The 72,089-nt window shown below is 36.2% G+C and overlaps 4 protein-coding genes across 4 annotated transcripts; all 4 read left to right on the top strand.

Moving 5' to 3' along the window:
- Positions 1 to 43,744: 43,744 nt before the first annotated feature.
- On the top strand, positions 43,745 to 47,387 carry LOC111920347 (proline-rich receptor-like protein kinase PERK9). Its single transcript, XM_023915918.3, has 8 exons — positions 43,745 to 45,473; positions 45,540 to 45,944; positions 46,023 to 46,106; positions 46,184 to 46,254; positions 46,345 to 46,421; positions 46,508 to 46,655; positions 46,728 to 46,889; positions 46,972 to 47,387. Exons 1-8 carry the CDS (start codon positions 44,285 to 44,287, stop codon positions 47,167 to 47,169), a joined length of 2,334 nt encoding a protein of 777 aa, XP_023771686.2. The 5' UTR covers positions 43,745 to 44,284; the 3' UTR covers positions 47,170 to 47,387.
- Positions 47,388 to 47,539: 152 nt separating this feature from the next.
- On the top strand, positions 47,540 to 48,836 carry LOC111920349 (uncharacterized). Its single transcript, XM_023915920.3, has one exon. The coding sequence runs from the start codon at positions 48,167 to 48,169 to the stop codon at positions 48,818 to 48,820; it is 654 nt and encodes a 217-aa protein (XP_023771688.1). The 5' UTR covers positions 47,540 to 48,166; the 3' UTR covers positions 48,821 to 48,836.
- A 152-nt stretch (positions 48,837 to 48,988) lies between these two features.
- Positions 48,989 to 52,118, top strand: LOC111920348 (uncharacterized). The gene is made up of 2 exons (XM_023915919.3): positions 48,989 to 51,448; positions 51,694 to 52,118. The coding sequence occupies exons 1-2, from the start codon at positions 50,176 to 50,178 to the stop codon at positions 51,726 to 51,728; spliced, it is 1,308 nt and encodes a 435-aa protein (XP_023771687.1). The 5' UTR covers positions 48,989 to 50,175; the 3' UTR covers positions 51,729 to 52,118.
- A 13,884-nt stretch (positions 52,119 to 66,002) lies between these two features.
- Positions 66,003 to 67,102, top strand: LOC111920346 (probable calcium-binding protein CML16). The gene has a single exon (XM_023915917.3). The coding sequence runs from the start codon at positions 66,437 to 66,439 to the stop codon at positions 66,917 to 66,919; it is 483 nt and encodes a 160-aa protein (XP_023771685.1). The 5' UTR covers positions 66,003 to 66,436; the 3' UTR covers positions 66,920 to 67,102.
- The last annotated feature ends 4,987 nt before the right edge of the window (positions 67,103 to 72,089 follow it).

The raw sequence follows: 72,089 nt of genomic DNA, 5'->3' as shown, positions 1-72,089 counted from the left end.
ATTATATATATATATATATATATATATATATATATATATATATATATATATATATATGTTATATTATAATATGAGTTTTTAAATAAGACATAATGAGGTTACCATCTTATTAAAATAAAAATAGTATAACAACCAATTAATCGATTCTCTGTTTCATTATGATCTTTAAACAATTAATTTTTGTTATACGAAAATTTTGTCTAAATATATAAAAGTAATCATGTTTTAATTTGTCAAATTATAAAAGCAATCATTGTTTATGTTTTTCATATATGAAAATCATATTATGAAAAAGAGTACAAGCATCAACCTGTTTTAAAATGAACTTCACATATTATTTTAGTTTTTAACATATATTTTGACAAAATAACTATTTATTTTGGTTAGGATTAATGTATACTTATATATGAATGGGAGATGATACAAAAACAATATATTTCGTGTTCTTTAAAGTATAGCATGTTCCCGCTAAGAACAAATACAAATTTGCATTCATAAATAAGTTTCATTTTTAACCAATTTGCTAATATTTATTGCAACAGACCCTCCCTCAACCTTAAACCCATAAATAAATGTCTGAAACTAATCATCGAAAGAAACTGTTTGGTATCGTTGCATCACTAATAGTCGAAATAAACTAATCTAGAGATTTGGTCCAATGATTCCTCTATGTCCGCATGAAGATGACATGTTCCCATTCAAGTTGATAAGAAAACAATTTCGAATTTGATTATGTTTTACAATGACAATCAATAAAACTTAGGGACAAACAATTCCAAATGTAGGTCTTATCTCCCAAAATCGGTTTCTCGTCTGGCCAACTTATGTGGCGTTGTCTAGAGGGATATCACATGCCAATACAAAAGTATTAGAGAACTATGACGAACAATTCAATAACAGTGAAGTCTATACATCAAATATGGTCGACAAAGAGGATATCATTATTCTATAGCTATTTATCTTCCACAATCATTTAGAGGCAAGACCATTTTATTTGGAGGTGACTTTAGACAAATTCTTCCTGCAATACAAAGAGGTAATTATTTAGATATTGTGCAGGCATCATATTCATCCAAAATACGACGTGAATGTACGGTTTTACGTTTAACCGTAAACATGAGGCTTTAGTTTGGTTGTCTAACTAATGATTTGAATAAGACAAAAACATTTACTGAGTGGATTCTTAAAATTGGTGAAGGTAATACTGGTGGTTCTAATGATGGTGAAGCTGAAGTTGAATTTCCAGAAGACGTTGTCGTTCACTCTATAGGTGACCATATTCATTCAATTGTATCCACCATTTATCCATCCTTTGAAAACATTTTAGGATTGATGAAAGATGAAGGGAAAACATATATGAGTTCAAACTCTTTACGTGAGACACAGGTACCAAATTTTTTTTTGAGAAAGCAATCTACTCTTTAGTAGTGTTGAATGGTTTTAAGACATCGAGAATTTCCAACCATAAACTTACAATAAAAATAGGTGTTCCAGTCATGTTACTTCGTAATATCGACCAAACCAAAGGACTATGCAATGGTAATAGATTACAGATTGTTAGACTTGGAAGACATGTCATTGAATCCTGAATCATATATGCTAGATTCTTCAACGAGACTACTTATATACCTTGCATGAAGTTAACTCCGTCTAATAAAAGAATCTCATTCTGTTTTCAGCGAAACCAATTCCCCATAATTGTTTATTTTGTTATGGCCATTAACAAAAGTGAATGAAAATAATTATCAAATGTTAGATTATACTTGCGTAGGCATGTCTTCACTCATTGTCAGTTACATTTTTTTTGTTTCTCGCATCGCAAGTGAAAAAAGGATTGAAGGTAATCATATATGACGAGGAAAGTCATCCAACTAATAAAACAAAAAGTTATGTCTACAAAAAGGTCCTTCAACGATCATAGCTATTCAGGTGTTCAATTGTTTTTTTTCCATAAATTTCAATGTTACCAATAATGCTAAGTCTGTTTCTGTTACTTTATCTTTTTTTATAGTGCCAACTTTTTAAACCCTTTATATGTACATTTTTATATGTTTCCCCGCGTTTTACGCGGGTCATAATCTAGGTTAATTAGTATTAATTAAGAATTAATTTGGAATTAATTTTGTGATCAAAAGAGACTAATTAAATATATGGGGATTGATTATGTAAATCAATGATTCTTGTAATGTGGGCCAATGATCCATGATGATGGGTTAAACTAATCCATGGATAGTCCATGGAGGTTAAACCCATGGAGCATGAGAATGTGAAAAGTCATGGGTTATTAGGGTTTACAAAGTGTAACCCTAGCATTTGCCACATTATAAATAGTGACCCTATAAGCCAAAATCGGATACACACATACACACTCTTTGGAGTCAAGTATCTTATTCTCTTAAACCCTCCTCTTGCATATTGGTGTTTGTGAACCATTAGAGGCATCACACTTGAGGTGCTCAAGCTTTCAAAGGTCAAGAACTCTACCCTACTCAAGAGGTATGCATCCAAACTAAGTTCTGTTATATAGCTTCAATTGTATGTTGCTAGGGTGAATGCTTTGGAAAACCAAAATGCATGTATAATTAGAGAAAACATATATCCAAAGCATTTAGGGTTGCATGTGCACCATAGGAGTGCTATAGTGCTCAAAACCCAACAGTGGTATCAGAGCCTAGGATTGTTTTCTATTATATTGGATGTTTACTAGTTTTAAAAGCTTAAAAAGTCGAAATTTTGGCTTCTGAATGATGAACTCGCCGAGTCCATGAACAGACTCGATGAGTCCACTCAGTAACAGAGCAACTCGCCGAGTCCAGTTCATGCACTCGACGAGTTGAAGGCCCTGTTTGTAGAATTTCGAGTTTCTTGGCCTGGTTTGGATTATGAACACTACCACAAACTGTTTTGGATCATTGGAAATGTTTTCTATGATATGGTAATGCTTGTACTAATCTAACCACAATATAATTGTAAAAGTTTTAAAAATAATTGTTGTTTAATATTATAAACAAAGTTTCTTTTCAAATTGTTTTGCTTAAAATTATCTTGATTATGAGTTTAGTTAGATCATGAATTATGTGATAATTTAGTTGTTAAAAAATGATCTAAATGATGTTTAATGACCTCCATAACTTGTCCTCAAGTTATGTAAAATGAAAGGTCTCTTCATTAAAATCCAATTAAACTCATAAGTTATGAATGTGAAGAGTTTTGACAAGTTTCAAAACTTGCCCTCACGTTTTGGAATTTGCAAAGTCTCATTAAATGAAACTTTAATTCCAAACCCTAGAGTTTTAAAAGTTAAAATTTAACCTTTATACTTTATAATATTATAAGTTTAATTATATATATATATATATATATATATATATATATGTGTGTGTGTGTGTGTGTGTGTGTATAAGAACAAGTCAGTCTTACCGTTAGTAGGCCCCATTCACGAAGTCGGTCTATAAGGGGGATATAAGGTTACTGCCTATAAAATGGTGGTTTAATGGATGTCCACTCTCACCCACCGCTTCCTTGACTGGTGGAGGGTTGTTAGCTGAACGGGTAGGATAAGACATTAATTCTCCCTCATTAAAAGTATAATGATAAATATAAAGTTACTAAAATTTTATTAAATTCCCAATCTTAGTTACTTTTGGAAAATGTGAAAATGGTGCTAATCCATGAAATTACACTTTGCACCTTTGTTAAGTCATTAGTGGAGCATATGTGGTTAACCGGCACACTAATCCGGAACTGACAATGTGTGGCAAAGGGTAACTTGGTGTTAATCATAGATCAATGGAGCGTGTGTGGTTAACCGGCACATTAATTAGGTTATCTGTAATATTAGGTGTACCAAGCTAATTTGCATGGTTATTCACACCTTGTTTGTGATCCTCGGCATCCCAGTCACAAACTTGAAGGGCACAATCGAGATTTAAACATGTCATTGAAAAGTTCAATGAATCTCAAAGATCTAGGAATTTCAAATCAATTAAAAATTAATAATCTATTTCGTTTTTGATGGTGGAAATTGGTAAATCGTCATTTACCTACCTTCAAATATTTTACAATTGGATTACGACATCCTTCTTGATAATTTTTGAATATTGTGTTGGGTCCTAGCCTTAATATTTCATATTGGGTGTAAATTAAGGATTATCATCTAATCTTTGTTCTTCTTCTTTTCAAATGTCTATCCCAAACAATGCTTCCACACTAATTCCTTTAGGCTCTTTCTCCCTCATGAACCTCTGTGGGAGGGTCATTTTTGATGGCTCAAACTTCAATGCATGGATTCTTAACATCAGAATACCTATTCGCTATGAGGACAAAGAATATGTCTTGGATAAAGAGATTAAGGATATTGATGTAACCACTGCCACTCCTGAACAAATCGCTGAACACACTACTCATGAGATGGATGCGACAAAGGTGTCGTGTCTTATGATTGCTACCATGATTGCTGAGCTGCAGAAGTCCTATGATGACTAGTATCCCTATGAAAGGTATCATGATTTGATGGAAAGATGCCATAAAAGTGCTCGGCAGGAAAGGTATGCGATCATTGCCTCCATGATCACAACCAAAATGAAGGATGGTGAACCCGTCATAACCCACTTGCAAAAGATGCAGAGATTTGTGGACCGCTTGCTAAAATTGAATGTCAATTTTGATGAAGAGTTGGCCAAAGATATAATTCTATACTCTTTACCCTCTTGTTATGATCGGTTTCGTATGACTTATCATATGAACAAGGAGGAGGTCATTCTCAGCAAGCTTCAAGGCCTTTTAAGGACTGCAGAAAGCAACCTGAAATGCAAATTGGTTGTGTCTACTCCTACTACTACTACTTCTGCCCCTGTTCTGGCAATCGTACATGGGAAGGGAAAGAAGAGGAATGCTCCCTCAAAGAGTTGCAAGGGAAAGTCTCTTTATGGATCCTCTTTTAGTGGGACCAAAGCTGGTTCTGCTAATTCCTCTAGTCCGAAGGATGCAGAGTGCTTCCACTGCCATGAAAAAGGGCACTGGAAACGAAGCTGCCCCAAGTACTTGGATCTCATACACATTGATGTGTGTGGGCCATTCAGAACCGCCATAAGGGAATTTAACCGCTTCTATGTGAATTTTACTGATGATTATAGTAGGTATGGCTATATCTACTTAATCAAGCATAAGTCATAAATCTTTGAAAACTTCAAAGAGTTTAAGCAAGAAGTGGAGAATCAATTGGGCAGGAAGATAAAGATGTTGCGATCCGACCGAGGATGAGAGTATCTTAGTATCGAGTTCCTTGACTATTTTAAGGAATGTGGAATTGTTTCACAGTTGACGCCACCTAAGACACCACAACTTAATGGTGTGGCTGAGAGGCGCAATAGAACCTTGCTAGACATGGTTTGTTCCATGACAAGTCGAGCTTTGTTGCCTATCTCATTCTGGGGGTATGCCATAGAGAATGCCCCCCATATCCTTAATCTAGTCCCTACCAAAAAGGTTTCCAAAAAACTTCATGAGATATGGACAGTGAAGGTACCCTCGTTAGACCACATCAAAGTTTGGGGTTGCGAGGCTTTCATAAGACGTAAGACTCATGACAAACTCGAACCTCGAAGTAAGTGATGTATTTTGATCGGCTACCTGCATAAGTCCTTTGGATTTCTCTTCTACAGACCAAGTGACAATGTCGTCTTCGTTGCGAGGAAAAGAGTCTTTCGTGAGAGAGAACTCATATGCCAAGGGGACAGTGGGAGGCAAATTGACCTTGAAGAGCTTCAAGAGTCAAGTGGTGAAGGAACCTCAAACACTAGCAATCAACCTGAGGAGGAAACTCTGGTTTAACCAATTGACAAGTTTGTACCTTGGAGGCGTTCTAATAGAGTTAGTGTTCCACCTGTGTTATATGGATTTCATATAACATCTGAGGGTGACACATTTATCAGTGATAACACACTGATACATTTGGATAAACCTAACAACTACAATGAAGCCATGGCAGACCCCAAGTCTGCTAAATGGAAAGAGGCTATGGACAACGAGATTCACTCCATGTATAAAAATCAAGTTTGGAACTTGGTTGACCATGTACCAGGTCGTAAGACAGTCAGGTGAAAATGGATCTTCAAGAAGAAGACCAACATGGATGGGAATGTACACACATATAAGCGTGACTGGTTGCGAAGGGCTTTACTCAAACTCCGGTAGTTGACTATGATGAGACCATCTCACCAATAGCGAAGATTAAATCTATAAGGGTTATGCTAGCCATAGCTGCATTTCATGACTATCAAATATGAAAAATGGATGTCAAAATCGCTTTCCTTAATGGAAAGCTGGTTGAAGATGTTTACATGAGCCAGCCAGAGGGTTTTGTCAATGCAAAGTACTCAAATAGAGTGTGTAAGCTTGAGAAATCCATTTATGGATTAAAACAAGCATCTCACAGATGGAATCTTTGTTTTGATGAGAAAGTCAAAGAGTTTGGATTTTCGAGAAGCGAGGATGAGTCCTGTGTATATGTCAAATCTAGTTGGAGTATAGTGAGCTTTCTGGTATTGTATGTAGATGCCATTCTGCTCATAGGAAATGACATCGCAACCTTGCAGGAGGTTAAGTCCTGGCTTAGGAAGTGTTTCGCTATGAAGGATCTCGGAAAAGCTGCTTACATCTTAGGGACAAGGATATTGAGAAACAAAAGTAAAAGACTAATAGGAATTAGTCAAAGCACCTACTTGGACAAGGTGTTGAAACGTTTCAGCATGGAGAACTCCAAGAAAGGTGACTTACCTATCCAAGGCAATACCAAACTGAGTAAGACTCAGAGTCCGAGTAGAAAGGTTGAGATAGCAGAAATGAGTCATACACCATATGCTTCTGTAGTTGGTTCGATCATGTATGTTATGACTTGTACTCGCCCTGATATGGCCTTTGCTTTGAGCATGGTCAGCAGATATCAAGGGAACTCTGGTAAAGCTCATTGGATTTCGGTTAAGAACACTCTTAAGTACCTGTGGAGGACTAAGGACTGGGTCCTTACCCTCGGTGGGAGTGATGACTTGAGAGTAACAGGATATAGCGACACGAGCTTTCAGACCGACATAGATAATTTCCGCTCTCAGTCGGGCTGGATATTTACCCTGAATGGAGGAGTAGTGAGATGGAAAAGTTCCAAGCAAGAGACTGTAGCTGATTCAATGTGCGAATCGGAGTACATATCAGCAAACGAAGCAACGAAGGAGGTGATATGGTTGAAAAACTTCATCGGAGACCTTGGAGTTATTCCTTCCATAAAGGATCCTATGGAGATTTTCTGCGATAATGAAAGGGCAGTTGCCTTAACCAAGGAACCGAGAGATCATGGAGGATCCAAGCATATCGATAGAAAGTACCACTTCATAAGACATCAAGTAGAAGAAGGGCACCTCGTGGTGAAGAGGATATCGTCAGAGGACAACCCAGCAGATCCCCTTACAAAGGGACTGACCAGGGTTAAGCACTTGCAGCATGCGAGGGGCATTGGGCTAAAGGAAGATATTATTTTTAGTGATTAGATAAAGCGAAACTTGTAATAGCTAAATTGTAATTGACATTTGATGATGAATAAAAGGAGTTTTATTTATAAGTAAAATTACTATCTTGTGTCAATCATTTACTATTGTTTCACTTTGCATGTTTTGACTTCCGGAATAATAAGATTCATTCAAACTATCCACAGTCGATCATACTTTGGAAGTAGGTATGAAAGAAGACTGTCATGAGTTAGCTTGTATATTTGTCTAAGGAGTTAGAAATAGCAACAAGTTTGCTACACCATTCATGAGTACTTCTGAAATAAGATTTGAGTATTGGATCAAGCCGCACTCACTTGAATCACTTCATGGAATTTATCACGAGTGATCGTGAGACGATAATATCATATAAGTGTTCAAACCTAGATATATGAGTTGTTGACTACAAGTTGGTTGTGCATTGATGATACTAAAACACATCAGTAACTTGATGTTATAAAATGTATCGTTGTGCATGATTTAATTAGTAGTTATTACAAGCATATAATGTTGAGGTTTATTTGTTCCCTTTTATCCTAAGAGGATTAAAAGCAATATCTTGGTCCCCTTGATGTTTCTGTCTTGACTTATGTGCCGGGTCTGGTCAGAAGTAAATTGTTGTGTTCAGTTATGCTCTATGTCAGACGAATCGGAAATCGGGAAACAAACTGCTGGACAATAAGTATGACATTGTTCCATGTATTTGTCCAGCTGATATCTTGAGAACAGGGGATTATATGATCCCTTATCTAAAGGATGCATCACTAACTGGGTTAGAGTTGACAATGGTTTTTGAAAGCTTATGATTGCTAAGTTGGATCCTGAAGTCACATTGACAGCTATAGTTATTAGACTTATCCAAGTGGGAGACTGTTGGATTTGGTGTCTAAGCCCATAACTATAACTAGGATGTACTTGACATGATAGTAGCATGGTCCTTTTGGGTTTCCTTCACCAACGTGATTTAATAGGATGTATTTTTGAGAATAAGGTTATTTGTGATTTATTAATATATTACAACTATAATATATTAATATTATTTAATTAGTATTGATCAAGAATTAATTTGGAATTAATTTTGTGATCAAAACAGACGAATTAAATATATGGGGATTGATTATGTAAATCAATGATTCTTGTAATGTGGGCCAATGATCCATGATTATGGATTAAACTAATCCATGGATAGTCCATGGAGGTTAAACCCATGGAGCATGAGAATTTGGAAAGTCGTGGGTTATTAGGGTTTACAAAGTGTAACCCTAGCATTTGCCACATTATAAATAGTGGCCCCATAAGCCAAAATCGGCTACACACATACACACTCTTTGGAGTCAATTATCTTATTCTCTTAAAGCCTCCTCTTGCATATAGGTGTTTGTGAACCATTAGAGGCATAACACTTGATGTGCTCAATCTTTCAAAGGTCAAAAACTCTACCCTACTCAAGAGGTACGCATCCAAACTAAGTTTTGTTATATAGCTTTAATTGTATGCTAGCTAGGGTGAATGCTTTGGAAAACCAAAATGCATGTATAATTCAAGAAAACATAAATCCAAAATATTTAGGGTTGCATGTGCACCATAGGAGTGTTATAGTGCTCAAAACATAACACTTTATACCTCCATAAGCCTTCCATGTTGGTGATGATGTAGGATCCATAAGCTTCAACAGCACTAATGCAGCTTCCAAAAGCTCTTCTTCTTTAAAGATCACCAAAAACCCTCTCAAGTATCACTTCTAAGCTCAAGACACTCAAAAATCAATTAGGGTTTTGTTCTCAAGGTTTGGAGATGTAGAGGCTGGTCATAAGAAGGTTTAAGGGCAACTTAAGGTGTTTAAATAGGCTCCAAGACCTAAAACTAGGGTTTTGGTCTGTTTGTCGTACGCCCAGGGTACGTGGGTGGTCCATCGCGATCATCTGAGCCTCGTACACTCAGTGTACTCCCTGTACGCCTAACGTACTCGGCTTAACCCTAAATCCTTGTAACTTCAAACGGTTATAACTTTCTTGTTCTAACTCTGATCTCGACGTTCTTTATATCCACGGAAGGGTAATGAGAAGCTCTAGAATCTTATCAATTCTCCTTTTCCTAAAAACCTTCCGAACTTAGAATCAAAATTCATAAAACCCCACACCATCACTTTTGGTTACATTTGGGCTCCAAAACACAAACTGAACATTCAGTGCCCGCAACCTACATTATCCACCTCCAAAAGGGCAAAAACTCTAATTCCCAAGGCCCAAATCCCTACGATACTTGATCATCATGTCACAGTCCCGAATTATGAAATGACCTGAAATAGGGTGTTACATTTTAGAAGAGGTTTCACAAGAGTTGGGTACTCTTCTGCCATTCAACACGACTTTCCACCAGCAGGATGACAGACAAAGTGGGCGGATCATCCAGAACCTAGAGGATATACTTCGGGCATGTGTATAAGATTTCGGTGGGAGTTGGGATACGTATCTCCCTTTAGCAGGGTTTTCGTATAACAACAGTTACCCTGCCGGCATTGATCGTCCTCCTTTTGAGATGCTCTAAGAGAGGAAGTGCAGGGCTCAAATATGTTGGGGTGAGGTTGGTCAGTGATTTATGGGGAGTACTGAGGTGGTACTCAAGACTACAAAGTTGATTCAGCAGGTTCGGGGTAGACTTCAGACAACACAAAGTCGGCAGAAGATCTATGCCGACAAACACCGATTAGATTTAGAATTCCAGTTTGGGGATATGGTTCTCTTGAAGGTGTCACCTTGGAAATATTTCATCCAATTTAGGAAGAGGGGAAATTGGCCCCCATGTATATCGTTACTTTCAGGAAGGGCTGGCCGAAGGGCTGGGCGAGCTAGGCCATATCCCAGGGCAGCAAGATGTAAAGGGGAAAAAGTTTTACTTATAAGTCTACTTGTTATGTATGAATTTGGGCCAATTTTTTTTATCCAAATATATGTATACCCTTGGTTGAACAAGTCAAGCCCATGGGATAGCCGCATCAGCTTGAAGCAAGGCGGCAAAAGAAAATCATATCTCTAGTTTAGAATACGAGGAATTGGCATGCGTTCATGCTATTTCAGAAAATGAGGAGTCGACTCTTGAAGCCTCGAAATCCCGACTGTATTGCAGCAAGCTAGTGTAGACTTTGTTTCAATTATGTTTCCCGTTATCCAGAAGAATGAATGTTTCTTGATTTTTTTAATTTCTTATTCTAATTCAACCATTACATTCATTCTTTTTTTTTACTCTAATACTTTCGAGTTTTCTAATTTTTTATTTTGATTGTCATTTGATTAAGTGACTAGCTTTGTGAAATTTTCAATACCATTATGTGTTGCATTTTGAACTTCAAAATCCCATATTCTCCTAATTCTTATTAGATGTGTTTTTATTGAATGCTTATTGAGTGATTTATGTCCTTTTTGGAGTTCAAGCAGCCAACAACTAAGTGATTTATTCCCTTTCTCGAGTTTCAACAGCCAAGTAGTAAGTTTTTCGATTCTTAACTCTAATATTATGATTAGATGCCTTTTAACTGAATGCTTATTGTTAGTTTTCTTCGATAGATTGTTTTCTATTATTTGAAATGTCTGAAATTTTGTGAAACCTTTCAAAAATTATGCCATTTTTTTTAATTTACATCATTAGTATATTAATGTTTCTAATGAAGCAATGTAAGTAAACACACCTCCTATAAAATTATAAGCTTATTGTAGTGTGAAGAAATGGTTGAAGTAAACAAGGCAAGATGATTGGATCATGAATCTCTTTTGAAGAAACAAAAGAGAATAAAGACCATTCAACTCTTGAGGAGGAAAATGTTGCTAACAGGAAACATGAAGTTGATAACCAAAGAAGTCAAATATTACACCAAAGAATATGAGGACCAAATGTAGTTAAATAGTCATATTTACTGTCTCTTTATATAATGTTTATATTTAATTATGTATGTACATGGATTTGATTTTAAATTCAGTAAATGAAGCTAATTCAATTAAAACGTGAAGCAAGACTGGATGGCACATTCAATTTGAATCCATAACCAATGATGTTGTTCATCCTTCGTATTCGTGGGTCGATGTTTATATTACCATTAATTTAGCAATCGTGAGTACTGAATTTTGTTTTTTTATTGTTAACAATCATATAGTAATTAATGAATTTGCTTCAACAAATGTACAAAATGTTTAGGTGATTTTTGCAACTTTTTACATGTATTGATGTGAGTTTTAGTTAATTAATGAAATTTACAGTACTTTTGTTTTATAAAATTTTGTCGTATATGTGTTGTGTGTTGGATGACACGAACAAATGGGCATTCTTATTAGACTTGCCCAAGGCAGCATGGACCAATGGACCGGCCCTGCTTTCGTGGTTTTGACCCGGCTCGGCAGGGTTTCTTATCGCTTAGATCTTCCTGAGGAGATTAGTCAGATCCATAGCACGTTTCATGTCACTTAGCTATGAAAATGTTTGGTTGCTGATTCCACGGTGGTTCGATTGGAGGATATTTTGGTGGATGATTGTCTGAATTATATTGAGAGAATGATTGCAATCCTTGACAGGAAAAGAAAATCTCTATGGAACAAGTCGGTGGGTCTGGTAAAGGTACGATGGTGGCACCGCAAGCATTCAGAATGGACATGGGATCCCGAGAACGAGATGAGGGAGCATTATCTACAAATGTTCGTAGCAACGGACTTCGAGGAAGTCTGATTCAAGTGGGGGAGGGGGTGTAATATTTACATTTAAGGTATTTTACCTTATTGCCCTTAACTTAAAAATTCTTTCATTTTGGTCGCTAGCCGAGTACGATGGGCATACTCTAGAAGTACGCTAAGCGTATTGGCTCAATGGTTTGGTCACGAAGGCACCTACGTACGCGGGGCATACATGGGGGTACGTAGGGTGTACGGTCACCAAGGGAAAACCCTAAATTTTAGGGGTTTTTCCATATTTAAACACCTTAGGTTGCTCATTGACCTTCTTATGACTAGCCTCCACCTCTCTAAACCCTGAGAACGAAACCCTAGATGCCATTTGAGTGTTTTGAGCTTGGAAATGAACTTTGAAGGTGTTTTTAGTGATCTTGAAGAAGGAAGAACTCTTGGAAGTTGCATTGGTGTGGCTAGAGCTTGTAGATCCAAAATCATCTCCAACTTGGAAAGCTTTTGGAGGTATAAAGTCAGGGCCGTCCCAAGTCGATTTGAGGCCCGAGGCAAAATTAAAAAGTGAGGCCCCCTTCAAAATTTCGTAATTAGAAACGATAATACAACAATGTCTATGGAGAGGGCCAGAGGGGTATAGGAGCAATTGTTATATATATATATATATATATATATATATATATATATATATATATATATATATATATATATATATATATATATATATATATGACGGTTCACTTGAGAATAAAACAAAAAGTTGAGATCTTGAGATTAAACCTCGGCCACATATTTCGCATTTGCCGCTCTAATGCTCTAGCGTACCAGCAGCAACGATGTATGCCTAATCATAAATGATTATATGACAGAGAGGTATAATCAGACAGGATTATACATGTTTATACGTATATGCATAATCATAAATGATTATACATGTATGTATGTTCACAGATTGAGTAATCATAAATGATTATTACAGTTAGTCGCAGAAGAAGTGGTGGTGACAGAGGTGGCGGTGGTATAAGTAATGGATGTGACAATGGTGAGGTCGACTGGTGTCAGAGGTGGTGGTAGTGGTGGTGGCGGTGGCGGTTACGGTGGTGGGGATGGTGGCGGAGGAGAAAGGAACGGGTGGTACTGTGTAATCATTTATGATTACACCAGACCTGTCGTGCCGGTACGCCGAAGGGTTAGAGCGGCAGATGTGAAATACGTGGCTGAGGTTGAATCTCGAGATCTCTATTTTATTTTTAATCTCAACGGAACCTACCTCTCTCTCTCTCTCTCTCTTTATATATATATATATATATATATATATATATGTGTGTGTGTGTGTGTAAAGGATGTGAGTTTAAAAAACCAATCACAAAACAAAATAAAAAAAAAAAAAAAACTAAACAATCAAACAACCAAAACATTTTGAAAAAGTGTTAGGTTGGTGAGGAAAAAAACTTATATAAAAAGTGTGTTTGCAAAAGAAAAAAAAACTTATATAATTGAAAACTATAAAATAAAAAAGTAAAGTTAAAGAATGATCTGCCTAAGTGGTAGCCTAAGTGGTAAGTAGTAACTTACAAAGATTTTGTTGACAGAGTTTAAAAAAAAAAACAAAGTTATTATATATTAAAAACTGGTAGTAATAGAAAATCTAATATATAAACAGAAAATTATGCATTGTGCTGGCCAAAAAACACCAAAATTTTAAATAAAATATGTGTTTAGATGTTGTGTCAAAAACCAAAAACAATGAACGGATCATTTCTATAATTTAGTTGATTTCTGAATAATAAAAAAGAATATAAGGGCCATTTTTGTAATTTTCGATTCCATATCAGTAAACTCGCGTACGCATTTATTTATGATAAAAAAAAGTTTATAAGAAAAAAGTGGGCCTCCGATAAAAAAGGTAATAAAAGAAAAAAGTGCAACTAATGGGATTCGAACAGTGGGGATATTATATCGAAAAAAACGCTACCATAAACAAAACCTATATATATAATATTAACCAGAAATAATTTTGGGGCCACAAACCATTGCGAGGCCCGGGGCCATCGCCCAACTTGCCCACCCTATTGGGTCGGGCCTGTATAAAGCTCTTAACTTGATGGTTCTTTTGATAAGATATAGTTAGGGCTTGTTTTTGTGCTTTTTATGGTCCTTTAATTCATGCATGAGAGTATGAGCTACTCTAGAAGTTAGGGATGGTAGATCTTAGAATTTTTGAGGTCCCTTTTATGCATAAAAATGCAATATTGATGTGTTAGACCATACATGAGTTAGGGTTCTTATTATGGGTTTTATTGAGTACAAGGTCCCATTAAGACATGAAAAAGTGTAAAGTTGCCAACTTTACGTATTAAGGCATTATTTAGGGTCAGATCTGAGAAGTGGACTTAGTGGCTTAACATATTAAGCACTTAATGGTGAGTTTTGATTGTTGTCGAGTACGTTGGACGTACCCAGCTCGTACGAAGTGCGTACTGGCCAAAGGTGGTGTACGCAGGGTGTAAGTCTGAGTATGCAAGGCATACTCAGCAGCTAGGGGTGCTCACAAAGTGGTTCAACTCGGATAGTAATAAAATTATGAACTGTATCCATGGGGCGGGTACCTTACATGCACTATTCGAAATTGAACCAAATTATGTAAAAAATCGAATCGAACTGAACCGTATAAAGGCAGGTAACCACGGTTCGGTTCACGGTTACCTACTAAAAAATCAAATTTTGTTGGAGTTCTAACACCATACATTACCAAAAATATGATAAATCTGATAGAAAGACATAAATAAGATACCATACATTGATACAACATATTATGCATAATAATAATTATAAACAAATATAAAAAATTTGAGAAAAAAAAAACAAAACAGGTGTAAAACCATTAACTTGTACACGGTATGTATTAACCACAACTAATAAATCAACCATCTAATAAATCATGACATAAGACATACCTATCAATTATATGTACGGTATAAAAATAAAAACATTTAAATTTAATGAACTAATGTTTCAATAACGTGCAAAAGTATATATATATATATATATATATATATATATATATATATATATATATATATATATATATATATATATATATTAATACGGTTCGGTTTGGGTATCCACGGATATCTACATATCCAAACCGAAACCGACCCGTATATATCCGGTTTTTTCGGTTTCGTTTTTTTTTTCAGTTTTGGTTTTTCATGATCTCGGTTATTTTCGGTTTTTGCACACCTTTATCAGCAGATGTTTCCTTCTGTTGCCTTTCGTGATTTGGGCCATATTTGGATCACCAGGGTTTTGGGCCTTGATGGACCATTAGTCTTTCTAATTTTGATTCATTGTTAGGCTTTGGGCCTTCTTGGATTTGGGCACAAAATGGATTTTGGGCATCATTTAGGAATTTGGTCCATATTGGGCTTTTAGGCGCCATTGGGTTGGGCCTTGGGTTTTGGGCAAAGTAAGGAAATGGTAAAAATAGTCTTTTTACGCTTTTTGTTGAGCAAATTAACTAGATTCCTAGTTATGGTTTATGGCTCAATTACTAATCGGAATTTTATCTGATTAATTAGTGCGAGGATTTTCTTACTCAACAGCTCGATCATTTGTTTGACTGACAGCAGACTGAGGTGAGTTTGTTCACTATACTGTAGGATACTAGGATATGTTATGTGTTTGTAGTATTTTATGACTCTTTGTATGTGTTATATGTATGTGTGTCTGTTTGCTACATGTATGTGGGGTGAAATAGACCTGATTGTGAAATAGACCATGTATAACCTTGTGCTCACATATGAGTTGAAATAGACTCGAGGGTGAAATACACCCGGTATGGCCTTGGGTCGAAGTATGAGTTGAAATAGACTCAGGGGTGAAATAGACTTGGGGATGAAATAGACTCGACACAGCCTTGAGCTGGCAGATATATATGGTATGCGGTATTTTGGGGAACTTACTAAGCTTCGTGTATACAGTTTTCAGTTTATGTTTCAGTTACTTCCGGATCGAAAGGAAAGAGCTCGGGTTGATTGCATCGCAGACACCACGATATCCGTTTTATTTGACTCTGGTGTAATGAGATGATTGATTAACATACTCTGAGTTTCCTTCAAGGCTTTATGAACATGTTTTGGTTGATGGTTTTATTATTATGAAAAAGAAATTTTGGTCTTAAATTTTGGGGTGTTACAGCATTCATATGTAAAGCTATATTGCGTTATTGTTAAAGATAGGGTGATATTATTTCTTTGGATCATTTTAATACTTAATTGTTTAAAGATAAAATTGTTAAAGATAGAGTGAGATATATTTCTGTAGATCATTTTAATACTTATTTGTTTAAAGATAAAGGTGAGATTTATTTGTAGAAAAATCATAGATTTTTGGGAAAATTAATGATTAACTCTTAACTTTTTTTTATAGTAAATCGGCAAAGTTATTCACTTTAACCTTCTTTGACTATTTTAATAGATAATCTATCCATGTGGCACGCCACATTGGCACCTTCCTTACTTATAAAAAAAATCTTTTTTTAGAAAGACGGGAGGGGGATTCGAATGTTACCCTCCTCTATCATTTCAACGCGTTAATCACTGAGCTACAAGCTTTACTTCTATAATATTTCCTTCAACGGATATATAATATTTAGATTGATCAGAGAAAAAGAAATAAATGTCAAGAGAGGAGAGGGAGATTTAAATATGCATGTTAACAACCGAGCTACGAGCTCTTCTTGTTTACTACTTCTTTCGGCGAACAAATAATATGTATATGAATAATATTGATAAAAAATGAATTTAAAATATAATGAATTTAAAATAAAAACATATTTCATATTCATATATATTAAAATATTATTATACGTATAATTTTTTACAAGTATATTTTTATGGTTTTTTCAAACAAATATATTTTTATGTGTATTTATTCATATAAAGCCATATTTATATGTTTTTACATAAACTAGGAGGTATCTTCGTGCCAGGCGGAAATGATCGTATATATAAACAGATTGCAAGAAATAGCAACGTAGTTTAACCACTTTTACCAAGGACAATATATTCCATTTTTTACTCATAATATCATTGTACTTCCGATTTTCTATGAAAAATAGCACTTTTTAATAAACAAATATCAATTTACGAAATTGACCTTCAGCTTGCCGGTATCGAGCCAAGAGTAAGGGAAACCCCTTGAAGAGTATTTTATGGCAAATCAGTCCCTTGTTTTTGTGATAAGTTTGTTTTAGGGTCATTACCTTCTTCCGGTTCCTCTATTTCTCAATAGCTTCATTTGTTCTTTTCCACGGAATCACAAGCTAATAATTTAGACCGATCAAAGTGTTGGAATCCTAAGGTACTCCACCTATTGACTTTTGCAACATAATCAGAAAAAGAATACATTAATGGTTCATTCAAATTAAATTGCTAATGATGTACTGTATTTGAGACTTAATTGTTAAGTAGTAATTTATTTTTTGTTAATTTGTTATTGTAATTTATATACTTACTTGGTGGTGACGATTTCTAGAATCAATCGCGACGACTTTTGTCATCACTAAAAGTGAGTTTTTGCTTGAGTTAGACAATTTCATTTTATCAAAATGAACAACCTTCTTTTTTTTGGATGTCGCTTTCTTGAAGATATAAAAGATGTAAGGTTGTGATTTTATATTGAAACATGCGATTAAAATGAGTCCATCAGAGTGCTACTATCAGCAAAGGATCACAATCGGTCATGATGCATTGATGCCTAAGTTAAGTCTTGGTTTCTGATTAGATATTACGAACGGAATCACTCCAATGGGGATTTTCCAACGAGTTTCATGAGGTCAGATGGGACCATGTTCAGTCCCGATTCCGGTGGAAAACGAGGTATCACCACCGGCATGTAGCTGGGTTGGTAATTGAGAACCGGCGATGTTTGGACGATGACTACGAATGTGGACCAGAAAACGTCGAGCATACGTTGTTCATTAGTGAATAGTGATTCTTTGAAGGTTGAGTTCGGAGGCAGTTATAGTGGAGAATGAGAAGCATCAGGGTAGGAGCAAGTCAGAGTCTCAGAGAGATGGTGGCAAGCCTCGGTCATCGGAAGGGAAGACGACGATGAAACCGGTTGCTGGCGTGATGCTTCTACGAGGAGGAATCAGTTTTTGACTTTTGCTTATTCCGGACTTTCTTTTATTGATATAGAATTATAGGGTTATCGTTGAGTCCAAAACTGAATGGGCTAAATTCCTTTTGGGCTTTTATATTCAGATAAACCAAGTCTATTGGACGAATATAATTAACTAGTTGTGAAACCCGTATATTATACGGGTTGGATAAAAAAAATGAAGGTTTAAACAAAAGTTTATTTAAATTTAAAATTTGAATTTAAAGTGAAACATATTAAATACTATATGAGTTGTAATATTGTAATTTATTGGTTATTTTTAATTAAGACAATTATTAATTAAGGTGTAAATATGATATGTTAATTAAAAAAGATAAAAAAAAATGAGAAAATGACAAATAGAAAAAATATTTATTCAAAAATACCACAAAATGACAAGTGTCAAAACTCATGAAAGATTGACATGTGGCAAAACAATCTTTATTTATTAAGGAAGATATGCTAAACCGATTTGTTTAAATATGGATTTGATTAAAATTTTAATCATAATGAAACTTGTATAAACAGAAACAATAAGTTATGTATTCATTGTTTAAATATGTATTTCACATTTAAATGTAGGATTTACCCACCAATAATTATATTCAGAATGGTTAATTAGAAATAATAAGGTATAATTAGAGACTAGATAATTATATTTAATCTTGGTTGAGGTGATAGGTTTTACCTACTAATCGTGATGATGTACTCAATTGAGTACAAGTAAAATACATTTAAACCATGTGATTATATTTATACCTTTGGTTTAATAAGATGTCTTAAAAAACGAGAATGATGTCTAGGATTTAGTTTTGATTTTATGGTTGTCTCTACATACACAAAGTAAATATTCCATTTGTTAAATTTATTGATTTTTTCGTATTATCTATACAATATGTATTCTTAATTGCTATAGTCTATTTTACATGTACTCTTAATAGCTATGGAAACAATTGTGAATGAAGACTCTTCAGAAGGTTGGTTAATATTCATAGAGATGAATATGATTCTTGTCGATAACCAAATCCATATGTACTCATTGTTGATAAATATTGGATTGGCCCACCTTAAGATGTCACTTCATTGATCGACGTCATTAGGTGGGTTTAGATATGTAAATTAAGTTTATATATCCTCCGAATTGAGATATATTATCCCTTGAGTAAGTATGGTGTCATACATTGATGTTCAATAATATTTTAAACATGACAATCATAACGGATAGTATCATATGTGATATGAAACTTACGATATATGCATGTAGTCATAGATGATATTTGTTTCTCTAATTATTGGAGTGATAGGTTAGCCTCTTAGTAGAATGAAATATATGTAAGTCTATTGTCATACACATATGATATTAACATGATGGTCAATGAATTTTGTTATATTATTTAACTAATAAATCAAGAAACCATTAATAAACTTATACAAGATTGATTCAGTCAATTCCTTATGTAGATATGAAAACAAAATGGCATAAGACATACCGCATTTAACATTAATTGTTAAGGAAAGTTTTATAGAGATAACCATTCATATATAGTAAGAGATAGTGAAGTGTTGATAGACGTTTAACAGAGTTTGCATACTTGATTTCTTTTGTCCATTGCACAGATGGGAGTCTATTGGATATATAGTGTGCAAGATACAATCAAATTATTATACTGCTACTTATATATGAACATATGGAGTCTGTAACATTCCAGAAATACCGAATAAAAATTTCATTTTAAATAAGTCAAAACAATCCATTCATTGTTCCTAAAGACGATCATAGTCAAAGTATTTTCAAAACATCAGAGTAATTTGTAAACACTCAATGCAGAATAAATCTCCAGGGGTGTAGTGTGATCAATCCGGGCCCTTCCTTTTGAAACTAGAAGTACCTGAAAATATTTTAAACATAACTTGTAAGCACAAAGCTTAGTGAGTTCCCCAAAATACCACATACAATAAATATAACAACAGGTAGTTGTATCAAGTCCATAATAACCTGGGTCCGTATCAACCCCGACTCTATAATGACTCTGAGCCCAAATCGGCTTTATCGGGTCCGTAACAACCCTAGGTATGTATCAACCTCGAGTCCATAATGACTCTGAGCCTAAATCGGATCCATGCATACAATATACAATCATACCAGCAATAGTCACAAAGAAACATGCATCCTCTATACACAAATAAGTAGACTGACATTAGAGCCTTCGACCCACGAGTAAGATGAGAAGACTAACCTTGATCGGTAGACAAATAGATCTCACACACGAGCTGTCGATGCGAAAGTCCCTCCTGTTGGATTAGGTGTCTAAGCTCATAACTAAAATAGTTATATACTTGAATTAATAGTAGCACAGTGCTTTTGGATTGCCCTCAAACTTAGCAATTGGACAGGATGACTTTTAGAAAGAGATAGAGATTGGTTTATTATGTGATTAATAAATTGTAATAAATAGTTTATTAATGTATTATGAAAATAATGTATTAATTATAAAAGCTATTATTTAATTAATAATTGATCATAAATTAATTAGAATTAATTTTGGGATTAATATAAATAATTAAGGTGCTGTTTGTTTTTTCTGAGGCAAAATGTTTGCAGTCTGCGGACCATATCTGTAAACCTCTGCAGTAGAAGAGGTGGATCAAACGTCTGCAGTCTGAAAAAAGAAGAGTGTTTGTTTTTTTAACATTTGCGAGCTTCTAAAATAAACTGAAATCTAAATAAACTGATTTTTTTAAACTTCAAAGTGATTTTTTAAATATTTTTATGACTTTGTTATAAATAATTAACGAATCTAGATCAACTTTTATGTTTTATTGTATAAAAAAATAAAAATAAAAATGGTATTAATTAACATACATATTTGATAAAAACCAACAACTTTGGTTGCAAAGTTATAACTAAACATTATAATTACTGATCAAAGAATTTGATACATAAATGGATGGAAATAAACTTCGATTTTTCAATTAAATCATTTAAAAACATAACATAAATATTTTCTCGAGAAACTAACGATATTGTATTAAATAATGTTTTGCAAAATTTGGCAAAAAAAAATCAGAATATATTATGATTTTTTTTTCATATTTATATAAACAACTTCAACGACTATTATTGTAATAAATTCTTATTTATAAATTTGTCAAAAAATATCATGTTTGTATCGTCGAACGTTTTTTTTTAAGTTTTGTATTTTTTTTTCAAATTGTCTATCATTAATAAAGTTAGAAAAATATAAATTAAAAAAAACTTAAAAAAAATAAAGATATATATGTTTTTTAGGCTAGAAGATGTCTGAAGATGTTAGAAGACTCTAGTCCACATCTGCGCCAAGAAGAGGGCGCGTAGACATTTTTAGGTCTGCAGTCTTCAAAAAAACAAATAGTCTGCAAAAGCTAATGTATGCACGTGGTCTGCGCAGCGCAGACAGAAGAGGTCACGCAGATCTGCAAACAAAAAACAAACACTACCTAAAAGTGTAGGGTCTAAAGTGCAATTATTTAATAGTTGAACAAAAGGTTCCTGAACCTTCCAACCGTAGGGGTGGACAGTTTTAAGGAGGATATTTTAGGGTTTCTATAATATCCCATGCGGATAAATAAGGAATGAGAGAAATTCCAGATTTGAAATATTAATTTAATACTCAAATCAGGGTTATCTAGGGTTTCCTTTGCCACTATACAAAGACCCTTCGGCCTCCTAATTTGTAGTAACAAAGAACATGGTTTGACATGCGGAATTTAAGTTTGCACAATTGAACATGGTGATTTGGGTGCTAAAAGATATATTCGATCATAGTAAATGAGTACAAAAAGGAATCTAGTCTAAAGCTTCATAAATATCTCACCCACTAATCACTATGACTACATCTCTCAAGCACACCTCTACAAGTGGACAAACCCACCTTATATAGAGGTGTTTACATGTCTCTCTCTCACTCTCACTAACACATGTGTCAAAAGGCAAATACTCCACATGCAAGTGAGTTTTATAAAAGTCAAACATTTACAAAGTCAATCATGAATAACTTTGTACCCAACATTCTCCCCTTCAAAGTTAGGAATGAATGACCCACTTCAAATCTTCCAAAGTCGAGCAACTACGCGGTTCGAGCCTCAAAGGTGACACATGTCGAAACGAACTTCAATCTTCAATTCTTCCATGATTCATCAATTTGGGCTCTAGGATGTGAGACCATACAAACCAAGCAACAACGAATGATCAAGAGTATTCCAAAACTCCAAATAATCACCCTAAATCTGCGCATAAAAACACATCCCAAAAATCTTCAGTAAAACCAAACTCATTTCGAATACATCACTTCCGAACTTCCAATTGCATCATCTCGTGGATTCAAAACTTCAAGATCACTTCGGTCTTCAAATCCACGTAATATGAAAAATTCAAGTTCGAATTTCCATATAAAATTTATCCCCCTTTTTATAATCGAAATTTGATTATAAAACTCCAAGAAAAAAGAACGTGCTCTATTTGGAATTTTTCGTGTCAAAACTCCCCCTTAACATGTGGCATAAACTTTGTGCTTCAATCCGGAAAAACCAAAAAAATATTCAATTTTTATCTTCGTTCACGGAGTGTCTTTGACAAAATTTCTCAAAAATGGGTAGAAATTGTCAATTTCAAAATTCTACAGTGACCCGTTGCGCCTAAAACAGCAAAATATGCAAAACACTCCCCCTTTTTCAAATCTAGGTAAAAAGTGTCAATTTGCACAAACTGCAGGGGCCCGAAATGCACAATCTTCTATTTCCAGCAAAAATTAGTCCTTTTTCGAATTTGGGTGCAAACCGCCAAAAATTCGAAGTCTGAGGGACTATTTTTGAAAATTCTGCCCTTGAAGCTCCAAAAAACTTTCGAATTTGGGTGAAAAGTATCAAACATTCGAAACTTGTGTTAATGTTCGAAGTGACAAAAATTCAAATGTTCAGGGGCCAGCTTCGAAACTTTGTCATTTATTCGTGTTAAAGATTCAAAAACTTTCTTCGTATGAAATTTTCAATATACCCCCTTCAAAGTTTCATCTTCGTATAAAATCAAAACACCCATTCATATATATCCAAAATACCCCTTCGAATCAAAATCACATATCACATCCTTCGTATAACCCCAAACAACCCTTCGTACAATATTGGTCAAAAACTTTTATAATCCTTTATACCCTTCGTTCAATAACCCAAATCCAAACACCCTTCGTTCCAAAAAAAACCAAAATAGTTTCTTAGTTCATTATTTATCTCCAACCCATTGATTCCAAAATCTTCGTTAGTTGAATTCTTTCACTTCGTATATTCAACCCAAAATCAATTTTGACTTTCGTTTCTCTTCCTAATTCATCAGGTAACCATTCGAACAATTAATTCCCTTCGTTCTTCATCAACTATCTACTTCCTATAAACCCATTCGAATACCAAACCAGCCACTTGTTCATCAAATTGACCCAAGATTACACCCAAAATCAACATCCGAAATCAACATAACCCAGTCATGATATCAACACACCAACATCAACAATCAAAATTCAAAATCGATCTCATCGATTTCAAAGAATTGACTATTGACCACATCGAACAATTCCATAAAAAGACCGACCTGATTTCCAAGGCCTTACCAAATCGAGCCTCCAAATACAACTTGTTGACATCCCAACTTAATTTCAGTTGAGTTTAATATGAATAGCTACTTCGATTCTAAGAACCCCATGATGTACGAACAGTAATGAGTTACCAATTTAGGCCTAAATTGAACTCAATGAATGAATAGTAAATGATTGTAGATCTGAATCGAAACTGTTTGAGCTCGATTTTTTTTATATGAATAATATCATTTGACATCTTGGGTTTCGAAAGCATAAGAACGAACAGTAAAATAATATTTTGATTGGGCTCATTCATGAATCGAATTATTCAATTAAAAACAAAAGATTTGGGCCTGAATTTTGGATTTGAAGAACAGTAACAAGATTTGGTTTTATGCTTGATCTAAACAAAAATTTATTGGATCATTAATGGGGTTTGAAACGAATTAGATCCAATGAATCAAATCGATCAAAAATTCAAAAACGCAATGCACGAATCAATGAGATTAAGAGAGATCATAGAGAGAGACTCACCAAAATTGCTCAAATTGCGACAAAAGTTGCCAAACCGAGAATCGTTCTTCGAAAATCACATTGATCTTGAAGACCCGCTCTGATACCAATTGTAGTGATAAAGAACATGGTTTGACATGCGGAATTTAAGTTTGCACAATTGAACATGGTGATTTGGGTGCTAAAAGATATATTCAATCATAGTAAATGAGTACAAAAAGGGATCTAGTCTAGAGCTCACTCACTAATCACTATGACTACATCTCTCAAGCACACCTCTACAAGTGGACAAACCCTCCTTATATAGAGGTGTTTACATGTCTCTCTCTCACTCTCACTAACACATGTGTCAAAAGGCAAATACTCCACATGCAAGTGGGTTTTATAAAAGTCAAACATTTACAAAGTCAATCATGAATAACTTTGTACCCCAACATAATTTCGGCCACTTATTCTTCTAGAGAGAACCGAATATCCTACTCTCCTCTCTCTTAAGCCTCTTATTTGCTAGCTTGGTGTGAACCATTAGAGGCCCAAAAATTACGGTACTTGCTTCCAAGAGATCTACAAGTGAAGGATTCTTGTTATTTACTATAATAACAATAAGGTATGTAATCATAAACCCTTTCTTCGTTATTTTCGAAAATAACCTAGGTTTCTAGGGTTTCTTATTTGATATTCATAATTATAGGTTAAATAGTGAAAACATAGATCCTTTGGGTTGCATGTGAACTAAAGGGTTTTAAGTTTATTTGTTTTACCTAAATCTCATCAATGGCATCAGAGCGTTTGGTTTGTTTTCAATTGAATAGCTATAATAGTAGAATTAGATCAGTTAAGGTTTATAGATATTAAACCTAAAAAGCCAAGAATTTCGTCTAGGGTTAGGGTTTTTTTTGGAAACCCTACCCTTTTCCCCCTATTTTGAATTTTTTAGGGTTAGGGTTTTAGAAACCTTAGCCTTCCTCCCAAAGGCTTTTGAAAATGGCTAGGTTTTTAGGGTTTCCTGTTTTAGATACTTGTTAGTTTAATTTGATTAAAAGAGATAATTATAAAAATTGGATAACTCCTACATCCTAATTTTCGAAAATAAGAGGGTTAGGATTAGGATTAAACTATTTGATTAATTTAATTAGTTAATAATTATTTGATTTAATATATTTAATTAATTTTTAATTAATAGACAAATATTAAATCGCTAATATGTTTTATTCACGAAGCTAGTCTATAAGGGGGTATAAGGAAACTACCTATAAAATGGTAGTTGAATGGGTGTTCACTCTTACCCACCGCTTCCTTAATTAGTGGAGGGTCTTTAGCAGAAAGGGCTAGCCGATTTTTATGAAGTGTGGATTTCTCTCTAATCTATTCCAAGTGTACTTGGTGTTGTGTGAACCATTTGAGGTGTCACACATGAGGCACTAGGCACTCAAGCTTCATGAAGACATTCTACATCAAAGAGGTATGTAATTCTAACTTGAAGACGAAAAGTCATCGTTCTGTTGATGCCATTAATCCGACTGCTAGAAGCCGCCATGAGGGTTGCTGAGATCGTATGTGCATACTGTTGGATTAATGTCTAAGTCCATAACTATAATTGGTAAGACTTGACCCGACCCGACATGGTCCATTTGGGTTGCATAGCATCATGCATTTGGATAGACTATAACGAGAGAAATAACACTGAAGGTTTGTTAATATATTATAAGTTCTAATATATTAATAACATTATTTAATTAGTATTTATCAAGAACTAATATAGGATTAATTAAGTGATCGAAAGAAGACTAATTAAATATATGGGTTGATTGTGTAAATCATCCATACTTATATAGTGGGCTAATGCTCGATGGATTGTCAAGTTGGGCTAAAACCCATAAGATGCTCCATGGTGTATTTGTACCCATGGATCATGGAAATGAAAGGCCATGACAATTAGGGTTTACATGGTTTAACGCTAACTATATAATGATCTTATTCTTGGAGAAAATCGGTCACTATGTGTGAGTGAAAGGGCTAGCCAATTTTTATGAAGTGTGGATTTCTCTCTAATATATTCCAAGTGTATTTGGTGTTGTGTGAACCATTTGAGGTGTCACACTTGGGGCACTAGGCACTCAAGCTTCATGAAGACATTCTACATCAAAGAGGTATGTAATTCTAACTTGATATATTCACATGAATCAATGTTATTATGCTAGTTAGGATGAATACCTTGGAAAGTTCATATTTACATGTATAATAACGAAAACATAGATCCAAGGTATTTAGGGTTGCATATACACTTAGGAGTGTTAGAATGCTCAAAACCCAACTTCATATATGGGTGCTCGTTTGGGAGTCGGAGTCTGAGATACGCGAGCAGTATCCAGAGTTATTTCCAGAGCATGACTTCGAGGGCGAAGTCTGATTCTAGTGGGGGAGAATTGTAACATCCCGATTCCTAGGTATAATATTTTTATATATTAAATATTTATGAGTAAACTAAGCAACTCGACGACTGGGTGCCTAAACTCGTCGAGTAGAGACGTTTGGACCACGTGGGTTTTACAACCAACTCGACGAGTCGGAGATACCAACTCGGCGAGTTGGCACTGTGAGTGGAAACCCTAATCTTCCGTGTTTGTGTCCTATTTAAAGGGCCTTAAGCCCTTATTTCAGCCTCACCATCCATTCAACTTCCATGTGTGAAACCCTAATCGATCATATTGACTTGTGAAAGAGAGAGAGAGAGAGAGAGAGAGAGAGAGAGACTAAATTGAGTGGTTGTGTGCAACTTTGGAAGGAGATTTGGAAAGCTTGGTGTGTTTGATCAAGGAGGGGCTGTAGATCCAGAGTTCTTCAATGATTAGCTTCAGTGCAAAGGTAAAAAGCTTCTATCTTGACCTTTTCCTTGTGAGATCCTATTTTAGGGAGGTTTTTAGGGTTTTCTCCCATCTATATTGAGACAATGAGTTATTTGAGCATATCATGAGGTTAAAACCTTAGATATGGACTGTAGGAGGACTTCAGAGCCCAAAGATCCGAGCTTTATTGAGCTAGAGACTAGCTTTTATGCATCTAACCCTTGTTGGAGTTTGTATTGACATTATGAGCCTAATATGCCATGCATGAACGTAAAAGCTCGCAACTTTACGTGAAATTCGAGCCTTGGGAGGCTAGATCTGGAGTTTGGGGTCGTAGATCTGCCTTAAAACGTCTAAGTGAGAAAACATACTGAATGGACTCACCGAGTCAATGAGCTGACTCGGCGAGTCGGCTAATGTTTTCCCCGATGAGTCTGGACACGGGTAACTCGGCGAGTCACATAGATGCACTCGGTGAGTCGGGTCAACATGGACTGTTGACTCGAGTGTTGACTTCTGTTGACTTTAGGGCTTTGGTCAAGACAGGGATTATGGGGACCATGGAGGGGTAAAATGGTCTTTTACCTATTCCAAGACTTAAGAGAGAGAACAACTTAGTTTAATTAGAGTCGTGATTAAGTGTTAATTAGAGATAATTATCCTATGTGTTAGGCGGAGGCTAGTTCGGAGATTCGTGTACGAGATTATTTGCTTGTGTAAAACCCTGACTCTCAGGTATTAATTTTACAGCTTTATTTTTCATATTGAAAGGTCTACTCGACGAGTTAGATGCCCCGACTCATCGAGTAGGAACGTTTTGGCCACGTGTTTAAGTGACCAACTCGACGAGTTGGAGCTGAAGGATGAAACCCTAATTTCCAGGGTTTTGCACCCTATTTAAAGGATCCTTTGCCCCATTAGCCTCCCCTTACAACCCATTGTGAGTCCAAAAACCCTAATCCGTGTGTGCACTCCATTCTTGTGTGATTTTCAAGCTTGGAAGGTGATTTGCAACAAGAAGACTTGAAGTATAAGAGGAGTAGTGCAACAGGAGCTAGTGGATCTGACTCTTCTGCTTATTGGCATCAGTTTAAAGGTAAAAAGTCATTACCTTGACCTTCCCTCTTTCTAGATCCCTTTATGTTTAAGATTAAGCCTTATCTAGTATATATATTAACCATTTTCGAGTGTGAGCTAGGATCTGAAGTTGAAACTTCAGATCTAAGCTTATCTTGGTCTCTATAGTTATAAAGTCTCCAACTTTAGCAAGTATGAATCTTCCCTTTCGAGTTAAACCCCATTATAAGCTTGGATTTGACATTATAAGCCTTTAGATCCTTGCATGCACGTAAATTTTGCAACTTTACGTGATAAACATGCCTTGGGAAGCTTGATCTACAATATGGAGCTTTGGAGTGGCTTAAAAAACATCCGAATGGAGAAAGGAGTAATGTCACACCCACAAACCAGAATGGCGGAAACATTCGGGGGTGGATGACTTCACGTAGTATCACAACAATTGAATATTGTAAAGAAAGTAACACAACCATCATATATATAATGAAAACGTATATGGTTGCGTTATACATATTAGCAAAAGAATATTACAATATGATGATATAAATGTTTAATAATAAACGTCATTAACGTTCCTTCTTCAAAAGCTGGTAGTTACCTGTATTACTGATTCCCTGAGAAATACAAGTAGTTTCGAAAAAGTGTCAACAATTAAGTTGGTGAGTTCATAAGTGTTTTGCATTGAAAAGTATGTCCTTTTGGTAGTAAATCGATGAACGAGGTTTTCGGAAAATCCAATATTTTCTATAAATGGTTTGAAAAGTTCCCAGAGTTGGAGTGCGTTAGTATGTTTCATACTTGAATAATAATGATAAACTTTGTGCTAAAAATAATGTGGAAAACTAAATGCATATATGAATCTCGTAAATCAAACTTGTTTTTATACTTTTTATGTGAGTTTTATAACCATACTATTGACATTGACTGCCTGTAACAACATTCTTCAGGTGTTGTAGTGTTATGACATTTGTCACCCCAGACCTGCCGGTCTAACTATAGCTAATAGTTTAGGTGCGGGGTTGTCAATCTCGTATAGATCTATACACAAGTATCACGCTCTCCCTCCAAGAGATTATGGTATATAATACAGGACTTGAAATGCATACATAAGAGTACGTTGAAGTTTGAATATCTCACATTGCTTGGTATAAATAGATTTACGATAAGAAAGACTTTACTTCATTTGAACGTATTTCGTTTGTCAAGATGTATATGTAAAAATGTATGAATAACTTGCTAACTATACTCATTATAGTTTCTCAAAAAGTATGTTTCCATTTAGTAAAAAATAACTTGGTGATATAATAGCCCTTTAAACAAAAAGATGTTTGTATCGATACTCTATAAGATAGATATTACATTTACGTTTATAAAATGATACTTTGACTTGTAATGTACTTGTATTCCCCCCCCCCCCCCCCCCTAAAACATGAAAAAAAAAAATTGAAAGGTAGGGGTATGAACTCACTCGTTTGGTTTGAAGAGAGAGAGGCTAGAGTTGAGCAGAACTTCGACCACGGAAAGCTGCGTCTTCGGGCTCTTCGGGGATCTCGGTAGCGTAGAATCTTCGTCGGGGGCTTGGGTGCGGAAACCGAGGGCATCGGGACAACTTCTGGGGCTTGAAAGTGTGAGAGGGTGACTGGGAGTTTGAGAAAGTGTGCAAAAACCCGTAGCTCAAACCCTCTATTTATAGTGCTGGAGGATTGCGTACGCGGGGCGTACCACCGGAGTACGCTGGGCGTACGCATTACGCGAGGCGTACTTCGGTTACACGGGGCGTAAAAATGCGTCACGGCTTACGACTCCGGTCTAGCTAGCGTAGAGCACTCGAGCTGATGGGACTTGACACTGGGTCTAGTATGCTGGGCGTAATCCGGTCTCCCATATTCTAAATTCCGTAACTCTCACGTTCGGGCTCCGTTTTTCGCGTTCTTTATACCCACGCGTAGGTGAGACTATGCTCTACAACTTTCATTTAGACTCCGTCGGCTAGTTTTGACTTTATTTTTAATGATATATTTTTAATAGGCCGGGACTGCTAAAGTCCGTTAAAAATTCATAGTTTCTTTATTTGACGTCGGTTTTCGTTTGTCTTTTTATCATTTTACTCCTATCGTGGAGATCTTCAACTCTCGTTTAGGTTGCGTTAGCTAAATAACACTCGATCTTCAATTCGATTTTTTAGCCCTCTACTACTGTTACGAAACTTTGGAAATTCATAACTTCTTCATACGAGGTCCAATTTGGGCGATCTTTTTATGTATGTTTACAGTTTAACGAACTCTTCATCTTTTGTTTATATACTTAAGGCTAAAATGCATTTTATTGAAATTTCACTTTTTACGTTAAATAACGTTTTAACGGTGTGTCGTAAATATACGATTGATTATAATTTCTTCAATATAACCCGGTTTTGAACGTTCTTTACGTTTTTGGAAACCTTGGCACGATATCTAATATTTGATGCATCCCAACTTAGATATTTGAACACTTTATTTTTTAGGTTAATTTAGTTGATTCTTGACCTCAAACTTCTTATCCATTCCCCTTAAGGCCTCCCCTGCCACATTTCCAGATGTTAAGGCTTCTATTTGGGCTTCCTTGATTTGTGTGGACAGGTGTGAATGGATTGTCATGGTTAAAGACTTCACTCTGTGGTCCGAGTATTCCTTCCTGCTGAGTGCATTGGCCACCATGTTAGCCTTTCCGGGATGATATCGAATCTCGCATTCATAATCATTTAGTAGTTCTACCCACCGCCTTTGTCTCATGTTGAGTTCTTTCTGGTTAAGGATATGTTGGAGGCTTTTATGGTCGGTGAAGATCGTAAATTTCGTGCCGTAGAGATAGTGCCTCCATATCTTTAGAGCGAAGATGACTGCTCCTAGCTCAAGATCGTGCGTTGTGTAGTTCACTTCGTGCGTATTTAGTTGCCTTGAGGCGTAGGTGATGACCTTCCCTCGTTGCATCAGGACACACCCAAGTCCTTGGTTTGATGCATCGCAATAGACCACGAAGTCTTCCGTTCCTTCTGGCAAGGTTAGGATGGGCGCACTACATAAGGCTCGCTTTAGCGTTTGAAACGCGATGTCTTGTTTTTCTCCCCAGTCAAAGGTCACACTCTTCTGAGTTAGGGTGGTAAGTGGTTTGGCAATCTTCGAAAAGTTCTGTATGAACCTTCGGTAATACCCGGCGAGTCCCAAAAATTGCCGGATTTCTGTAGGGGTCCTTGGAGTCGTCCAACTTTCTATTGCCTTGATCTTAGAAGGATCCACGTGTATCCCCTCCTTGCTTACTACATGCCCTAGGAAATCCACTTTCCGAATCCAAAATTCGCACTTGGAAAATTTTGCATAAAGCTTCTCTGCCCTCAACGTTTCCAAAACTTGCCGGAGGTGTTGGCTGTGTTCTTCCTGGCTTCTAGAATAGATGAGTATATCATCTATGAACACGATCACAAATTTATCCAGGAAGGGACGACATACTCGGTTCATCAAGTCCATGAACACCGTTGGAGCATTTGTCAATCCGAAGGGCATTACTACAAACTCGTAGTGACCATAACGTGTTCGGAAAGCCGTTTTGGGGATGTCTCCTTCCAGTACTCGCAGTTGGTGATAACCAGATCTTAGATCGATCTTTGAGAAGTAGCTTGCTCCCTACAGTTGGTCGAACAGATCGTCTATGCGTGGTAGGGGATATCGGTTCTTGATCGTAAGTTTGTTCAGCTCTCGATAATCGATGCACATACGAAAGGATCCGTCCTTCTTTTTCACGAATAAGACTGGTGCTCCCCACGGTGAGAAGCTTGGTCTGATGAAGCTCTTGCTCAGCAGTTCGTTTAATTGACTGGACAGTTCCTGCATCTCGGCTGGGGCTAAACGGTAAGGCGACTTTGCTACAGGGGTAGCTCCGGGGATTAAGTCGATTCTGAACTCAACTTGGCGCTCTGGTGGAATTCCTGGAAGATCTTCTGGGAAAATATATGGGAAGCTGCAGACTTCCGGAATGTCTTTAATGTTCTTTGATTCTTGTTTCTGGTCTACTACGTGGGCTAGAAAGGCATGGTATTCCTTCCAAAGATATTTTTGTGCCTTAACACAGGAGATGATTTGTAAATTTGAACTAGGTTTGTCACCATAAATGACAAGGGTTTCGCCGTTTGGCAGATTGAGGCGAACGGCCCTTTCGTGACAGAGTATATCGGCATGGTGAAGGCTCAACCAGTCCATACCGATGATGACATCGAAACTTCTTATCGAAATGGGCATTAGGTCGATTTGAAATAAGTGTTCGTTTAAATTTAATGTGCACCCTACGTACATATCGCTTGTGCTTTCCGTTTTACCGTTAGCCATTTCTACGGTGAATATTTTATTGAGCGGTTGGGGTCTTTGATTAAGTAAGTGTTTGAATTTATGACTCACGAAACTTCTCTCCGCACCGCAGTCAAAGAGTATGCATGCATAAATGTTGTTGAGGAGAAACGTACCCGTAACCACCGTTGGGTCGGCTATTGCTTCATTTTGACCTATTGCCAGCACTCTCCCAACACCGCCAACATTCCTCGTCTTGGGGCAGTCCCTCTTAAAGTGCCCAGTTTCTCCACACCCATAATATGCCTGGCTTATCCCAGTACCAGGAACTTGAGTGAGTGGTCGCGCTGGTGTCTTACAGAAACGGGTTGTGTGCCCTTTCCTGTCGCAGTTCTTACAGTGCATCTCGCGGTAATTACCATGGTGATGGTAGTTGCATTTGCTGCACTTGGGCAGGTTCCCTGCATATGGTTTTGTTGGCGCAGGGGTAGCAGGAGTCGTGGTGGGAGTAGTAGCAGCATGAACCGCAACCATTTGTTTCTTTGAAGGTTCTTGCGAAGTTTGCCCCTTTCTCTTGTTCCAGAATTTCTTCTTGCTGTTGTTGTTGGCATTGATCTCGTTGTTGTTGTTCCCTTTGGTTGGTTCAACCATGACAGTCATGACTCCTTGACAGACACCATGATCAACGAGAGACTATGCCAGTTCTTTGGCGCTGTCGAAGGTCATGGGTTTGGAAGCTAACACACTTCCTCGAAGTTGGGGTGATAGTCCCCAGATGTATCTCTCAACCTTTTGGCTTTCCAGGATCAACATTCCTGGGCAAAGTGTTATTAAATCACTGAACCTGCGATGTCCGAGCCTACCATCGAAAGGCCCCACAGTTCCTGTTCAAGCTTCTGAATCTCGCCTCTTGGGCAGTACTCTCGAAGGAGCATTCGTTTCAAGTTTTCCCAACCCATGGAGTTCGCCACCACTAGGGTTAGTGTCTTGACGTGGCCGTTCCACCATGTCAGGGCGCGTTCCGAGAAAGTAAAAGCAGCAAACTTTACTTTGCTTTCTTCAGGGCATGCGCAAATTTCGAATACAGCTTCCGTTTTCTCTATCCATTGAGATAGAGCCAATACTCCCCCAGTCCCATAAAAGGGAATAGGTTTTCCATTGGTGAAGTCTTTGTAAGTGCATACCCCTGAACAACCTTGACCTTGGCCATTTGTAAAGCTGTTTGTTCCTCCTCCCGACCCGTTGTTGCTCATTTGAGCCATCGCTGCGGTTACAGCGGCAGTTATAGTAGTTTGGAACATAACGGCATCCATAATTGGAGGAGGTGGTGGAGGTGGTGTTGAAGTTGCGTTTCTGCGTGCTGATCTACGAGGAGGCATGTTCTGGTAGAGAAAATAAGAATGAATACTATAAGTTTCTAATGTTTTGACAATCGTGTGTTAGTTGTAGCTTTTAATTTGTTTTGACTTTAGTTTATGGTTTCAAGGTAGGTATAGTAATTTTAGTTAATCCCATAAGTTCCGAGAGGTATACAAAGAAGTACTTTATTTTTATATATAGGTCACACCTAAGGTGTGTTACATTACTCTTCTTGTTTGGAAAATTTGACCTACCTAGAGGTCTCCGATTACAGATACAAAAGGAAATAAGGAAAAAAAACTTTTATCCGAAGTCCTATTTTATAACAAAATTGTTGGGGTTTTGAGCAAGCTCTACTTGCGGCGTGTTGCACGTTTGGAGCTAGATTCGGCATCCGACTGTTTGACTCCCATCAGGCGCCTCTCGAGATCTGCTTGTTGTTCCTTCATTTCTCTTATTTCTGTTAGTGCTGTTATCATTTGATTCTGAAGCGTCCCTGTGTAGATTTGGGTGTTCTCATGTAGTCCTTCCAGACGACGGATGTCTTCGGCGTTACCTTGAGTAGCAGCATTGACCTCGCGAACTCTGGCTACTTGCTTGTCCGTTTGGTAGTTCTGGGTAGCTATAACGCCAACAATAACAGGAAGTGCTCGATCAGCTGAGCCTCCCCCACTGACATTGTAAAAATCTCGACACATGCCGAAAGGAGGGCGTACATCTTGTTGGCGGCTCCACTAGTAGAGGTGGCTTCCCCACATGGGAATGGGTCCCGGTTGATATGGTCTGATTTCGGGAGGATGAGGGATGGGAGGGTCGATTACTTCCGGCTCAGAGTCTGTTCCACTAGTAATTTCCTCGACCTCCTCGTCGACTTCGAATTCCTCTCCGAATTCGACTTCGAATTCTTCTTCGACTTCCTCTTCGAGTTCTTCCTCGACCTCCTCTTCGATTTCCTCTGGGTCTTCCTTCGGGTCTTCTTCTATCCAGCCACCGTTGCCTTGGTTTGGGTAGTAGGGATCTCCCGGTAAATGGAATCCGTCCATTTGTCTGTACTAGGTTAGAGGTATGAGAATTTTATAAGAAAAGAAATTTCTATTTAATGACTTCCTATGTTTAACTATATCCTATCGGAGCGCAAATGTTTCATTGTACAATTATTTTTAACAATACTCCTATAGTATTTCAAATTGGCGAATTTAAAATAATTTGTATTTGGTAAGTTTTTGGCTTGTTGTCCACTATGACCATTCCTCGACGTACGTTGGTCAAATCTAGGATAAATATAGTTGATCAGGCTATATTTATTCTCGACCTGATTACATACCCCGAGGCCCAATCGTAGTGTCGCAACTTGCCTTAATACTCTTTAGAAAAACTTGTCATGATACGAGACTAATGCATGCAAGTAAAAATGTATATTTTTAAAAGGAAATAAATTGTTCATGAAAATGTTTTGTCAGAGGGTTTTTGTTCCCCTTTGCATTTATAGTTTGTATATCTTATGTGGTTCGATATACTTAGTTCACTATAAACAATGCTCTGATACCAATCTGTCACACCCCCAAACCAGAATGGCGGAAACATTCGGGGGTGGATGACTTCACGTAGTATCACAACAATTGAATATTGTAAAGAAAGTAACACAACCATCATATATATAATGAAAACGTATATTGTTTCGTTATACATATTAGCAAAAGAATATTACAATATGATGATATAAATGCTTAATAATAAACGTCCTTAGTGTTCCTTCTTCAAAAGCTGGTAGTTACCTGTATTACTGATTCCCTGAGAAATACAAGTAGTTTCGAAAAAGTGTCAACAATTAAGTTGGTGAGTTCATAAGTGTTTTGCATTGAAAAGTATGTCCTTTTGGTAGTAAATCGATGAACGAGGTTTTCGGAAAATCCAATATTTTCTATAAATGGTTTGAAAAGTTCCCAGAGTTGCAGTGCGTTAGTATGTTTCATACTTGAATAATAATGATAAACTTTGTGCTAAAAATAATGTGGAAAACTAAATGCATATATGAATCTCGTAAATCAAACTTGTTTTTATACTTTTTATGTGAGTTTTATAACCATACTATTGACATTGACTGCCTGTAACAACATTCTTCAGGTGTTGTAGTGTTATGACACTTGTCACCCCAGACCTGCCGGTCTAACTATAGCTAATAGTTTAGGTGCGGGGTTGTCAATCTCGTATAGATCTATACACAAGTATCACGCTCTCCCTCCAAGAGATTATGGTATATAATACAGGACTTGAAATGCATACATAAGAGTACGTTGAAGTTTGAATATCTCACATTGCTTGGTATAAATAGATTTACGATAAGAAAGAATTTACTTCATTTGAACGTATTTCGTTTGTCAAGATGTATATGTAAAAATGTATGAATAACTTGCTAACTATACTCATTATAGTTTCTCAAAAAGTATGTTTCCATTTAGTAAAAAATAACTTGGTGATATAATAGCCCATTAAACATAAAGATGTTTGTATCGATACTCTATAAGATAGATATTACATTTACGTTTATAAAATGATACTTTGACTTGTAATGTACTTGTATTCCCCCCCACCCCTAAAACATGAAAAAAAATTGAAAGGTAGGGGTATGAACTCACTCGTTTGGTTTGAAGAGAGGGAGGCTAGAGTTGAGCAGAACTTCGACCGCGGAAAGCTGCGTCTTCGGGCTCTTCGGGGATCTCGGTAGCGTAGAATCTTCGTCGGGGGATCGGGTGCGGAAACCGAGGGCGTCGGGACAACTTCTGGGGCTTGAAAGTGTGAGAGGGTGACTGGGAGTTTGAGAAAGTGTGCAAAAACCCGTAGCTCAAACCCTCTATTTATAGTGCTGGAGGATCGCGTACGCGGGGCGTATCACCGGAGTACGCTGGGCGTACGCGTTACGTGAGGCGTACTTCGGTTACGCGGGGCGTAAAAATGCGTCACGGCTTACGACTCCGGTCTAGCTAGTGTAGAGCACTCGAGCCGATGGGACTTGACACTGGGTCTAGTACGTTGGGCGTAATCTTGGATTACGCTGGGCGTAATCCGGTCTCCCATCTTCTAAATTCCGTAACTCTCGCGTTCGGGCTCCGTTTTTCGCGTTCTTTATACCCACGCGTAGGTGAGATTATGCTCTACAACTTTCATTTAGACTCCGTCGGCTAGTTTTGACTTTATTTTTAATGATATATTTTTAATAGGCCGGGACTGCTAAAGTCCGTTCAAAATTCATAGTTTCTTTATTTGACGTCGGTTTTCGTTTGTCTTTTTATCATTTTACTCCTATCGTGGAGATCTTCAACTCTCATTTAGGTTGCGTTAGCTAAATAACACTCGATCTTCAATTCGAGTTTTTAGCCCTCTACTACTGTTACGAAACTTTGGAAATTCGTAACTTCTTCATACGAGGTCCAATTTGGGCGATCTTTTTATGTATTTTTACAGTTTAACGAACTCTTCATCTTTTGTTTAGATACTTAAGGCTAAAATGCATTTTATTGAAATTTCACTTTTTACGTTAAATAGCGTTTTAACGGTGTGTCGTAAATATACGATTGATTATAATTTCTTCAATATAACCCGGTTTTGAACGTTCTTTACGTTTTTGGAAACCTTGGCACAATATCTAATATTTGATGCATCCCAACTTAGATATTTGAACACTTTATTTTTTAGGTTAATTTAGTTGATTCCAAATAGTTTTCGTTGTATTTGACATTTGAGCGTTACACTGGTTTTGGAAAACTATAGGGTTGTCACAAGTAAAGGGACTCGACGAGTTGCATGGCCAACTTGGTGAGTTCGATGAAGATTGTCGTGCAAGGATTTCTGCATGGACTCGGTGAGTCAGTAAGATGACTCGGCGAGCCAGCTAGGGTTTTCCTGCCATTTTGACATGTATGAACTCGACGAGTTACAGGGAAACTTGATGAGTCAACTGGGGATTTCACGACTTCTCGAGTTCTGGAAGGACTCGACGAATCGGTGAACTACGCTCGACGAGTCGGGTCAACATGGACTATTGACCTTGACCATTGACTTGGACTTTGACCAAGGGTTGACTAGTTGAATTTTGGGGTATTTTGGTAGATTAGAAATTCATGGAAATGGTCTTATGGTAAATATAGGTGGTGGAGTTCGTGACTGTGGTTCGAGAGTTTGAGATTATCACTTCGATTCGAAAGTAGAGAGGTAAGTTATCCTCAATATACTAAGGGGTCGAAGGCACCAATGTTGGTCCATTGGATATGATATCCTAACAGTTGGTATTATGTTGAGTATGAGTTAGTTATGCATGCTAGCTGCTATGCCAGTTTGGTAGATTTGTAGGATTACATGTGTTATTACCTGATTATTTGTATGTACATTAGTTATGTTATATGTCGACATATTATGTGGGTTGGGTTGAGGTTATACTACTCCGTGCGGTAGCCAACAAACCCTAGAGTATTCCATATATGAGTTGAGGGCCGGGCGAGGCATGCCAAACACATATTGAGGACCCATAAGCATTCCAGATACTGGCTGAGGGTTGGGTAGGGCATGTCAGACTCGTACCGTGGGCTCGAGAGCATTCGAGATACAAGCTAAGGGTCGGGGAGGGCATAACAGACTTGTACTGTGGGCTCGGAGGCAATCCAGATGTGAGTTGTGGGCTCGGAAGGCAATCTAGACTCATAATGTGGGCCAGGGGTAATCTAGTATGTAAAGTTGTGGACCCAGTACATGTGTTATTTGTAGTGTATCGGTATTTTGGGGGAACTCACTAAGCTTTCGGATTACAGTTTCAGTTTTTGTTTTAGGTTCATCAGATGATCACTAGAAGGCAAATGCGTGATCGTACAGCTCCTCATGTTTATGACTTGTTTTTGGGATACTCTGATATTATACTATTTTGAAAACAAGTTTTGTAATGATTAATGGTTTTGAAATGTTTTGAAAAAGTTTAAATCTGGCATGATTTTTATGGATGTTACAACTTGCTTGCTTATGAGGTGAGTCTTCTCACTATACTTTCCTGCATTATGTCTTTGTGATTTATGCTATGTATTATTCCAAGCTTATCGAGTTAGGACCGGAGGGTCCACCCGAGTTGTGGGACTGGAGGGCCCCACTGAGACACATTGACCGGAGGGTCTTATTTGAGCATATCCATGAGAGGCTAATGAGATATGTGTGGTATTTTGGAGAAACTCACTAAGCTTTGTGCTTACCTTGTTATGTGTTTCAGTTACTTCTTAGGATCACGGGAAGGCACCAACTTGATTGTACACACACGAGTTGAAGATATGTTTTGGAGGATCCTGGATTGTGTCATAAACAATTTTTGAACATGTGTTTTTGATAACTTGATATTTTTTGGGATTTTTGTGATTGTGCTAATGAGATTAACGTGATTTTAAATGAAAATTTTGTTTGAAAATTTATGGTGTTACAAAAAGTTTAAGCTCCTCATAATTAAGTTTTTCCCACCTTCTTGGATCACATATATCAACAAGCTCTTTAATAGACTTTTGCTCTTATGCCTCTTCTATTTCTACTTCTACATTTTCTTGGTGTTCCACATGCTCTTCAACAGGTTGTTTATGGATAAACTTATCTAAAGCACCAACGTCGGTCTTTATCTTTTCTTCATCTAGTTTTCTATTTTTACGTTTTTGACTACCGGATGGTTGTTTAGACTTCATCACTACAAGTTTATTACTTTCAACTTTCAATATTTAACTAAATACAAAAAACATAATCTGATAATTTGATTTCAAAATCTGATAATCTATTATAATGATATAATCTGATTCAACATTTAGTTAGAATTTAGATTTTCAACATGAAGCCATTCAATCAGACTTCATCATGAAATTTAACAAAATTTCAACATTCAATCACATAAACAATTTCAGATTTCCGATAATAATCACAATTTCAACATTCAATAGAATTTCAACATGAAATCATATAATCGGATTTTTGATTTCAACATACTTTCAACATTCAATCAGTCAATCAGATAAACACCATTCAATTTTAACTGAATTATAGTAAACTAATTAACCGATAATGATTCAACACTTCAAGTTCAACATTATGCTTTGTATTACTGATTTCTATAATGATTCAAGTTTAATTGTTCATCATCCAGTTATAAACTAATAAAGCTATTAATATGAATAATCCATTACCTAATATGAACAATCAATGCTTCTCTTATGTTGCCTTTTAGACTATTGCGATTTGATAATATGCGCTAATTGATTGCCTGATAAAAGCTGATAATCGACGATGGTTGATGAATGCTTCTCTTCGCTGAACCTGCTGTTCTGCGTGTAGACTAAGGATTAGGAACTACCAAGATTTGGGCTACATTTACATGAAAATTTGGGTTGCATCTGAAAATATACTAAAAAAAATTTAGGCGTTAAAAACCAGGCCCTGAGCACAGGTCCTTGCCCCCCCCCCCCCTCCCCTTTTCCATCGGCCTTGCTTACCAGCCTTAGTGATTTTTTTTCTCTCATTTACATTCTCATATTTGGTCATCATAAGTGTCAAATCCTTATTGGTCTAACCTTAAAATAGTTTTTATGAGGATATATAATTTGGAAAAAAGGTAAATATTATTCCTTTTACTAAAAATATACATTGTATTTAATGCAAGGTTGAATTAAATAACCATAAGGGTTTCCGCTAACGCAATATGGGCCATATTAGTGGTAAGAAGGTTAATTTTTTGGTTTAAGATTAGTTGAAACCCGTTTTACTAGTATAAGTTGTATTATAAAAACCCCATAAAGGAGGGCTTTGGACATTTACTGGTTCTACTTGATAAAAATAAGACATGGAGAGAGGGGAAGGTTGTTTGTTAGCAATGAGTTTTTTAATTAAAAAACCTACATCGATATTTAGCTTTAGATCTCCGTCTTTAATCTTTTAATTATAGATAAAGAGAACCAGATAGAAATTTCATTCAGATTGATCTTAGTACTAGAAGGTACTCCTAGAGGAACTAAAAGACTGATCAAATTCAACAAAATTGGGAAAAAACGTAAATAATGGATTCAATGTCTTCCTCTAGAAAACTACATTTCATGACAAAAGCTATTTATAATGCTTACTGACTATCTTCATACATACCTATCTCTCAGTCATAACAATCTCATTGTTCATATTTCTCTCACTTGCCTTTGTAGCCATCACTTTTTGTTGTTGTATTGATGTACCGAAGATCTTGTTAGTTCTATGCTAATGTCAAAGAACAATGATTATTTGGATCTCATTTTGGATTGCTAACATTGGCATGTTAGAAGAAGGGGGTGTTGAAAGGACATACATAATAGAATAATTGACTCGTAATTAACTAACAATAAAATTTTGTGAAAAAATATGATACATGATAATATAGTCATTTTATTTGGATATCGGCCAAAATCGTTATAGAACATTAAATTTTTAACAAAAATTGGAAAAGAAAACATTTTAGGACCAAAAATTTAGGAAGCAACTATACTTGGAGACCTAATGTAATTTACTCATAATCAAATAGACACCTTTTAACTAAATGTTCTCCCCATGTTCGTAAAATTGTGATAAATTTCATGTTGCATCGTTAATGCCTATTATTTCTCTTATAAATGTAATGTTGTACTTGTTTAAGCTAAAATCTTGAAGGTTTATGTGAGGCTCACTATAGAGGGAGAAGACGAAGCTTAACCACAAAATGTCGGAAGGACAAACATTAAACAACTAGGTTGTTGGTGATTTTAGTGTTACTAGGTCATTTTGTATAATTAGAACTTACATGTGAGTTAAGGAGCCTTGTAATTTGTACTCTAATATATGTTTGGGTGTGTGTGGAGTGCACACATGTATAAGATCAAACTAGAAGCCGGTTCGATGACAAGTTGGGGGCCAGGGGACGCCCCTTTGGGAACCATTGATTTCCTCATTAATTCCGGATTCCCTTTACTTGTTTCTAAAGAAACCCATGATGGCTAACCCTAAGATGAAACCCTACATCTCGTTTCTTATATAAACGACTCTTCTCTTGAGGAGAAAGCATGACACCTTTTTAACTCTCGTTTTCTTCATACAAACTTATACACTTCTAGCAATTTGGCTTACGTTTTCTATGTCTAGATTTGTAAGTATCACCTTGAGATTATCCTAGATTGAGTTTCTTGTAACCTATACATATGGTAGAAATATCAGTTCGAAAAATATTTACACGGGTATCCAAATCTCCACTGTAAACCCTACCTAATTTCTAACACAGGTGAAGTCCAAACAGTGCCCACCAAAGACCTTATTAAGTACTACCTAAAGCTCAAGGCACCAAAACACTTAACTACCTAATATCAAGGAACCAGTGAGATTTTGCTCTATTGATATTTGAAAAATCATCTAAGGATAAAACAAGATCCTCCCACCTGATGGTATGATTTTGTTAAATATTATTAAAAACTAGCAAAAACTAGTAAAAAAGAGAATATATTACATTGGTGTTTTGTTAAATATTATTAAAAACTAGCAAAAACTAGTAAAAAAGAGAATATATTACATTGGTGTGAAAGCCAACTAAAGATCACATAACCATCTAACTAACTCCCATATAGTCTTATGGATAGACTAGAAATTAAAAAACAAGATAGTAACAATAGACTCATACAACAAATTTATCCTCAACATGAGTAATTTCACGTTGATTTACCAAATCAAACCACAAGATCCTTGACATTCATCTAACAATATGCTATCAAGATCATAATTAAACATTATTCTATAGAAATGCTACAAGTACTAATTTCACATCAACAAAGCTCCTAATTCAAATTTAAATCATACATACATTTGTTTTTTACATTCTGATATGAGTTAGGTGTTGTTTGTTTTTTCGAAGCTAAAATGTTGAAGTCTGCAGACCACCTCTGCAACTCTCTGTAACAGAAGAGGTAGACCAAACAGGTGCAACATTTAATAAAAAATTTGTTTGTTTTTTAACGTTTGCAGACTGTTATAGTAAGTTAAAGTAATATGTGAAGATGTTTGAAGTGGATGGTCTAGTGTTGCGCCACACAGCACACGCACAACAGTTTTTAAGTCAGAAGTGTTCTGAAAAACAAACAGCTGCGAATGGCCAAATGTTGCACGGTGTAGCAATAAGTGGTCAGAAGATATTTTTAGAAAAAAAAAACAGCACCTTAGAAAGTTACCTATCGGAGTTGTTCGAAGACATCTCTCTCGGAAAGTGGTAATGTTTGTTTTTATCTTGTAGGTTGACTAATCGGAAATGACGGTTTGACTACGACATAAATCATGTTCACTAGTTAAGGCGTGTCTAAAATCTAAAATCTATCAACATTCCAATTTGAATATGTCTTATATATGTATTATTAAGCATCCGGGTTATTTTAGGTACTTTACTTATTAATCAATGATTTTCAATTTCATTACCTAAATCTGAAAGTAAACATTATTAGTTATAAATTATACGTATGACTTTATGTAAGTAAGACATCAAAATTAGAGTTTGAAGACGTTAACGGGGGGTCCTCGAAGAACTATTCAAAGTTTGCTATTTTATGAATTATTAATTATTCAAAAAACGGTTGTTTTGATTAGTCGACGCTGACATTTTGGCGTGTGCAAGTCGCAATCATCCATCGTCTGCTGATCTTGAAGTTTATTTCAAGCAAAACGCCCAAATTTAATATTACTAAACAAAATCAAGAATATTTCCCACTTTTTACCTGACAGTATTAGACACTTGTAGCGCAGTGATTTTGTCACTAGCGTTTTGGATTTTTAGATCTTGCTTCAATGAAACCGCGTTTATACAGTTGATGATTCGAGGAAACTCTTGAAGTCGTCAAATACAAGGGGAAAAGGTAAGATGTCATCTGTTGATTTTGTGGTCGAGATGCTTAAATCTAGTAATAACTCTTCTAGATTCATCTGGGGTTTTTCTCCTGTTGCTTTGATTGTACTGAGATAGATTAATTGCACCGAAGGTGTTTGATGATTTGTCTCTGAGAATGTATTTTGCGTTCAAGACTTAAAGTGATGAACTTGAGACCTAGAGAGTTCAACATTTTGGGATTTGAGCGGATTTATGTATGAGAAATTTGTTGATTACAGAGATTAGATTGTCTATTGTTGCTTGCTTTCGTGTTGTATTTGATTTTGATATTATGAATGGCAAGCTTATCACCGTCGCCAAACTCTCCACCAGTCACCGTTACTCCATTGCCGCCGCCAGCACCTAACTCTAGTCCACCTTCTACTTCATCCCCACCGTCTCAATCGCCTCCTCCTACACCAACCACCCAATCTCCACCCCCTTCAACGTCATCCCCTCCTCCATCATCACCACCGCCGACATCACCTCCTCCGCCAGTTATTTCCCCACCTCCATCAACACCGCCGACCATGTCTGCTCCTCCACCTGTTTCAACCAGTCCACCGCCCAATCCTCCACCGCCATCCTCACCTACTCCACCGACCAATTCTTCACCTCCACCTGCCTCTCCTCCACCTCCGGCAGCCTCTCCTCCACCTCCAGCAACCTCTCCGCCACCAACCAATCCTCCACCTTCAACAACTTCTCCTCCACCGACCAATCCTCCACCTTCAACAACCTCTCCTCCACCTCCAGCAACCTCTCCTCCACCGACCAATCCTCCACCTTCAACAACCTCTCCTCCACCTTCAAGAACCTCTCCTCCACCTCCAGCAACCTCTCCTCCACTGACCAATCCACCACCTTCAACAACCTCTCCTCCACCGACCAGGTCTCCACCTCCATCATCACCTAATCCCCCGTCTAGGTCACCCCCACCACCACGTACACCTTCCACTAGATCCCCACCCTCACTCTCACCCCCACCACCAACTACTTCACCTCCGTTGCCATCTTCTACTCCACCACCAAGGTCACCTCCACCATCATCTTCCAGTCAACCACCACCAGAATCCTCATCCCCACCACCAACAACTACACGTCCACCACCACGTACTCCCCCATCCTCTGAACCTCCTACAAATTCACCACCACCACCACCAGTAACAACCACCCCCCGTCCTGCCACCCCCTCACCACCACCACTAAACACACCCTCCCCTCCTCCTTCACCACCATCACCTTCAACAATCCTCCCCTCCCCTCCAGGAACCCCAAGCAACAACGATTCAAGTCCCAACACCCCATCCAACAATGGAGGCATTAGCACCGGGGGTATAATTGGTATTTCAGCAGTTCTAGCCCTTGTCCTCCTCACAGTCATCATAACAGTCTCATGCTGTATTATCAAACGAAAGAAAAAAATTTCCACACGCAATGAACTCTACAATCTCCCAACCTCAATGACCAATTCACCTAAGTCAGGTACTACATTGCATTCTTAAAATATATATACGAATTTGAAAAAATATTTATAATTTATAATGACAGATTCAGGTCTACTAAAGATCCACACATCAGAAAACGGAAACCAATCTGCAAACCAATTCATATACACTCCACCAGACACAGGTGGATTAACAAACTCAAGACCAAAGTTGACATACCAAGATCTTTTCAATGCAACAAATGGATTTTCAATTGAGAATCTTTTAGGGTCAGGTGGATTTGGTTATGTATACAAAGGGTGTTTGGTTGATGGGACTGAAGTAGCAGTTAAGGAGTTAAAAATTGGAGGTGGACAAGGGGAACGTGAGTTCACTGCTGAGGTGGAAATTATTGGTCGAATACATCATCGTTATTTAGTCTCACTTGTTGGATATTGTGTCTCTGAAAACAACAGATTGCTTGTTTACGAATATGTCCCTAACAACACACTTTACTTCCATCTTCATGGTATATTCTCCTTCATCTAATTATCCACATACATTTTGTCACTTATTTAGTTAAGTTCTGAATTAATGACTTTTGTAGGGTCAGAGGTGGTTTTGGATTGGTCAACTCGTGTGAAGGTTGCATCTGGTGCAGCAAGGGGTATTGCTTACCTGCATGAAGATTGTAAGTAAACAATTTTTTTTTCTTTTTTTTGTTATATTTTTTTATACATTAAAATTCAATCTTATATTGTTATATAGGTCATCCACGAATTATTCATCGAGACATCAAATCATCAAATATTCTACTAGATAAAAACTTCGAAGCTAGGGTACATCTTTTTCTTTTCAATTTTTTTTTATCTACTTTTGTTTTCAAGAATCGGTTATTTATTTATTTTTAAAACTTCCTTACTTCACAGGTTTCTGATTTTGGGCTAGCGAAATTAGCTGCAGATTTAGGTACTCATATAACAACACGCGTTATGGGAACTTTTGGGTATGCATTTAGCCATTTAGTTTAATTAAAGTGTTCAACTACTTGTCAAAAGGGCAAAATGGTAATTTTGTTTAAATGAATTCCAGATACATGGCGCCAGAATACGCATCAAGTGGGAAATTAACCGAGAAATCTGACGTGTATTCTTTCGGGGTTGTTCTCTTGGAGCTAATCACAGGGCGAAAACCCGTAGATGCATCTCAACCTTTAGGAGATGAAAGTCTCGTTGAATGGGTAAATAAATATTTGATAATTTTTTTTTTTTTTTAACTTTTTATATATTACTAATATTCATAAGTTTTACAGGCTAGACCTTTGCTTAGTCATGCACTTGAAACCGAAGACTTTGAAGTATTAGTAGACCCAAAGCTTGGAACAAACTATGTTGCAAAAGAGATGTTTCACATGATTGAAGCTGCAGCTGCATGTGTACGACACTCTGCTGCAAAAAGACCTCGCATGGGACAAGTAATACACAAATAAATGAAACCCCATTAATTACTATTTTTATATCAATTAAAAAAATAAAAAATCATTTAAATTTTTACAGATAGTGAGAGCATTCGAGAGCATGGAGACTGAAGATCTAAGCAACGGAATGCGAGTTGGAGAAAGTGAAATATTTAACTCTGCACAACAATCCGCAGAGATAAGACTTTTTAACAGAATGGCATTTGGAAGTCAAAATTACAGCACAGATTTTTTTACTCAAGGTAGTGTTGGCCCTAATGGTAGTAACGAAAGGTAAAAAGTAAAAACTGAGACTTTTTTTTATACTTTTCAATTTTCACCAGCCATGGTTAGGGTTCTGTATGTAGGCTCCATAGTCAGATAGTGTATAGTATGCTTATTTATTTCTTTTTAAAGCTGCACATTCTTGAGTCCTGTAAGTAAACATGTGTAGGGTTACTTTACCCTGATCCCATTCTTTTGGTTAATTTATTATAAGTGCAGTTTTTTTTTTAATAGCATTTGTATTTTTTATCATTTTATTGCTTTAGTCACTTGACAGTTTTGATGTAATTATTAAGTTATAATTTTTTTGACCGTATTATTTTCCCATGTTAGCGGTTTTGATAACTTGGAGTATAAAAAAAACGTACTTTTACCATTTTATTGATTTATAGAACAATTTTTTTTATGACGTGTACTTTTAAATCTACTTTTTATTGACTAGGCTTCCCAAGTCTAAACTATGTATTTTGAAATGTATTTATGACAAATTATCAAGTGATGATGTTTAAGAATGTTGTTGATTTTATAAGGCAACAATGTTTGTAGTGGTTTGCTTATTGCTTATGTTATGTATATTGAGTTGATACACCTTTGTGATATTCCTTTTGGAACGTTTTTCTAAACTTTGGTCATTTTGTAAAACATTGGGACTTTATTTTCCACGAGCGTCTTTAGTGTTTTGAAAATACATTTTAAACTGTTCAAAAACATTTTGACCCATACGAAAGGCGTTTAAATTAGGGATTACAAAAAAAAAAAAAAAAAAAAAAAAAAAAAAAAAAAAAGGTGAAATCGCTAGTTCGCTGCCATTTGTTCATAGTGGTTGTATTTGGGTAAATGAAGATTTGGTGGGTACCTAAAATTTGAGAATGAATAACTCCACATGTAATTCCAAGTTGAATAATTTTAAGTAAATAAATTCAAATTATATGTTAATAAAACAAAATAATCCATAAAAAGGGGGACAAGATCCGCCCTAAAATCAACCAAAATCGGGAGGTAACCCACCAATGGAAGCAACGAAACAAAGGCTATCAAACTATTCCATTCACACAACTACATGTTTGCTTACACTCTACTCTTTGTTTCCACCATTTTTAACACCATCTTCCAAGAAAAGAGAGAACCCATTTTCATCAAAAAGCAATGACTCCATTTCTTCCATTTCTTTTTTCCTCTTCCCCTTCCTTCATTTTCAAACCATGGAACAACAAGATTGGAACATGATTGGTGCTGATTGTCTTGTCTTATCTTGTTGTTGTCAATGCTTGATGCTACAACTTCTAGTTTTCTTCTTGCTAAAGCTTCCCACCAAATTGCTCAAGAGAACAATACGATACATCAAGAGAAAGTTTACGGACCAAATGCGTCATGGTGGGAAAGTAGTGGGGGTGAAAGTGGCACGTTGCGCAAAAGAAGTTGTCGGGTGTCAGAAACCAAGAGACTTGATGAAGGGTCGAGCTGATCAAGTTGAGAGTTCTCGAATCGATGGGTGTATGGAGGAGGTTGAAGAGGTGTTGGAGGAGTTCTCTAGAAATGGTGAGTTTGGATTTGGGAGTTTTTGGAAAGGTAATAATGATGTTGAAGTTTATTTTCCAACGTGTCTTGTAAAACAAGAACTTGGGTGTCATGATCATGTTTTTGGCTCTTTTAGGGTGCATTAATATGTTGATTTGATTATTACATATAGTATCTTGCTAACATGATATATGTAAATTGACTTGTTAAGTTTAAAACAATATGCTTTTTACAATCTGTGATTAGCATATTTATGATTATTTATTTAAAACTATACATTTTTGTTACAAAAAATATTGTAGTAGTGGATTAATAGATGGTAAAAAGATTATACAAACATGAAATCTATACGTGAGAGAAGTTTTGCATTTTTTGAACATTTTTTATATCATTTTAAGTTGTTAATGAGATTTTTTTAATAATAATAGTTACTATAAATAATGCATATCTTATATTATGTGATTGTAAATTGTAATAAATCAGATTAATAAATTGAAATGATGACAATGAAAATAAAAATACAGAACTTAAATTGTTTATCTAAATAAAATAGGATGTAAAGAAAGTTTGCTACATGTACTATTTTTACTCTTATTAAAATAACCTGATCCAGTGATCCTTATTTCCAAGTCCCAACTATCCATCTTGTCCCCAACGGGTCAACCCGGGTCCTACCTACCCGACCCATCAAACTTTACTAATTTACAACTTTTACCCAACTTCAAACTTTTGCTGCAAATTTGCTTATGTATACAAAAATGCCCCCTTTTTCTTATAACTTTGTTTTTGTGTGATTTTTTTTGAACTTACTCTTTTTACAAAAAATATTTACAACTTATTTTAAAGTATTTTTACAACTTTGGTTTTACAGAGTCGTTTTTTTAAGAAGTTATTTCTACAACCTTTTTTACAACTTCGGTTCTTTGACTTTACAAATTGTTAGAAATTTATTTTCTAATTTTTTTTTATATTCTTGTTTTCATGCATGTAAGATTTCAAAGACATAAAAAAACATTTTTTTTTAAATATACGTTTTCACAATCCAAAAGGATATACACAATTTTCCATAGCATCACGAATTTCTAACTCTAGTTATTTACTATTGTGTATTAACTGAACATTTTACTATTATTTACTATTGTGTATGGGTTAAGGGAAGTTTGTATTTAACATAACTATTATTTTTTACTCTTGGAAAAATTTAGAGTTACTTAGGATATATTGTGTCTCTTATTGTGTCTCTAAGATACTGTCTATTAGTGTGTCTAGGCTCAAAGGAAATTTGTATTTAACAAGATTATACCGGTAAAATAAGCTTTAACGATATTTTATGTATATTTTAAACAATGTTTGTAAGTCATTATTGTTAACGTATATATTTTTATGTACTTTCTATGTATTTAGTTGAGTAGCCCATATGTGGCCCTTGGCCCATTGATGTATATTTGTATAAATACGTTTTATGATGTAATGGATTGCATGGGATTTTAATCACAATTACATGGTATCAGAGAACCCTAGCCGCTTAGTTATCTCTCCTTTTTCTTCCTATTCTCGATTTTGTTTCCCTCCCTTTCTTGCATCAATCATGACGAGCAGTGATTCATCCTCTTCTGCCTCTCTTCTTGACAAACCTTCTTCCTCCATTAACATCAAACATGCAGTTCCGCTAGTTCTTGATCTTGAAAGAATGAATTATGACATATGGCGTGAGCTGTTTGAAACTCATTGCAAGGGATACGGTCTCTCCAAACATCTTCTTCCCACCACCGACAAGTCTCCTGAACCCACTGAAGAATGGGAACGTTTGGACTCCATTGTCAAATCTTGGATCTACAGCAAGCTGTCCCAACCTCTTCTCCACATGATTCTAAAGAAAAACTCATCTGCATATGGCGTTTGGAACCGCCTGGAACTACTTTTCCGAGAAAATAAGCATACTACCTCCATCCAACTTGACAGTGAGATCCGAAACATCAGTCAAGGAGACTCATCTATCAGTGATTATTGTTCTCGTATCAAGACTCTTGCTGATTTGCTTGAAAATCTAGAAAATTCGGTCCCTGAGATCAATCTCGTTTCCTATGCTCTCAATGGGTTGTCTACCAAATATAATTACATTGCTATTACCATACGACATCGTGATCCTCTACCCTCCTTCATGAAAATGCGGTCCATGTTATTGATTGAAGAACGCCAAATACTTCCATATCAGCAGCGACAAACTACTCTCACTCCCACTCATTCTGACCACGGCTCTTCTCCCATAATTCTCGCCACTGATGGCAACTCCAACTCATCCAATCAGTGTAACTATTACCGTGGCGGTCGATCTGGTGGCCGGAATGGCCGTGGCGGTCGAGGAGGTCGCAATGGCAACAGGTTTACTGGGGGTTCACGTCAGCAACAATATCCGGCGGCTGTACCTTCTGGTTGGGGGTACGGCTGGTACCCTCTGTCGCATCATGACCAGGCTCAACCTGGTCTTCTACCGAGTCCATCAGCAATGTTGCAACAGCCTTTGGCCCAACCTCAATCAGCCCACATGCCTCTTCTTCCAGGTGGGCCACAGCAAGAAGCCCAACATCATCAGTTTTTTGGGTCACCTGCTCTCTCCAACCCTCATCCTCAAGCGTTGATCAGCCACCCTCCACATATGTTTCAACAACCAACGAGTATTCCACAAGCATTCCAAACCACTTCCATGGTTGATCCGGGTACTGGAGGGTGGTACATGGATACAGGAGCTACCACCCATCTTCATCAAGATGCAGGTATACTTACTAAACCTTCCAATAAGCATAATTTTTCTTCATCGGTTTTAGTTGGTAATGGATCTTCGATACCCGTGAGTAATGTCGGTCATTCCACTCTTCCTTATCAAAATCCGTATCGTACTCTTGTTTTGAAAAATGTTTTAATCACACCTCAAATCATTAAAAACCTTAAATTTGTTCGTTCCTTTACTCGTGAAAATTCGTGTTCAATTGAATTTGACTCGTTTGGTTTTTCTGTGAAGGATTTACAAACCAAACAAGTTCTCATGCAATGTAATAGCAGCGGAGATCTTTATCCTGTCACCACTCCATCTCCTCAAGCACTTCTCACTATTGCTCCGCTTTTTTGGCATCACCGTCTTGGTCATCCCGGTCATCATGTCTTCAAGCATTTAGTTGATAATCATTTTATTTCCTGTTCGTCAAATAAAATTTCTACTTTATGTGAACCTTGTCAACTTGGGAAACATGTTACCGTTTAATATCTCAAATTTTGTTTCATTATTTCCGTTCCATATAATACACTCCGATGTGTGGACCTCGCCGATTGCAAGTTATAGTGGTATTAAATATTATGTACTCTTTCTTGACAATTATTCTCATTTTGTTTGGATTTATCCCTTACGTGCAAAATCTAAAGTTTTTTCCAAATTTATTCATTTTCGTGCTCTTGTTAAAAATCAATTTAATGCCGACATCAAACAATTTCAATGTGACAACGGAGGTGAATACAATAATCAACAATTCCAAAACCTTTGTGACACTCATGGTATTAAAATGCTTTTTTCCTGCCCACACACATCTCCACAAAATGGAAAGTCGGAACGTATGATACGCACCATAAACAATGTTGTTCATACTCTTCTTTTTCATGCTCGTCTTCCACCCGAATATTGGGTTGAAGCCTTACATATGGCAGAACACCTTCTCAACATCCTTCCCTCCACCATTCTTAACAATGACACTCCCTTTTTCAAACTCTATAACAAAATCCCTACCTATCACCACCTTCGGGTTTTTGGATGTCTATGTTTCCCGCATGTTGAGTCTCCTCACAAACTCTCTCCTCGATCTACACCATGCGTTTTTCTTGGATATCCTTCCACTCATAAAGGATATCGATGTCTTGATCTTCACTCTAAGAAAATAATCATATCCAGACATGTTGTGTTTGATGAAACCGTGTTTCCTTTTGGCTCTATGACTCCTAACTCTGCTCCTTCGTATTCTTTTCTCGAGGATCACAACCCCCTGATTATAACTCCCGAGCCATCATCGTCTCTAAATACTCACACCATTTCCCCTCCTGACTCTCCATCTCCATCTCTTGGCTCTCCTTCTTCTTCTGCCGAGAGCCCTCCTATTCCAACTGATGTTACTTCTCCTCCTCCAGATATCATTGTTCAACTTGATCCAACGGTTTCTACTCATCCCATGGTCGCTAGGCTACAACGTGGTATTAAGAAACCTATTCAACGCCTAAATCTCCATATTGACTCTGAGTCTCCTCTTCCTCGTACTTACTCACAAGCCTTTGAAGATCCGAACTGGCTCCAAGCTATGCAAGAAGAATATATGGCTTTAATGGAAAACAAAACATGGACCCTTGTTCCTCGTCCTACAAATGCGAACATTATTAATTGTATATGGCTTTTTAAAAAGAAGTTGACTGCCAATGGTACTCTTTCTTGCTACAAGGCTCGTCTTGTTGCAAATGGACGAAGTCAGCGACCCGGAATAGATTGTGATGAAACTTTCAGCCCTGTTGTTAAACCTACCACCATTCGTACCATCCTGAGCATTACAGTCACTCATAAGTGGCCTATACGACAACTTGATGTAAAAAATGCTTTTCTTCATGGTCATCTTCAAGAGACAGTCTATATGTAACAACCTTCTGGTTTTCGTGACCCGTCTCGGCCTCATCATGTATGTCTTCTTCAGAGATCACTTTATGGTCTCAAACAGGCACCGAGGGCATGGTTTCAGCGCTTTACAACATTTATTTCTCGTATTGGTTTTACTAATAGCAGGTGTGATTCATCTTTGTTTATCTACATACGGGGTACCCACATTGCATACTTACTTCTCTATGTGGACGATATTGTTCTCACTGGTAATTCTGCACAGCTTTTGTCTCATATTACATCCATACTTGGGACTGAGTTTTCCATGTCTAATCTTGGTGATCTCCATTATTTTTTGGGTATCTCGGCTGTTAGAACTGCCGACGGTTTATTTCTGTCTCAACGAAAATATGCCATGGAGATACTAGATCGTGCATCTATGCTCAACTGCAAATCTGTATCTACCCCTGCTGACTTGTCTGCTAAGTTTGATGGTTCGGGGCCTCCTGTCCAAGACCTTACTCTATATCGTAGTCTGGCAGGTGCACTTCAATATCTCACATTCACTCGGCCTGACATTACATATTCAGTTCAATAGGTTTGTCTTTACATGCATGATCCTCGTGAGCCTCACTTCACAGCCTTGAAGCGCATTTTACGCTATGTTCGTGGTACACTTGATCATGGTCTTCAGATTTTTAGCTCTCACTCTCAAGACATTGTTGCCTACTCGGATGCCGACTGGGCTGGCTGTCCTGTCACTCGACGTTCTACTTCTGGTTACTGTGTATTTTTAGGACACAATCTTCTTTCCTGGTCTTCTAAACGTCAACACACTATCTCCAAGTCTAATGCCGAGGCAGAGTATCGCGGTGTTGCTAATGCAGTTGCAGAAACATGTTGGATACGTAATTTACTTCTTGAGCTTCATTATTCTACCCATCGGGTTACTCTTGTTTATTGCGACAATGTCAGTGTTGTTTATATGTCTCAGAATCCAGTTCAACATCAACGAACCAAACATATTGAGATTGATCTTCATTTTGTTCGTGACATGGTCGCTACGGGTCAGGTTCGTGTGCTTCATGTTCCCTCCAAGTCACAATATGCAAATATCTTTACGAAAAGTCTTCCTTCGAGTTTGTTCCTTGATTTTCGGTCCAACTTGAACGTTCGTGATCCTACGCTCGTTCAAACTGCGGGGGGCTGTTAACGTATATATTTTGATGTACTTTCTATGTATTTAGTTGAGTAGCCATATGTGGCCCTTGACCCATTGATGTATATTTGTATAAATACGTTTTATGATGTAATGGATTGCATGAGATTTTAATCACAATTACAATTATCCTTACAAACATTAAAATGAAAAAAAAAAAAAAAAAAAAAAAAAAAAAAAAAAACCTTGAATGAGTAGTATAAAATATTTTATTAGCAATTCATGATATTAATCCTTTTATATATGCATTACAAAGATTTTAATTATGACAAGTCAAGGATTAAAAGTGAATTTCATTTATAACAGCATATTAACCAAGTTGACGATAAAACAGTCACAATTCAAACCGAAGAATTACAAGGCCAATACATTTATTTGGTATACTGTTCTTATTTCCAATAAAATAAATTATCTAATAGCCCAAGTGAATATGTTACAGCAAAAAGGCTTAAAAAAAATAACTTAGTGTCCTGTTTAGAATTATTAGAGTCCTATCGCAAAACCACGACTAAAGTGGCTAAAAAATGACAGCACAACCCATTTCCAAGAAGCCCAACCATAATGGCCCGCCTTTTTGACTGTAATGTTAGCCCTTTTCACGGTAGCCCTATGTTGGCCAAATAGTAGCCCTGGGAACCTGGGTTGAAGCAGTATTACCACCCGAAATGAAAAAAAAAAAAAAACGGTCTAATAAAAAACGAAATGGAGCCGGTCTAAAATGAGACCGCATCGAAAATACTGGAACGGTCTGATGCTGTCCAACTCGAAAAAAGAATTGACTATTTTGAAACCGGTCCAAGACTTACACGAGATTGATCTCAGAAAAGACCGGAACAAAAAATTTATATACACATAATTATTTTGTTAATTATATATTTTTTAATCACACATCACCAAACTTCTTCCTTCATTATTTTATTAAATAACTAATGTACCATTTTTATTAAACATTAATGTATCATTTGGTGTTAATCACACTTTGTTAACGGAAAATTTTGAACCCAAAAACAAAAATCCAAAAAAAAAAAAAACAGAAACATAACCGAAAAAAACAAACGCAGATACTGTGGGACCGATTCCAAAAAGACTGGATCAAAAAGGGTTGATCTAAAAAAACTGAACTATTCTGAGATCAATCTGAGACCATTCTAGTACTGCCAATATGTATATCTAATTATACGTATGGGGAATTCAAGTATAAAATCGGTATTTTGAGCATAAAATTTTAATTATTTAATACAATTCAGATATATATATATATATATATATATATATATAACGATGTAAATTTTTCAAAACGAATTTTTCTCATTTTAAACACAAAATATCTCAAATCATCATTCTCAAAATCACAAGTGTCTCAAATGTCAATAATAAAACATAAATCCCAGAATCATAAAACAACTCCTCACAAGTGTGTACAATCACGCCGGTGTCTTGCCGCGATCCTCAGAACTACCTGAAACACATAACACATAACACGGTAAGCGCACAGCTTAGTGAGTTCCTCAAAATATCACACACAACTCATTAGCCACTCGAGGCTATAGCTCAATGAGACTCTCCGGTCAATGTGTCTTAGTGGGTCCCTCCGGTCCCACAACTCAGATGGACCCTCCGGTCCCTCAACTCATCATCTTAATATAATACACAGAAAGCATAACACAAGCAAATAGCAGGATATCTCATTACACAGATCATACACATAAGACCCTCTGGTCACACAAAAATTACCACTCAAGGTAAGTATAATGAGAAGACTCACCTCGTAAGCTAATGGATGAAAATCTCGCACTCGGGATCTCGATCTCTACCTACTGGTCTAGCCTCTGCCTAACACATAATAACTATCCTTAATTAATATTGGCCCTCAAGAAGCTAGACTAACCCTTCTTCAACTCACAAAAGGGTAAAAGACCATTTTACCCCTCAAGAAGCTAGACTAACCCTTCTTCAACTTAATCTTGACCAAACCCTAAAAGTCAACAGCAGGGAGTACGTTGCGCGTTCCAACTCACTACACTAGGCGTACTCGGCTGCTTACAGAATCGGGGGTGCTCGACCCCTACGCTGCGCGTACTGGGGTTACGCCCAGTGTACGCCCCATTTTCACTCTTCTCCAAACCTAAGGAGGAGAAGAAGAAGAAGTTGGTCGTCACCCGCAAGGAACTTCTCTCTTTGCAATCCAAAGTCAACCAAATTTTGGCCGCAGTCACAATCAGCCAACCGCAGAACACAGAGCTTCTGACCCCGCAGGCTCTAGCTGATATAGTTGAAAGAGTGGAAACCAGAGAAAAATTAACCGTAAAACGCATCCTTCTGAAAATTGAAATGGGTATTTGAGTCCCGGATAACAACCGCATTGTTGATCACAAAGAATTCCTATCAACCGCAGACAAACTTGTGAAGGAGGTCACGCACTCAAGAGATCAAGTCTACACTTGCCAGTCAAGCCACTCACTCCAAGCAGCTGGTAGAAGAAACCCACAATGCTTATGAGTCAGCCGTTACGGTCCTCCAATCCACCATCAAAAACTTAAGGCACTCTGTCTCTGCTCATCCTCATACGAATGAAATTCTCAAGCTCACTAAGGAAATTCACCAACTTCTCTTCAACATTGAAATCCCCAATAATCTTCAAGTCTCAAAGTTAATCAAGTCCTAGTTCAACACCACTTTCTCCAAGATCAATGGACTCAAGCAGTAGTTTGACGATCTACGAGTGTTTGATCCCTCAAATGGGGGAAGTGATCATAGTCCTTTCAATCAATAACAAGATCCATCTCATTCCAAAACCCCTTCGGTTCATCAGTCTCCTCTAAGAACTCAACTTCCTCCTACTACGGATCAAAACAAGCCACTAAATCCACAAACTTCACCGCAACCATCTCCCAAACAAAACACTCCACTACAACATGATCAACATCAACATCATGAAACTCCACCGCACTTTAAGAATCTTGAGCCCATAATGTCATCAGAACATTCGGATGACTCTCCAGCTACAGTCCAAAGGAAGAAAGATTGGAGAGCTGCTAAGTTCGCTGAGCAGATATAGAGAGAACATGGTTTTGATACAACCATGGATGAATCACTAATTAACTCTTGGGTTAATCCCATCCAAAGGCTCCTCGATGATGATTACAAACCATGGATGACCTTTGTTGAGCCCCCATCTGATGGATATTGGGATGTCCAAATCTCTCCCCACTCAAATATTTCATTCCAATTACCGCAATACACAAGCTGACCTGAAAACAACTTGAAGTGACTTTAGCTTCGGTTCAAAGGTCCAAGTATACAACTGATGAAGTAAAATTCGAGATCACGAGGAAAATTAATTGGCTGGGAGAAGTGAGGAAGTTTTGGTGGCTCCTCATCAAATTCTTGAATTTGGATAAGTAAAGAATAAATTTTTAAAGGTCACTTTAGGGGAAAATGTTGTTACATAAAGTGACCCTCTAAACTAATCCGCAATCATTCTGTCATCCGCAATCAACCTTGTCACCGCAACGGAGTTTTTCCTACCGCATTTGAAGTTTAGTTTTGAACCACAACCTCTCTACTGCAGTGAAGATTTCTGTTACATCAACTGACTTGTTGTATTAGCATTGTATTGTCCAGTGAACCTTGCACGGTCACTTAGAAGTCAGTAGTTTATTATAGTTTATTCTTGATGTAATTTTATGGAACTCTATAAATAGAGTCTCCATCTTCACGTTTCAATACACATCTCTTTACCATTTTCTTATCTCTCTTATGATCTCTTGAACTTTCACTGTTATACAAAAACATCAACTTCTCCATCTCACAACTCTTGAAGATACTCTTTACTTTAAACTAATCTCACATACTAACTTGTGTTTGAATGCAAACCTCGTTAAGAATCAGTTTGGTGTATACTTGATATAACTTGTCATTTATATTACATTTAAGCAATTTATATTTCCGTAAACTAACTATCTAACAAATCTAACTTATTATTGTTGAGTTCTAATGATCATTTGAGATTAACTTATTCCGAAACTATGACCTGGTACTAACGTTTGTTCAATTGTTTCTCCCAAAGTTTTTCTCTCAACAACCCCACACATCAGAAAGCACGATATCAAAGGGAGAAATAGAATGAGTGATACTTCTTAATTTACAACCACAACAATCAGAAATATCATCTGTTTTCAAAGAACCTAACACACTAGTGGAAACCAAAAACTATAAACGAGACACTTACACATGTTCCAAATGAGAATGCCAAAGATAAAAAACAGACAACGAAGGGTTTAAACGAAAAGATGAAAAATCGACACTAGATGCAACAACATCAACAACATGTAGCTGCTCCAAAACATAGAGCTACCGAAGTCTACAGCCTATCCCAATCACCCTCCGAGACCGAATATCCTATACATAGCAGAATGAATCAAAAATGAAGATCCAACAACCAGATTTACACAACTGACTGACCGATGCAAGATTCAAACCAAGTGTGGGAATGTAATAAACATATGTTAAAGATATATAAGGAGTGACAATAGAACCAACACCCTCTACTGACATAGGTGTAGCACTAGTAGACATAACAGAGATAGGTGTACGAGAAGATAATGAAGCAAAAGATGACAAATGTGGTGACATGTGATGAGATGCACTAGAATCCAATATCCACAAGGATGAAGAAATACCTGATGTGTTGGATGAAGACAGACCTGAATGAGACATAGCAGTTGGATTGGTAGCAATGAACTGTCTGAACTGATCCACAATTTGCAGATCCAAGGCTAGTGGTGGTGTAAAATATGTTTCATTCTCAGCTGAAAGTATAGCAACAACGTACTATGGAGGCCTAAAAGATGAAAACGAGGGACGTGACTGTCCAGAAAACTTGTTCTACCGTGAAGGCTGAGACTGTGTAGGTGATCTCGTTTGTTGTTGCTACTGATTTCCCTTGCTTGTCAGCAAAGGACAATTTGTCTTCCAATGGTTCTTCTTCTTACAGAAAGCAAACTCATCAAATGCAACTTTAGTATTATTTTGGTTTGAAGACTGAGGTCGTTGTGGAACATCAAAGATGGCAGTAGTGGCTATCTTGGGACCTTTGTCAGCATGGGACTTGAGACTAGTTTCTTTAGCAGTCAACTCATGAACAACTGAATCAACAGTGGGAAGAGGTTTGCGATGCAATATTGATCCATGCAAGCCTTCAAAATTTGAATGTAATGTCATCAAGAACTAAACCAAACTTTTCTCTTCCCTTCTATCAATATAAGGATTAAAAGCCTTCAACACATTAGGTCCTATAAGAGCCAACTGATCCAACAAATCCTACATAGCTGGATAAAATTCCTGAATACTAAGATTGTTCTGTTAGAGGGCTCAGATATCAAACTTTAACTGATATTGCTTTGCAAAGTTAGACTGAGTATACAGCTGAGCCAAGTTATCCTAAACCTCCTTTGCTATGTCATACTTCGCTAACTGAGTACCAATAGACTGGATAACAAAACTATTAATTTGAGTAATGATCTTGGAGTTATCAGTCTCCCATGAATCTAGTAAGGTTGCATAATTATCAGCCTTGTTGTATGTTGGTTTCTTCCTGTCACCTGTAACAATATATATATATATATATATATATATATATATATATATATATATATATATATATATATATATATATATATATAAACTCAGTAGCAGATGGGGAACATATTACAAGCCTACAATGAAACTATGAAAGGAGCAACCAAAAACAAACAAAACCATTTGTAATTGACAGATTCCAATAATTTAGTGACTGACATAAAAAAGTATGCACAATATAACGATGCAGTTTGAACAATCCACCTTGATCAACACTCCAAAATGGCATAAAACTTAAAAGAAAATACATAATTAGGAGAAAAAGAAGCAATATTTCAATGCCTAATGAACTATAGGTAAGAACTATTATAAGTTTTTCTATTTTATTTATTTGTAACTTTCTTGTGGGTACAATTTTTTCATTGTTGATGAAATGGGGTTTTAAGTTCAAAAAAATATCGCAAGCCATATCGGAAGATAGGAAGACAAGTGACAAAATGGGTTACTATATAGGAATTGGATTTGAACACTATCACATTATTGGGAGAAAAAGGCAACAATTGAGAGATAAAGAATGAATTAGCCAAACAATATACCAGAAATAAAAGACCATTGATTCTTGCTTCTTGCATGCTGCATAGGAAACAAAGAATAAAAAAAATCTAAAAGAAATGGTTTATGTGTATTTAATTAAGGATTTAAATTACTCATTAAGCAACCATCTCATTATGATTTTTCTTTTTGATTTATTGATTCAATCCTTTATAAATATTAATGCCAAACTTGTAATTATATAAAAAAACAAACCAAACATTACAATATGGATTTGGAATGAAAATTAACTTGGCTGCAGAAAACATCAATAAGTCGATACAAGTAGATGAGATTGATCGGTATAGTAATACGAAGACCTTAGTTAATGTGTGTAAAGGGTTGATCAATCGAATGAAAAAATAAATAAAATCAATGGAATGTATACCTGATGATAATAAACAAGACTTCAACGATGCATGCTCTATACAAATTGGTAGCGTTAGTGATGTCCTGCTTCTCTAACATAAATCCATAACATCGAAAATATCATCACTTTATAGAAAGTGATAATGGATGGAAAAGTTTCTTGTGATTTAGAAGGAAATTGATGATATGGGATTATCATGTTCCTGATGTTTTGAGATCTTGCATATCTCGTAGCTATTTTTGAAGGGAAATTGATGATATGGGATTATCATGTTCCTGATGTTTTGAGATCTTGCATATCTCTAGGCTAGTTTTTAGATCTTCCAACGTTTGAAGTAGCTTATAAAAAAGGTAGCTTATAAACTAATTTTTCGCTTGCTAAACATGACACACTAAAAAAGCTAGCTTATAAGCTAGTTGTGGTGCGTCAAACACAACCTTAGTTCTTCTTAAGCTTTAAGACTTATATCAAATAAGTTCTTAAAGAGAACCAACTTTATAAACCAAGAACATGCAACAAATTTTGCAAGACATGAGAGGGAAGAGGCCCTCTCATTCTTGGATTTGTGAGAAGAAAAGGAAGAGAGAGTTTTCAAGAAAAACTAGCTTATTTAATCACTCTCTCTCTTCTTTATATATTAAGAGAGATCCAAGACTCAAAGGCTAGTCATAATGTAAAGCATTGCCATTTCTTACATCCACGAGGAAAAGTAAAAGCAATAAACCTTTTCTTACAAACATGATTATAGCAATAAACTAATCAAAAGCAAATCGAGCACCATCATGCTCATTTTTGGCATAGAGCTAGAAGGAGACAAAATCCAATAATTCATTACTTTATAACAACTAACTAGTTACATATACTAACTAGGTGGTTACTCAAAGTCCTGACTTATCTGTACATGACATCAATAATCATACAATATGATATTAAACCATTTATGTTCTCTTTTATTATTATTATTTTGTAGAAATAATAATTCATAATATGTTGGTAAAATATTATTTCCCAAAATAATGTTTTTCCAATTAAATAGAAGTTTTGATAATATTTATTAATAATCAAATTATACTAATAAATAATTAATTAAGACAAAACTTCAAAAATGGTTCATGTGGTTTTCGAAAATATCAAGTTTAGTTCCTAAGTTCAAAAAACCTCACAGATGGTCCCTGTGGTTTCAAAACTTTTAACATTTGGTCATTTTCGCTAACTCCGTTAGCTTTTGGCCGTTAAGTGAAGGGCAATTCTGTCATTTCACTTCCACAGGGACCATTTATGAAGTTTTACCTTATTTTAAAAAAAAAAAGAAAAAAATATAATTATTTAATATTAAAGGGTCCCACCCTTCCTTCTCTCTCTCTCTCTCTCTCTCTCTCTCTCTCTCGGTAAAAAAGAAAGCCAAACCCACATCTCCCTTCTCCATTCTCTCTGTTTTCAGTTGGGTAAACAAACCCCTAAATCGGGTTCATCCATAAACTCAATGAGAAAAGCCCATAGCTTCGGTTTCCATGAAAAAGAGATGGAAACAGATGAGCAAACATGTTTGCTAAATCTGTTCTCTTGATGCTCTGATGTATGCCTCCATTCTCAGATTAATTGTTGTCTTCTCAAAGAACTGGACTTGGTGGCGGTGGTGCTCTTTGTGCTTCTAACTCCGATTAGGGTTTCGTCGCTGCAACACCGACGAACAACAGATCTTGGTGAAAGGTTCTCTCGGTGATGATGGTGTGTCCGGATTAAACAGGTGGTGATGCAAAGGATGGAACAGAGGATGGTGGCGTATGTAGGTGGTGTAGCGGTGACGATGACACATAGATTGAAGCTAGGGTTGTTAGCGACGACTTTGTCGATCTCTTTTTCCGATGACGGCTTCGTTCTTCAGTTAGTGTTTTCATCTTCCAGATCTAATGAGCATCAAGGGTGACGGCGAGAAAACATAAGTTGATCAAATTTCATGTGTGTGTGTTCATCTGATTTCGTTCTTCAGTTAGGGTTTTCATCAAATTTCGTATGTTTGTGTGTGTGTTCATCTGACTTTGTGTGTATATATCTTATCTGATTTTATGTGTGTATGAGTGTATGTTCATCAAATCTGATTTTGAGTGTGTGTGTATTCATCAGATAGGGGTGAACTCGAGAACAAACCCATATTTTGTGTATTGTTTTTGTTTATGGATGATTTTTTGGCCGACGGTGGAGGTGGCAGACCGTGATGGTGGCAGAAGGTGTTCGAATGGTGGTGGTGGCGGCATATGTTCTTGATTGCTCTTGAGTATACGAATATGTTCTTGGTGTTTATCAAACACAAACACACACACACACACACACACACAAAGAGAGAGAGAGAGAGAGAGGTGGGACCCATTGCATATTAAATTTTATTTATTTATTTATTTATTTAAAAAAATGTAATACAAAACCTCATAAATGGTCCCTGGGTAGTGAAATGACAAAAATACCCCTTACTTAACGGCCAAAAGCTAACGGGGTTAGCGAAAAAGACCAAATGTTAAAAGTTTTGAAACTATAGGGACCATCTGTGAAGTTTTTTAAACTTAGGGACTAAACTTGATATTTTTGAAAACCACAGGGACCATTTTTGAAGTTTTGTCATTAATTAATGATAACTTGCTATAAGGTGTGACCTTATTCTATAATGACTCTTGGACATATAAAATATTTCAAAATGTTGGGGTTAAATGCAAACTGAGAAAAATACGAAAGTGACACGTCATTATGACCTATTGGTGACCAACCAATGACCCGAAAATGAAACGTTTTCTTAAATATAATGGAAAATGAGGAACAAAAAATAAAGTTGTGGCTAAAATAGAACAATGTTGTATTAATATTGGCTTTTGTAGCATAAGAACAAAAAAGCTTATAATGTTTAAAGTCGATTTTGAAAAAGCTTATGATTTTATGAGCTGGGAGTATTTCGATAAGGTTATGGGGTTTCTCGGTTTTGGTGAGAAATGGAGAGCCTGGATTCGTGGCATGTGCTCTAATACTAGATCTTCGGTGTTGATTAATGGGAGCCCTACTGACGAGTTTCAACAATTCAGAGGTCTTAGACAAGGAGATCCCCTTTCTCCTTTTTTATTCATTATAGCTATAGAAGGGCTTTATATTGCCTTAGAGGATGCGGTTGTTGAAAGAGTGTTTCGGGGGCCCCCGATGGGTTTTGATGAGGTCCTCATATCTCATTTGTTTTATGCAGATGATGCGATTTTCCTAGAGGAGTGGGATGCCTTTAATATTCAGAATTTTATCCGTATTTTGAGGTGTTTTTATTTGGTTTCGGGCCTTAATCTCAACCTTAATAAATCAAATCTTTATGGGGTAGGGGCGAACTAGCTAGAGATTACTAGCTTAGCATCGTTTACCGGGTGCTCGGCTGGAACTATTCCCTTTGTTTATCTTGGGATTCTGGTCGGAGAATCTATGGTTCGGATTAAAGGTTGGCAGACTATCGTCGACCGCTTTAAGAAGAGGTTATCTTCTTGGAAGGTCAAGTTGTTGTCCATTGGAGGTCGCCTGGCCCTTATTAAATCGGTTCTAGGAAGTTTGGGTATTTACTTTTTCTCTCTGTTTCGTCTTCCTGCGACTGTTTCTCACTCTCTAGAGGCCCCGAGGGCTCGATTTTTTTTGGGGTGTTGATGAAGGTCAAAATCATATTCATTGGGTTAATTGGAATTTGATTTTGAACTCTTATGCTCAAGGAGGTCTTGGGGTTGGTAGTTTGGATGCTTTTAACCTAGGCATTCTTTATAAATGAAAGTGACGATTTTTTGACGACAAGGGAGCTCTTTAGATTAAAATTGTCAAATTTTGTCATGGGAAGGTGGTGGTTTCTTGGGTGACTTGAGAATAGGAAGCAGAGGGGGTATCTGGCAAAAGATAGTAGGATCCATTAATCATCTTCATGAAAATGATTGTATACCTTTTGATTTCATGCATAGAGTAGTGGGGGATGGGGCTCAAACGAGGTTCTGGAAGGATGTTTGGTGCTCAGATATTCATCTTAGGGAGCGGTTCGGGAGACTTTTTTTTTGGCCCTTAATCAAGATGCTCGGGTTAGTGATTATTGGCTTCGGGGGGTTGGAATTTCCATTGGCGTCGGGGGATTAAAAGAGGGGCTGAATTGACCCACTTTGATGATCTTCTGGAGATTTTAAATCCTATTCGTCTAGGGGAGGTGTCGGATAAGTGGTCTTGGGAGCTTGATCCGTCGGGTATATTTACTGTTAAATCAACAAGGAACTGGGTTGATGATATGACGCTTCCGATGGGTAGTATGCCTACTAGGTGGAGCCGTTTTGTCCCTATTAAGATTAACATTTTTTATGGCGTGTGCTTTTGGATCGCATTCCGGTTTGAACCAAATTGGTAGAAAGGGGGTGGTGATAGATTCCTTATTGTGTCCTGTGCGTCATAATTCTCAAGAAAATGTGAACCATTTGTCGCTGCAGTGTTCGGTTGCTGATCAGGTTTGGAGTCGGGTTGGGCATTGGCTTCACCTGGACCTTCCCGCTTTTTCTTCTATTCGTGATGTGGTGGATTGGGTAGATTCTAGACCGACGACTCAAATGGAGCGCTCAATTATTGAGTCGGTGTTCATGGTGGTCATATGGGTGCATTGGACTTTTCGTAACTCTTTTATTTTTTTAGTAACAATAAACCTAAAAAAGATAGACTTTTTGATTCTGTTATGGATCTTTCTTCTCCTTGGTTTTCTTTTCGGAACACTAAGGCTAGGATTAATTGGACGATGTGGTTACAAAATCCAATTCGGCCTTAATTTGTACTTTTCTCTAGCTCCTTGCTAGATGTTTGGTTTTTTAATTTGATACTGCTGTTCTAAAAAGGAAAAAAACACAAAAAAAAAAGATAAAAATAACATATAGGAAAGGTATAACACACAAGGGCTTTCTTGTGCTTTACCGCATGCCATACATCCGGTGGATATGGTATTCACCGCACACTGCCATATCAACTCCACCGCACCATAAGATGGAGTCGCACCGATCGGTCAGTACACAACGCCCTTCACTTGGCTCGGAATCTATTGGTTCCAAAGATACTTGGGGAGCTGCAATTTGTATACTGATATATAGAATATCAAACTGATTTAATAATATTTAAGCCAATAAATCCCACAAAATTGTAACTTTTATTTTCTCCAGCCATCCTACCATGAAAATGTCTGGAACAATAAAAAAAAAACAAAAAGAAACCACCGACTCAATCATGTTGAGCAAGAATCTTTCCACCTTCTTCGAAATCTCTTTTTCCCTCTTTCGATTTCAAAATTACCAACCCTAAACCCTAGATAAACTTTCCCCTTTCTCATCGTTCAATCATTATCCCTGGTAATGGCTCACCTTCTATCAGACCAGGTCAAGCAATTGAAAGACATTTTCTCTCGATTTGACATGAATTCCGATGGCAGCCTCACTCAGCTCGAGCTCGCCGCCCTCCTCAGATCCATTGGTCTCAAGCCGCAAGGTGACCAGATCCATTCCTTGTTATCCAACATCGATTCAAATGGAAACGGATCAGTTGAGTTCGAGGAATTATTGAATGCGATTTTGCCCGATTTGAATGAGGAAGTCCTGATCAATCACGACCAACTCATGGAGGTTTTCCGATCGTTTGACAAAGATGGCAACGGATACATCACGGCGGCGGAACTAGCTGGTCAAATGGCTAAAATGGGTCAACCGCTGTCGTACAAAGAACTCACGGAGATGATGCGTGAAGCCGATGCTAATGGTGACGGCGTTATCAGTTTCAATGAATTCACGACCATTTTGGGCAAATCGGCGTCGGACTTCTTTGGCGTCACGGCGGCGTAGGTGTCCAAATCAAGTCGTTGTCACGGCAGTTGACAATTAATGTGAAATGGGTTTGACTAGTTCTCGTAGACTCCTTCTTTTTTAATATTTTTTTATTTATCGTAGGAGATAAAGAAAAATATATTTATATATTTTTTAATTACATATTTGAAAACTAATTATCAGTTGCATGTTATTATTTAATCGTATGGGTTATATTATTTTAAGGAATCTTAATCTAATTAGGTATCACAAATGATCAATTTGAAACAATATGAAATGCAAGAATCATTTGATTGAGCTTCTTGTTAATCATTATTGATCATTTAAGTTATATAATTTGATTAAAATTCAATAAAAATAATATAATTATTATGATTATGAAAATATACACAAGTAACTGATTACATTTGTTACCCAAATATGTAAATAAAAAAATATATAAAAATCTGATGGCTGTTAATGTTATTTGACTTTATTGTATAGTTTTCGTAATATAGGATCTCTTATGCATATCAATGAAAGATAAGAACGACTGTTTGGGAGATATGTAATGAACATGAATTAGGAAATCCTATTTGCAATGGGTATCTGAAATGGGAGATGATGTATAGTTTTTACTTTTTATTAATTTTATGTAATAAGATTACATTATTAGCATTATTAATTATTTTTGATAAAGATATAAAGATGATTTATGGGCGTGTTCAGTAAATCTAACTGGTAGCGGGTAACAAATAATGTTTGATTTTCGAGCGTTTTGTCGAAAGCTACTCCATGTAGCTTTTGATTTTGGAGCCTTTTGTTTAGGCTAAAAGCTAAACATTTATGTCGTCGAACAAAACTTTTTCTTTTTTTAGTAGCATTTTTTTAAAAGCTAGAAGCTCCCAAACGCTTTGTGCCGAACACACCCTATATAGCTTCATATGGTTTACGAGTGAACCTAGATTTGCCTCGTTCTACTCATATTTTCATGTAACCACTAAAATTCGTTTACCCAAAAAACAACCACTATCCCTATGAATTAGTGACTTCATAGTTTTCAAGTTTTATCTTGCTATTATCTCACACAAAATTTTTTATATCGCTGAACTACTTTACGTTCAATCGGTTACATAAATAAGTGACATGAGTTTTAGACGCCAAATATGCCTTTTGAAATGGAAACTGGTATTTCCGCTTGAGTATTTTATTCATCCACTTGAAATTAGAGTATTTTGACATTTTTACCCTTCTTTTAAGAGAAATTAAATATCCTTCTACTTTTTATTCATACAAATCCTCCTACCCAATTAAGTAGTGATATGTGTAACATTTAATGTTCATTTAATGATATTTTAATATACTAATATTACACATGTCATCGTTTAATTGGATAGGAGGATTTATAGAAACAAAAGTAGGAATATATTTAATTTCTCTTCTTTTAAATTTACAAAAATACGAGAAAAGAGAAACACCCCAAATGTCGGTTTCTTGTTGGTGCTAGCTCTTCTACCCAAAATAAACATTGATTCCTAGTCGTCATACAAGAATCGACGATGCTTCTTCCTTGTTGGTCGGACGCCGTTGCTTCTTTTTAGTTTTCCGGTCTCCGTTGCTTCTTTGTCGTTCTTCGATTATCGTTGCTTCTTCCAAGTCGTCGATCCTATTTTTGAATGGGTTCTATTTTGAATCGATCCCCAAATACACCTCAATAAAATTGAGACCCAGCCCCATCGATGCTCCAATGTGTGTGCAAGTCTCTATCATGATCTCTGATCTCTGCTTCACTTTTGGATGACATGAACGGACCGAATCGGAAATCATCTATACCCAAATTTTGAATAAAGTTTCTTTTGGCATTTCAAATCAACAAATTTGAACACTTTCAGATTTGGAATAACACTGGTGAAATCACCAACGATTGTACCATTGGCTTTGCTATTATCTTATAGTTTTGAATGACCGGAGGTTGAAATGAATAAATACAAACAGATTATATAATCACTATATTAAGTATTATATATAATATGTGATTTTGTTTATATTCATTTCATATATATATATATATATATATATATATATATATATATATATATATATATATATATATATATATATATATACTATCTTATAAAAGAAATCTTATTATTTCTAAAAATAGATTGAATATAATAATAATATTTTTTTAAGACGTTCAAATCATTAAGCTAATAGTACAAGTAGTCATTAATAAAATAATATTAAATTTTAACCTGTGTTTTGAATCCTTATATTTCTCAACAAATTCTATCTCTTTCCTTGAATTTCGGATAATTCAAAATTTGAAACCATCAGAAAATACATGTTGATTCAAATATCCCTCCTGCAGATGACTCTTTCTTAACAGGTTTTTATTTTAATCTTTTCTTTACTATCTTATAAAAGAAATCTCACTATTTCTAAAAATAGATTGAATATAATAATATTCTTTTTTTAAGACGTTTAAATCATTAAGCTAATAATACAAGTAGTCATCAATAAAATAATATTAAATTTTAATCTGTGTTTTGAATCCTTATATTTCTCAACAAATTATATATCTTTCCCTGAATTTCGGATAATTCAAAATTTGAAACCATTAGAAAATACATGTTGATTCAAATATCCCTCCTGCAGATGACTCTTTCTTAACAGATTTTTATTTTAATCCTTACTTGTAATTGATTTCATCATTTTTAACTTTTTGTATTTTTATCTTATAAATATGTTGGGTGAAGGCTTTTATTATATTTGGTTTGTTCCTAAAAATGTTTTCACTATGTTTCTTTAATGTGTTGGCTTTGCAGGTTTAAAGAACTCAACCAATAGGGTCAGTTAGAGCATTTTATTATCATTAGTTTGTATATTTTGACATCTTACTTTTGCAATAAATAACGGTTAAACACAATATTTGACATGATTAAGGTAGTTGTATATTTTTCATCTTGTTTAGTCTAAAAATGAAACCTTTTTCATCATTGGTCTTATAATATCAAGTTTCATCACATGGACTTCCTGATTACGGTGATTATTGTCCTTATTATAAGGTTCTATATAGATTTTGTTCAATATTTTAAGGTTTCGAGAACCTAAATCAATATGAATCCTTGAATTACATACCATCGTTGAAAATGTTTTAATTTGTGACCAAACTTGGTTTAAAATCACAATGAACAAGTTGACACCCGAGTATTTTGGTATTCTCAAAGGCTTATTTATCGACTTTTGAATCATAACTCCTGATATTCTAAAGATTTATTTTTATAAACTATTATTTATATATTTTAGCATTTTACTTAGTAGGACATTAAATTAATAAATGAATTAAGGAAAACGAAAAAAAAGAGGACGATAAACAGTACAAATGGTTTGGGTATGTATAAATGGAAGTAATAATCATTTAGGGGGTGTTTGGCAAAAAAACTTATTGCTTATTAGTTTATTAGCTTATAAGTTAATAAGTAAGTGTATGGTAACTTATGAAAAAATGACGTATTAGAGGTTCTCCACTGGAACAAGTTATTTTAATCAAAACACTTTTTTACCTTATAGTGATGTGGAACTTAATAAGTTGTTTTAAAAAAACTTAGCCAAACACCCTCTTAATATGGTATGGTAATGCTCTTGAAAAATAGATGTCATTTAATATTCATTTCTTGAAGTGAACGCAAAATGGTTTTAACTCTAAAGAGATCAAATTATTCGCTGTCCGCCGCTTTGCGCGAGTAGACGGCTAGTATATATATATATATATATATATATATATATATATATATATATATGTATATATATATATATATGGTGATTATTAGAAAAAACAACAAGGGGTCGAAAATGGGGTTTCGTTGTTGGTTTCATGTTGCAGGATGGTGTTATTCTAGGGTGAAGCTAATGAAGAGGGAACATGGGTGGCAATGATTATAGTAATGGCCTTAAGTGAACTATGATGATTGTTCATATGTGTGATGAAGGTTATACTGAATAAGGTCTAGTCAAGAAGATGGTGGAGGTTGTGTTGGTACATAATGGTGTGTGGTGTGATGGCGAGCCTTAATAAGAAAGATGGTTGTAGATGGTGGTCGTGATGGTGTTTCCGGCTAAGATAAGGCAGTAACATATAACCCATTTATCTCTTTCATATTAAATAAGCAATAAGGGCTAACACGTCATAACACTTCAATTTTAAGTGAGATGATAAAATAAGAGTTAATTATACGAATGGTCCCTATGGTTTAGGGTAATTTCCGTGTTTGGTCCCAAACTTATTTTTTTAACTTGGAAGATCCTTAGTATTTGTTTTTGTTACGTGATTGGTCACTGTGTTACATAAAAAAAAAATACTATTTTGCCCTTGATTTTTAATTTATTTAGATAAATACACCCCCAACCCCAACCCCACCCCTCACCTTACCTTCCCTACTCCACCATTTTTCTTTTTAGGTAAGACACGGACCAAACATATACAAAACAAAAAGTAGGGACCAAGCGGATAACAAAAACAAATAACAAGGACCTTCTGAGTTAAAAAAATAAGTTATTGACCAACGCGTAAATTACCCCAAACCATAAAGACCATTCATGTAATTTACTCATAAAATAAAAAATTGGAACCCTTTTGAAATCCTTTTGCAAAAATTGTCTTTCAAAACAAATTATGTCTCAAAACCATTATTTTTCAAATAACTAAATTTCAAAATACCGTCTTACTAATACCAAATCATTTTACATTGTCAAATTTACCATTTCATAAAACATACGAGAAAATTAGAAGTATTTCAAAATCAGTAATTCACTTGATATTTTCCAAAACATTTGGCCACATTAATAATAACTTAACCTTCCAATAAACTTCATACCATAAAATTCAAAATGAAGAGGCTCGCTAAAGATTGTAGGCAAGTAGGTATTATATATATATATATATATATATATATATATATATATATATATATATATATATATATATATATATATATATATATATATATATATATATATATATATATATATATATATAGGAGTAGGATCAAATGGGAACACCAAAAAGGTTGAGAACGGGAGAACAGATCTGAGCTCTTCAAATATTACGATCTAAGGCTAATATAATTTTTAAAAGTCTTGAAATAAAATTGTAAATTTCTAAAAGTAATGGGATGAGATTGTAAATTTTTAATAGACTAAAGGGTAA

This window comes from Lactuca sativa, chromosome 3 (assembly GCF_002870075.4).
Source record: "Lactuca sativa cultivar Salinas chromosome 3, Lsat_Salinas_v11, whole genome shotgun sequence".
NCBI classification, from domain to species: Eukaryota; Viridiplantae; Streptophyta; class Magnoliopsida; order Asterales; family Asteraceae; genus Lactuca; species Lactuca sativa.
This window is presented reverse-complemented; position numbering and strand designations above follow the sequence as displayed.

Coding starts and splice junctions, on each gene's coding strand:
- LOC111920346 (XM_023915917.3), top strand. CDS start 66,437: ATGGCTCACCTTCTATCAGACCAGGTCAAGCAATTGAAAGACATTTTC.
- LOC111920347 (XM_023915918.3), top strand. CDS start 44,285: ATGGCAAGCTTATCACCGTCGCCAAACTCTCCACCAGTCACCGTTACT. Junction 45,474..45,539: donor GACCAATTCACCTAAGTCAG/GTACTACATTGC, acceptor TTATAATGACAG/ATTCAGGTCTACTAAAGATC. Junction 46,890..46,971: donor AAAGACCTCGCATGGGACAA/GTAATACACAAA, acceptor AAATTTTTACAG/ATAGTGAGAGCATTCGAGAG.
- LOC111920349 (XM_023915920.3), top strand. CDS start 48,167: ATGGAAGCAACGAAACAAAGGCTATCAAACTATTCCATTCACACAACT.
- LOC111920348 (XM_023915919.3), top strand. CDS start 50,176: ATGGTATCAGAGAACCCTAGCCGCTTAGTTATCTCTCCTTTTTCTTCC. Junction 51,449..51,693: donor CCATCTTCATCAAGATGCAG/GTATACTTACTA, acceptor TTTTCTGTGAAG/GATTTACAAACCAAACAAGT.